The sequence below is a fragment of the Alexandromys fortis genome, unplaced genomic scaffold (assembly GCF_014885135.2).
Source record: "Alexandromys fortis isolate MF-2015 unplaced genomic scaffold, M_Fortis_MF-2015_v1.1 scaffold_0, whole genome shotgun sequence".
Taxonomy (NCBI): Eukaryota; Metazoa; Chordata; class Mammalia; order Rodentia; family Cricetidae; genus Alexandromys; species Alexandromys fortis.
In genome coordinates this window covers 18,176,176-18,248,264 of record NW_026067949.1, presented here as the reverse complement: position 1 = coordinate 18,248,264, position 72,089 = coordinate 18,176,176, and positions in this window count along the sequence as shown.

Here is a 72,089-nt window from a genome sequence, read left to right as displayed (position 1 = left end):
TTTCAGGTCTAAGCTAGCTGGGCAGCCAGGAAGAAGAAGCGGCCTCTTCTCCAACAGGAGCCAGAGGCCATGATTCCTTTACAGACAAAATGGTGTTCTGTCTTCCTTCTCCAGTTCCAAATATCCTTAATGTCTCATCTCCTGCAAGTAGCAGCATAGTCTAGTGACAAAGTCTGTATTGTGTAGTCTTACTGGGGACATTTAAGAACGAAACTTTAACAGTCAAAACTTTGGGACTGCCTGTAAAATACTAATTGAACGAGTTATAACTTATTCTTATTTCTGAACATCATGAGAGTATGTTATCAACTATACCCGGGTATGGGAAATATGAAAAGCCACAGTATGATTTTTTGTAAATGTGTATAAATTTCACTTTATTGAACAGTTAAAAAATCCTACATAAAGCCTTCAAATAATGTTACTTGCATTCCTCTTCAAACTCTGTGTTTTAATAAAAAGATAATTTGTGAAGTTCACCTCTTATCTTGTAGATTTCCAGACACTACTTTCTAATAGTGAGATGGAGAGATAATCAATCAATCAATCAATCAATTTACCTTCAGTTCAGCACTCTATATTGTGTAGAATACGACTACTGATCTTTGTAGACAAAGGATGATAATGATCTCAAATTATAATATTTCAATAACACAAAATCAACATAACTCAAAATCTATTTCCAATGAATGAAAAATATTTTACGAAAATTAGTGTTACTCTATTTTGCATGTAAGAAATGTCATAGTTCTTGTTACTTAAAAGCCATTTCCCTTAGTGTTTTCGTTTGTTCAGAGCTTTTAGAGAAATTTGTTATGTTAATAAAAAAAGCTAATGGAAAAGACAGACTTTTTATGATATTAAGCTACAATTAAAACATTAGCATTGGAATCAGATTTTTTATATAAATAAAAAATTATGAATCATTACTGATGGACATTATTTAGCTTGAGAGTACACTGCATTTGAGAATTAAGAATCTGAATGTATATTTAGTAAAATTATGACTTTAATCAGGTGATTGAAAAAATATATATTTGAAAGATTGTCTTAAATATATTGAATAAATATACTGATTAAATTAAGTAAAGTTCAGTTTACTATAATGTCTTGATGTATATAGATCGTTATTAAATTCATTTCTCAGGTTTTAGCATCTCAAATGAATACTGCGTTATGTATTTCTATATATTCTTCTCCCCATCTCGTCCAATGACACCCTAATTTCTCTCAACTACAGGACTGCCTCTGTAATTATTATTTTTACTTGTACATATACATGTATATACACATTATATTTTTAACTTTCAACTGATTATTGGAAATGAAAACATATGTATATATGCATACAATATATACATTAACCATACATATATGCATCTATGTATACAAGTGAGTTTTATTCAGCTCTAAAGGAGGAATTTGCTCATGAAATTTGCAGATAGATGGGTGGAATGAGAAAATAGCATATAGTGTTAGATAACCGAGCCTAAAGAAGACAGATACTTTATGTACTCACTAAGGGTAAAACCTAACACCAACTTTTGGATCTGCATGTATAACTTGAAGTAATCACAGAAGCTGGAACAATTGAAAGAGACTATGGCAGAAGGAGATGGAAAGTATAGATGAAGAAGTTGATATTTAGACATAGGTGCTACAATAGAACAAGGGAGGGTTATCTAACTGAAGAGAAAGTGGGAAGGTAATATAGGAGACCAATGAAGGATATGTTAATAACAGTTAAGGTGCTTGAAAAGTCTTAAGGAGTATACATATTAATTTTTTTCTAAATGCAGATAGCTGTTGATGAATATACTTGTGTTTGTCCTGAATAAGTAAATGTAATCTACTCAGTCAGTAGGATATTTGTATGTTATTTGTATGAAGATGATTTCAAGGATATTAATTACATCAGTATCCACTATATGATATGCAGCAGCAACTGTTTGTGTTAGTTCAAATTTTGCAGTTTTGTTTTATATCATCAACTCTTTAATGTTCATATATTTTCTCTGATATAGAAAAATGAAGCCATGAAGAGTTTATCATTTGTCTAAAGTTACAACTGTAATAAGCAAAGCAGAGATATGAACCTGCGAGTAAAATGAAAAAGTATGGATTTGTCCACTAGAAAATGCAGAGTGAATCTACTAGTTCAAGTAGCTGATGCTTGGTGTATTTAAACTTTTACCTTATGTTTGGTTTCCATTTTGTTGTTGCTGCTGTTACTTTGAATCCAAAAGACTACTTATTTGATTTTAAGTGAACACTGTACAAGATATCACACACTTTGGTAAGAAAAGGTAATTTAAAAATCTGTATAATTTNATTATGCAAAAGTTCTATACGATTTTTAACTAATAAAATATAATAAGATAAAGCAAAAGAAAAAGTCACATTGAAGTTGGACAAAACAAACCATCAGAAAGAAAAAAGCCTAAGAGAAAGCAGAAGAATCGGAGATGTACTCATTCACATACTCAAGAAACATACAAAAGCACTTAACAGAATGCTATAATATATACATAGAGAACTTGATGCAGATCCATGCAGGGTCTTGATCTCATGGCATTCACTATCCCACACGACTATACCATTATTTCACTCTTTCTACTTCCACTTCTACAGCGTTCCCTGAGCAATTAGGGAAGTTAATGGAGGTATTCCAATTTAGAGATGAGTGTTGCTTCTCTCTCTCTCTCTCTCTCTCTCTCTCTCTCTCTCTCTCTCTCTCTCTCTCTCTCTCTCTCATTGGCTGCTTGTCCCTGTATTTATTCCCATCTTCTTCAGAAGGAAGCTTTTTTCATGATGAATGAATAAGGCACTGATCTATGAGTATAGCAGAATATCATTAGAAGTCATTTTATCAATAGGTTTCTTAAGACAAGTAGTATTTGGTTCTACCCTAGGTTTCTAGATCCCTAATTTCTGGTTCTTGATCACCCACTCAGTGTCGTGCATGATTTCCATCTTATGGAATGGGCCTTAAGTAAAATCTGACATAGGTTAGTTACTCTCAAAAGTTTTGTGCCAGCATTTTCCTAGTATATTTTGAAGGAAGGACAGCATTGTTGAACAAACATTTTGTCTCTGAATTACTGTATATATTTTACTTTCAGTAGTCTGCTGAGTATCTTCCTGTACCAAAAGCTAAAAGACAGGAGAAAACTCCATGTAGGCACAAGCTTAACCTCTTCACATTTAATAACTTCTGTGGGTGTTGTTCTCAGCAATGGGGCCATGATACTGCTGAAGACTTGAAACCGTGGTGGAGACAGAGTTCCAACTGGGCATCACTTGATATTAAACACAACTTTTAGGAATGGGACTGGATAATATCCAGTTGATTTGTTGGTTAAAGGGTTCTATGGAAATTTTCAAACATGTATCTGCCAAGACAATAGGTTGTGCGCTACAAGTTCTACATGATTAAATAAAAGAATTAATTGCCATCTTTCAAATAATTTTGAAGTAGTCATTATATTGTTTAGCCTGATAGGAAAGTCTGTAAAAAACATGAATTCAGAAGACTGCAGTGTTCCAAAGTTACTGAATCTAGCACCGTTCATTCCCCATATAGGAAATTGTTCTCTAGGTACCTTGAACTGATACACAATCTACTCATGTATTTTAAAGCATCCCTGGTTTATGTATGTAGTAAATGCCTCATAAAACAGTTACTGTAAAAAATTAGCATTTACATTATATTTTATTGTCTTGTTGTTAAGATTTCTTTCATCTGATTTTAAATCATCATGTACCTGAAGAGATTATGAACATAGAAGGTTGACTGTATACACAAAAGAGCAATAATAATATTTTTTCTTTTTCTTTTTTTTTCAAGAGTGGGTTTCTCTGTATCTTTGGAGTCTTTCATGGAACTAGCTCTTGTAGACCAGGCTGGCCTTGAACTCACAGACATCTTCCTGCCTCTGCCTCCTGAGTGCTGGGATTAAATGCATGTACCACCCTCCCCCTGAAGAGCAAAAATAATTTCCAACCTCTACCTAATGTAAAAATATCTGAAAAATTATTCAAAGTTAAATATACAGAATATTAAAATGAATTGTTTAAAGATAATTTAAAAATGTTCCATCTCTCTCTTAGTATTTGATACCTCATTATTGTATTATATCATAAATCCAGTATTGCCCCAGTTATTTAATGGAATTGATATTTATATGGGATTTCTTTGAAATATTTAAAGAAGGGTTGCTGATTTCAACATAATTAGGAATTAAATCTTAACATTCCTCAATTCAACAATATAGTCAATTATATTTGTCCCACATTTGTTCAAACTGCTAGAAACAGTAGGATAGTGCTGATATATCATCACGGAGGAGTTGTACTTCTGAAAATATATGTTCTATTAACTGAATAATATAGCAATATGCATATGCTACCCATGTTCACTATCTACTCATCAGTTGATAGACATCTAAGGTAAGTTAATTTCCTAGTTACTCTAAGTAGAGTAGCAGGCAATAAACAAAATTGCACAAGTATCTCTTTTGTAAGATTTAAAGCCCTTTTGGTAAAAGGCCAAGGACTGCTTGTAATATCATAGATCTATTGCTACTTTTGCATTAAATTTATTCAACTGGAAATGTTAAACTGAATAAAGTCATCCAGGTCCCAAAAGATAAAGGCTGCATACTTTCTCTCATATAGAGTACTAGCTTCACATTTTTTTGAGTTTAATATAATGTACAAAGATAGGAAACTAGATAGACCATTGACCAGGGAATTCATTTAGAAATTTATGTAAAAAGGATAGTAGAATATATGTGAAATGAAAATAAAGAGAGGTAATACCTGTGGCATAAGTATTCAGTTATAGTAGACTCTGGAGCCTGGGAGGATTAGGGGCCAGTTGAAAGTTAAACAAAATAAAACATGTAAAAAGAAGCTACTTATATCTATGGCATTTCAATTCATATGTAAAACATATGTGATATTATACAACAGGAACTGAATATGGTTGGTAAATAAAGATTTAATTAACAAAGGAAATAAAATACAGAAGAGAGTAAATTAAAGTCTCAAGGCCAGCCCCAGAACACCTTCATAAGAGTTACTTATTGGTTAGAACATCCTTAGAGGTACTCCAAAACAATATAGGCTACTATCATTCCTCTTTTTCCTATAGTAACTAGACAAAAAGACACTATTTATAAAGACATCACTCATGTTGGTTACAGGACACAGAAAAAAATCCTGAACTGAACAGGCACTGTACTGATGGTTAGATTTTAGAGCACCAAAAGGCGCAATGTGGGCACTACAGAGAAATACATTAATGGTCTTATAGAACTTGGGACCTGTGTACTACAATACTAACCTGCCTGGTAAGGTGTGCTCACTGGTAGCATAGTATCAATAAAATTTATAAGTCTGTATATGTGCAGCAATTGTCCTGATGATTGGATTTGAGGTCTGCTGAACAAGTTGAAGTTTATTCCTGGTATTATAAACATTCTAAAAATATTTGGCTTAAAAAGTCATAGACCTAATGTAGAATGGTTGATTTTTTGCTAAATTGTCCTGATGTCAAGCTTCCTCTAAATAATCATGTTTATATCCATAGATTTGTGCTGTTCCCAGCCTTGCATGGAGAAGTTCTTATCTCAATGGGTACTCCTATTGTGGTGAGACTTTAAACCAAGGATGTCACAAATGGATCACCACATATTTGTCATATGCTTTATAACTTTATTATTTCCTACAGTACAGAATTGCATTATATTAACTTAAACAAAGTAATTATTTTTAAGGAAAAATATTATTCTCTAATATAGTCTGTCACTACCCGAGGCTAAAATTTATAACCTTGAATCATAAATCATAGTATTAATTTTCTTAATACTATTTTTTCTTAATAACCATATTTTCAGATTTTTTATCATAAAAGAAACCTAGCAATAATGTTTGATATTTGACTAGAGTATGCTTCTCATACCACGTTTTCCATTCTTTTTTATTACCATGAATAGACATATAAGTGTGATTAGATTATATGACCTAGAAGACATGTTTCAGGCAGAGGTTATAAACTACTTGGTACAATGAATCTCTTTTCCCTACATTTGATTTGTTTGCTCATTTATTTGTTTTAATTTTTCCCTTTATTGAAAGTAGACATTTTTCCCTCACATACTATATCTTGATGACACTTTTCTCTACCTCTACTCTTCCCAGTTCCTTTCTACCTTCCCTCCATCCAGAAGCACTTCTTTCAAACTGCTTTATTTATGAGTCATAGGAGAATGAAAGGCTGAACAGTCCCTATTGTCCACAGGGCATAAAACCTGCAGAGCTCCTGAACCCCACTAACATACTGATATTTGCTCGTGAATCTGTGATTTTTCCTTTTAAACAACAGAGGTGCTAGACAACATTGAGCACAGAATTACTGTGTCAATCATGGATGCCACATGCTTCTGTACTCTGTTAGCTCTTTGATATTGAGTTTCCTCTTGCTTAGAGCTGACACTGGTCCTGACACTAACACTGCCAACATGAATAATAAAGTTTTAAGAATTAAACAGATTTTCCCTATTCTTACCTCAATGTCAGACCCTTGTAAATAGTTACAATAATACTCAATTGCTTCAGCATCCATAGTGTTATGGCAAGGTCATCACTTTCTTTATTTATGAGAAACATGAGATTAACTGGCACCAGCCCCATCTCAGGCATCAGTGCAAATGATAGATAGTAATCACAGAGTATATTCTTGTACAAATCTAACTTACTAAAGAAATCCAATTTAAGTTTGTTCTTATAATTGGTTTCCAGAAAAAAATAGCATTGTATATTCTTCACAATTTATGAAATAATCTTAATAGCTAGCCATGATGCATTTAAGTGAACTGGTACTTAGATGTGGATAGGCTAGGCTTGAAATGCTTGTACTGGTTGAAAAAAAAAAAAACTTAGAACATTATTAACTAATTTCAGGGTTCAATTTTTTACCCTTGTAAGAAAGGAATGAAATTTTAGTAATTCTTTCCAATTTCGGTATGATTGTGGTCATTGTCAGACAGGTTTTAATATTATAAGTGTGGCAAATAGAAAAAGACTGACATTAGTTGTCATTAAGTAACTGCACATATAATTAGGTTCTTTGCATTTTGCAAATAAAGTTACTGATAATTCCAAATAGCATACGTTTTCAGTTACTTAGTAGCTTTGACTAAAATTAAAAATTCTCGGGAGTATAATTTTCCTCATAAGTATCTAATAGCACCTGATTACTTGCTAAATTAGTTGATATATTTTTGTTAGTAAGTAAATTATTTAATTTAAATCCATCTGCTAATTAATGATACTTGTGTGCACAGTTGTTTAAAGATTGTTTAATATTTTAATATGAAATCTTAATTTTTAAGTTATATACGTATTAAGATTCATAGGTCAATAGTCATCCTTGATTGTCATACTTATAGTTAGACTAATCATGTTCTTTAGTTGCATAGAGATTGTATACTGCATAAATAAGTAAATTTCAAACATTTCAAAGAGCTATACACTATAGTGTTTAAATAACTTAGGCTTTTGTTGACTTGAGACACGATTGCTCCTTTCAGTACTGATCTTTTCCAGAGAGAATGTTGAGCGCAAAAGACAATCCACTTGGGGCATTTTTTTCTTCTTGGCAATACTGGCCTTTGGGCAAAAAATTGCCCAGGCATTGACCACTGACAAAATACACCATGTCTGGACAGGACAAGCAAGATACAAGAAAAAATGACTGTCAAATCTTGCCAAAAAAGGGTAATATGGTTTTAAAAAAAATCCTGTCTCTGAAAATGGTCTATCAGTTACGCTAGGTTTTAGTCAAAGTTTGTCTCTCCAATGGTCGCAAATGAGACTTTGGGTACTTGCCCAGCTAGCCAGTTGTCTCTGTAATTTGTTGCACATTTTGGAAGTTGCTTGATTGCACTTCCTTCTTACACAAGTAACATTATTTTCCTTCTCAGGTCTTTAATGGGGTTGAAGACTAGATAGTTATAGTTACTTTCCTCTCATGAATTGGCGAAGTTATTTATTATTCAAAACTTAAACTCGTTATGATAGGATAATTATTGAAATATTTATCACATATTTCTTGCTTGATATTATTACACTGGTTGTAATTCTAATTTATTTTACCTAATATTTGTTCTACTGCATATAATTTTGTATTAGACTTAAAACATTTTATTTAAACAAAAGGGGGAGGTGCTGTAGGAATTCCTACAGCCAGTAGCCTTTAAGTTATCCACCTATTTGGCCATCGCTTCTTATTCTATATATGCCGATGTGAAGCACACATCCAGGCTCTCTTCTTTTTTTTTTTCTCTTTTTTTTTTCTTTTTGGTTTTTCAAGACAGGGTTTCTCTGTGGCTTTGGAGCCTGTCCTGGAACTAGCTCTGTAGACCAGGCTGGTCTCGAACTCACAGAGATCCGCCTGCCTCTGCCTCCCGAGTGCTGGGATTAAAGGCGTAAGCCACCACCGCCCGGCCCAGGCTCTCTTCTGGTGACATGATTTGGTTCCTTTTCCCTGTCTGTGCAGAGGACTGCAATCTGTGAGCCTATCCCTAAATAAATAACCCTTTATTATACTCATTCTGAGCTACTGTGGGATTTCTTTTAAGCATCTGTCTTCAATGCTTGTAACTTTTTATGTACTTCAGACATTTTAATATTTTAAAATATTTAAAATTTAATAAATTTCAGATAATTTAATTTAATGAACAACATGTATTTCTGTGGGACAATGGTCTTGTACCCTGTAAAGATTTGTCCCTTGTACTGGTTTAGTAAAATTCTGATTTTCTAGAAGCCAAGCAAGAAGTATAGGCAGGGTGAACAGAACAGGAGAGTTCTGGGAAGAGAAAAAGTTCAATCTTCAGTTGTAACCCAGACACAGTGGAAACAAGATGAAAATGCCTCAGTGATAAAAGGTACCAACTCACATGGCTAATACAGACAAGAATTATGGGTTAATGTAAGTTATATCATTCAAAAAGAAGACTGAGCTAATAGGCCAACCAGTTTATAATTAATGTAGATCTCCGTGTGTTTCTTTGGGATTGAATCCTGCAGGACCAGGAGGGACAGAAACCCCAGTCAACAAAATGGCACCAATGTTGACAACTATATATACATAGAACCAGACAGAGCTTGGGAAGTAATTCTAGATACAAAGAACAGAGTTAAGCATGGGTTTTTCTCAGATGGGCTATGTTTGCTTAAGGCAATTCTGTCTCATTTAAGAGAGGCTTTCTGACACAGATTTAGCTGCAAAAACTTCGCAGTCCTTTTAAGAGGCTCCAACATTAAACACTTAAACGGTTCTTACAATTAGCTGAAACATGATTCTTGGTGGTGATAGGCATAAAACTCCATGGAGTTTTGGCAATAAACATGGTGTCAACGAGTACCTCACCTCTCAAAAAGTTAAGAAATGGAGTGGATACAGTCTTCAAAGTCACAGTTTTAATCCTAGCTATATTGCTTAGCAAATTAAAGACTCATATAATCAGAAACAAGAGATATACAGTAAAGATAGATTCAGATGTAAAAAACCTCTGAATTGTTTAAAGGGTGTTTAAAAATATATACAGGCTTAAATGAGAAAATAAAAAAATAAATTACTTAAAAGAGAGAAAGAGAAAGAAAGAGAGAGAGTAGTTGGTGGCAAATACTTTTAATCTCAGCACTTGGGAAGCAGTGGCAGGTAGATCTCTGAGTTCAAGAGCAGCCTGGTCTATGGAATAAGTTACAGGACAGACAAAGATACAAAGAGAAGCCCTGTCTCAAAAAAAAAAAAAAAAAAAACCTAAAACTAAAAACAAAAGAAATAGAGTTTAAAATAAAGCCTCATAAAGATAAAAAATACATAGAGAGTCTGGATACTGTATGCTATTAAGTTCTCTTTAAATTGTTTGAATGCTGAGAGTGAGCAAAAGCAGCTAAAAGATATTTGCTTATAAATGCTGCTAAATTAATCCAAGATAAGTATTTTGAAAATACCCTGATTTTAAAATTTAAGTCAAAAGATATGTTACTTTGGAGAAGAGATTTTGCCTTTGTAGGAAATGAGAGGCTGTGGATTCATTCTTGGTTAAGAAAGATAAGGTTTGATCAAGAAAGAGCACCTGAGAAATCAGATGGTGCAGATGTCTGAGTTCTACATCCAGAACAGCCTCAAGACTGCTTTTTGAGAAGATCAGGTTTCACAGAATATTCCAGTCAGGACTTGATCATAATTCTAATTTTTCTTCAGGTCCCCATAAGATTATCAGCACCCCCAATCAGCAGGTGTTAGTCTAGAAAAGTAAGCATATATTTTTAATAAATGGATTATGGATGTTTGTCTTTGTTTAAAATGTTGGTTAAAAGTTGCTCTGAATAATGGTCAGGAAAAAGCTTAATAAAGGAGATTAGATTCACAGTTTTTGTTTTGAATTAAAAAGGAAGGGGTATACTGTGGGACAATGGTCTTGTACCCTATAAAGATCTGTCACTTGTACTGGTTTAATAAACTTCTAATTGGCCAGTAGCCAGGCAGGAAGTACAGGCAAGGTTCTCCTGACCAGAACAGGAGAATTCTGGGAAGAGAAAAGGCTCAGTCTGTTGTTATCATCCAGATGCAGAGAAAGCAAGATGAGAATGTCTCACTGCTAAAAGTTACCAAGCCACAGGTCTTACACAGACAAGAATTATGGGTTAAATAAGTTATAAGAGTTAAAAAGAAGCTTGAGCTAATAGACCAACCAGTTTATAATTAATGTGTACCTCTGCATGTTTCTTTGGGACTGAATGGCAGCAGGACCGCAAGGGACAGAAACCTCCATCAAGAACCTATTTAAAATACAGTTGTAGTTGTATTAACATGTGAATATGTGTTTTTTTCTTATACATTTGAAGTTATGGTTACTCTCTAATAACAACACTTTCTTTTGACAGATTTGAACTTTCCTAGTCTTCCTTGAGTAGTTCATCTTGTATTTATTCATATTTTTGTTTTAGAAATTAAAATATAATTACATAATTTTACATTACCTGTTCTTCCCTTCAATCCTTTCTGTGTATCACCATCAATTTGTTTCTATAGGAAACTTTTTTCTTTTGTTTCTTCTATATATGTATGTGTTATATTGAAATGATAGTTATTTTATACAGTTATATATATGCATGAATATATGACATACATCTTTGTCATATATTTTTTTCTATGAGATATAGAGCCATCTTCATTGGTTTTATTTTAGTGTATGTATGTATATAGAAACCAGATGTAACATTTTGATATATTTTTCTCATTTTACATAGAAGGAAGAAAAAACAAGAGCAGAATGAGCTTAGGGATTAATTTATTCTTTCATAAAGATTAAATATTATCACTTTATTGTTGAATACTACTATAAACTTTTGTGTTAGTATATTGTTAGTAAATACCCAGTAAAGACGAATGGAAATCGAATGAAAGACTGACAAACTTTTTTTTTGTTTTAATTTCATATTTGTTGTTTTTGTTATCAGAGAGCATTTCTGAAATGGTGAATATAATTAATCATGAAATAAAGAACACAACTAAAAGTAATGGCTTAATAAGAAAAGAAAGAGGAAGCAAATATATTGATAAAATGACAGTACCAATCAGCATTAAATCATTCTCCTTACAATGCTATTGGCTTTTTATCTTGTGTCCACAGAGTGAAACAAGATTAAATCAGACACTGACCTCATAATAAAGGCTAAGCAGCTTAATTTGAACATTTATGTCTTGTTAATTCCATTAAATTCCAGAATGTTGTTAACCTATGTGTTTTAAAATAGAGGGATCATTTCAGTTAGGATACATTATTTTTTTCAATATCTTGCTATGCAAAATAATTTTTATTTCTGGTTAAAGTATAATTGTGTAGACTTAATAGTTAAATTGATAGGCTTAGATATGCATTAATATCTGAATATTATTTTACATTTAATAGTCATTCGTGTTGCGTGGGAGGAAAATTTGCACTGTAGTACAAAAATCACAAGATGATATTTCTGTGTTGTATAGTTGTGTGGTGACTGTTTGGTTCTGCTTTCTCCAATTGTTAATAAACCTGTAAGAATTTATTAATCAGAATTAGAAGACTAGTGTGATTTTGAAATTTCTAACAGAGACAAAGGGAAATTTTGTACATCATTGTATAGACAGAGGGAATCCCAAATTTTCATGGGATTTAAATGACATTTGATGTTTTACCAAACTTTGACTTTTTCTTTTTAAATATATAAAAAGAAAATTAAAAAAAATAATTGGCAATAAAAAGTGAATTGATTTTTAGGTGAGCTAAATGGGTTTGAAAACAGACTATCTCAATGGAATCATATAACATTTTGTTTACAATCCATTTATTTTAATCAAAACCTTCATGAATGTGGAAAAGTGACCCATAGGAAGGAGTGATCCAGGGCTAGGAAAGAGATAAAAGAAGACATGGGTGAAATTAACCAAAATGTATTAAATACATATATAAAATTGCCAAAATAAGTTTAATCAAACCTTAAAGTCAGTTTAAGTTTTGTTTTCTGTAAAACAGTGATAGTACCATCTGATTCAATTTAACAGTTCAAGTTACCTAAGAACACAAATATCATTATATGCACTCCTGAAGCACTATGCTATATAACACACCAGCTGTTAATGTTACTTACTTTATCTTTAGTTTCTACTTATGATTACTTATCATATTAGCTTATCCACCATTTAAAGAATCACTTCAATAATATATTGAAGCTAAGTACTCATTTTAAAATAGTTTTTTTTATGGCATTATTCCCACAATACAGTTAAAAAGCTACAACAAAATGTAAAAATAAATTTGATTATCAAGGAAGCCATAATGTCATCACAACCTGTAGAAACATTTCAGCTGATGAAAAAAGATGATATTTAGATAATGAAAAATATAATGTACTCAATTACTTTTAGAACATACAATATTGCAATTTTAATGTGAGATAATATATGGAGAAAATATCAACATATAGAATGTACTTCTCTTATAGATCCTTTATTATGGTGAAGTACACTCTCCTCATCCAGATTTCTCTAACAATTTTATCATAAAAAGGTGCTGTGTTTAATAAAGAATTTTCCTGTGTCTTCTGAGAAGTTCATTTGTTTTTTGTCTTTGAGTTTGGTGATTTTATATTTAAACCTAAGCAGAATCCACAAACCTAGAAAATGGCTACTGAGAGAGAAAATTCATAAAAGGAGGGATTTAGTCACTGATGAAGGATGCTTAAAAGAAATACCTCGCTAAACCAGAATTAAGAAAAATAGACGGTTATTTATTTAGGGGTAGACTCACAAATCAGAGTCCTCTGTTGGAACAAAGAACAGAAACCGAATCCTACAGCTGAAAAAGAGACTGGACACATGCTCTACATAGGCATAATAGTATAAGAGGCCACGCCCCAGTGGGTGGGTAACTACTGGCTGTAGTCACTTATAGTTAAAACAAAGTATAAAAGTAAAATAATGTTTGGTGGAAAAGCTTATGCAATAATCAAAATAGAAAGATTCAGACATCTTGGGAATTGAAAGGCATAATAACGGAAAGATATGGGTAGCCATCTGCAGCCTATGCTTTAACATCCAGTTAAAATTAGATTTGAAGTAGGTAGTAAGACACATAGTTTAAGAGAAGTAAGTATACTGGGAGTTGAAGAAATCAGATAGGTCAGGATAGGGGAGCAGGGAAGTTCAAGAAATAGCTTAAAGATTAATCAAAAATGACTGAACAATCCTTATGGAAATTCTATAATTAGTGCCCAGTACTGGACCCTACATGATTCATTACTGACCTGTCAGGAATGTGTACATTAGAGTAGTATTGGCATGAGAGTTATTTGGTAATCAATATTTCAGGGTACTGAAGGCCTGACTCAGAAGTCAGAATTCATGTTTAGAACAGTAAAGCTGGACAAAAGTCCATGGCTGTTGAAGGTAAGGACTCTAGTGCGGAATTCACTGCTATTATTTTTATTAAGTGTTGTCGATTTTCCTTCTAAATATGTATGCTTATATCTATAAGCCTCATGTCTCAACCAAGGTCAATGAATCTTCTTTCTGCAGTGGACAGGAGTCATTGTAGTGAATTACAACTGCACAAAGTGCTGAGAATAAATGACTGTGAATACTCAGCTCAAAATGCAGTATATGTATCAAACCCTCTTCACAACTTTGTGGCAAAGATCATGGAACATATCAGAAGTTCATGCATTGGGGAAGTAAGAGCTGGAAGGACAAGTGATATTATAATTTGCTCTCTATTGGACGTGACATGGCCAGTGCACTTGAGTTCACAACAGAACTGATTAACTATATAAGACATAAACATGACTGACTACCTGGAATCCTAATATGGTTAGACTATGATCTCTTGGGTCTCCCTTCAATAAATGTGGACCTAGCTGATATTGAGAACTACAGGGGGAGAAAGAACGATTATTCTTTAGTACTTCAGCTACTAAAGCTACTAGTGAATAGACTGCCCATGCTCCCCACATATGTATGTGGGTGTGTAAATATATAAAACTACTAACTGACCTAAGCATGTTATTTAAAAAAAGAGAGAGAGAGAGAACACTCAAGGTTAAAACGTAGACATATTAGCATGAACCAAGAGAGAATATAAGTGAGGTTATATGGGCATATGAACATATTTCATTGCTTACACGTACCAAATTTTTAGAGAATTATTTTAATTTGTAAAGAATGAATATAGAGGAGGTCAAAACTTCTTTTTTGGAACAAAATTAAATAAAATTAAAGAATGTAACATTATTTCTAATATCTGCTATAATTTTATGATTATCAATTTTCTTTGCTTTGAAATAAGTATCAATCTATCAATATTAGATGGTACTTAAACTCAGTATCACCAGTCAATGATTCATTCAGGATTTTATAATATTCAGTGCTTTATATTTTTGCATATTAAATGTTAATATATAGATAAAGTAGTCTTGAAAGCAAAAGTGAAATAATTCACTGTCTGACATGTAGTTAAATTCCATGAGGAATAATATAATAGAACTTTAGCAATTCAAAGACTTTTTTTATACATAAAAGGTAATAGTTCTTTTTTTTGATTACTTATAAACACCATCAATAAAATGTAGCTATCATCTTATTCTCAAATAGTTTCTTCAGCGTGGAAGTGCTAAGTTAAAGTTGAATTTTACTTAAGGAATAAAGTAACATAGGGTATCAACTCTTCTACCCAAATGTTTACTTCTGTGATCACCTCATAAAAATTCTTGTTGTATTGGGATTGCTTTCAATCAGAAAACCATGAACAATGGAACACAAACATTTGCCAAATTTAATAATGATAATAGGTCTGTCTTGTCTGTTTCTATCAAACATGGCCATTTTTAAAAATAACATTCACAGAAACAAGAAAAAATGTTTGGATTAATGCTGGTATTTAAATATTGTTTCAAAACATACATGTTCCAAGTGTGTTTGTTATGGAATCATAATCAATACCACTTCCTTTCTTATCAATAAGCAAGTCATTAATAAGAAAAGTAAAAAACTAACAATTCATTAGTGTTTAAATGGAGACTTTTATTTAATAGCATATTAGGTTATCTTGAAAATAGTCTAATCTCTTAATTTTATGAGGCCCTGAAACTTGTCTACTGTAGTTTGGGTAGTAAAATTTACATAATGGAAACTGAAATGAATAGAGATTCATTGTCTAAACATATCTTTGTGGAAATTTAAAAGTTTGTAAAACATTCAGATGGAAGTAATTTTTATTAGGAGAAGAATACAATCCCTCTCATCAGAAAAAAAATATGGAAGAGTTAAACTTCTCAGTTCAAATCTGCTGTAAATTTCCAAGAGTTGTAGCCACTTTGCAAAGGAACACCACAACTTTTCCTCAGTAACCCTTTTGTTATAGTTGACATATAATCCCAATGAAGTAATAAGTATACAGCAGGTAAGAAACAGCTAATGTAACTAAAATCATGATAAGAATAGTATTCAGCTAGTACAACATGAATAATTGTCTATGTGTGCTTATAATCAAATTCAGTAAATTTTCAGGTCATTCAATTAAATTGTACCTCATTAATTCTATCAAGAGGGAAAAAAGGCTACATGCAAAATTTTAAATGATCTCAATTGAACCACTTAAAAGAATACACTGAAATTGAAGTATCTAAAGAATTGACCTTGGAAAACCTCCTTTAAAATTAAATTATCTCTTCTAATTGTTTACTTGCTGTTTAATTTCCTTACATTTTCTTTTATTTCTAATCACTTAGCTCACCTTTGTCATAAAATTTTCTTAAAGGTTGGCAGAAAAGTAAGAAAAAACTTTCATCATAATGATATGCTGTTGACTCTTTGTCTAAAGTCATTGTAATTCTGGAAGTTGTGCTAAGGTTTAGTCGATATTTGCCAGAGTTTTAGTTTGTGTGAGTTGAGTACCTCTTGTTATATGGAGTGAAAAACACTGTCTGCATGAAAATAGGTGTATTCCTTTTCCTTATCAGATCCAGATTGGGGGGAGGGCGTGGGGGTAGGATCCTCAGGGCATGTTAATATCCTGTTGGTCTCTTTTCCACCAGGATTTAGTAATGTGGTCTAGTCATGAAACACTGGGTTGATGCTGTAAAGAAAATTCAGTGAATAAATACACATGCCTAAAATAATGAGCATGGTTTCCATAAGCCACTGACAAATAACAGGTTCATTACTTTCTGGTTATCCTGTGCAAAGCAAGCAAAGACAATCTCTCATCCCTGTGCTCTGCTTAGATTCCTTTCTGTTTTCCAAGAAAGTTGTTGGTTTTATAATAAACATAAACTAATATTTTAAAATCTAGAATGTGAGCTCCTAAACCTACCTGCTGCTCTACTCCAAATTAATGTGCAATGACTGTAGATAAATTGATAGATTATAAAACTTGGTAACATCCCTCTGTAATCTCAACATTACGGAATCAGTGAGGACATCTCGAGGTACCCAGGTACACCATGAAGAAAACTTGTCTCAAAAAAGCACAAAAGAGAGAAAATACAAACAATATAAATGGAGCTAATTGTATGGTTTTTTTTAAATATAATTTTTATTGAAAAAAAAATTTCTGCCTCCTCCCCGCCTCCCATTTCCCTCCCCCTCCTCCCCCTCCTCTCCCCCTCCCCCACTTCTCCCCCTCCCCCACTCCTGTCTGAAGGGCAGTCAGGGTTCCCTGCCCTGTGGAAAGTCCAAAGTCCTCCCCGCTCCATCCTGGTCTAGGAAGGTGAACATCCAAACTGGCTAGGCTCCCACAAAGCCAGAACATGAAGTAGGATCAAAACCCAGTGCCATTGTCCTTGGCTTCTCAGCAGCCCTCATTGTCCGCCATATTCAGAGAGTCCGGTTTTATCCCATGCTTTTTCTGTCGCAGTCCAGCTGGCCTTGGTGAGCTCACAATAGATCAGCCCCACTGTCTCCGTGGGTGGGTGCACCCCTCGTGGTCCTGACTTCTTTGCTCATTTTTTCCCTCCTTCTGCTCCTCCTTGGGACATTGGGAGCTCAGTCCTGTGCTCCAGTGTGGGTCTCTGTCTCTATCTTCATCCATCTCCAGATGAAGGTTCTATGGTGATATGCAAGATATTCATCAGTATGGCTATAGGATAGGGTCATTTCAGGTTCTCTGTCCTCAGCTGCCCCAGGAACTAACTGGGGACATCGCCCTGGGCACCTGGGAGCACCAAATCTCTTGCCAACCCTAAGATGGCTCCCTTAATTAAGATGTGTGCTTCCCTGCTCCCCTATCCAACCTTCCTTTATCCCAAACATCCCGTTTCCCAAGTTCCCCCCAACCTCCCCTTCTCACTTTTCTCTCCCCATCTCCCCTTACCTCCCTCCCACCCCACCCCCAAGATCCCATTTTTTGCCCGACAATCTTGTCTACTTCCCATATTCAGGAGGATAGCTTTTGATCTCCTAAAGAAGCTAAATAAGAAGGTGATCCCAAAGAAAAAACATATAATTGTATGTTTTATGTGCTGTTCTTGTGTGAGTGGCCATCAGGAAGTTAAAAAGACGAGAATATTCAAACAGCCTACGCAAACATAATTGCTAAGAAAGTTCTGCCTCCAAACCAATGTATTATATGAAATAAATAAACAGAAATACATAAAGGTGCAGTGCTTTGTTGAGTGTTATCAGAAACAGATGCTTCAAGGGCAGCATTCTTCCTGGATTCTGTTGGCACCATGACTCTTCTTATATACCTTCATGCTGCACTTGTCGAGGTCCTGGTTTTATGGATTGTTAACATGTTTCTGCCGCCCTCTCTGCTAACTATTACCCCCATTTCAGCTCACTTTATAGCAGCAGCATCCTGCTGGCTTCTATTTACTGCACATGTGCAACTCAGTGGAATTGTACTATGATGAATATTGCTTCCATGTTCCTGGGTCAGTTTTTATTCAAAGACTATGTCTCTGGTGGCTGTGTTTCTATCACTGATGTTCAACTGTGCTCAGAGGTTGGTTGATGAAAGAAATGCTGAAGCTTTCTATCTAATGGGTTATGAGAAGTTTCAGGCATACACAAACCCTGCTCAGTGCCAGCACAGCACAGTTTCACCTAGAGTCTGGAGCATTAGAATTCCTCTGGATGTCCCCATTAAGCTGAAACTTACGAGTGCTCCCAACTGTGTTTAGACTATGATCCATCTTTTGATTTACCGTGTACATATGTTTTCTCTTTATTTAGCATGATCTTGAGAGAAGTGCAAGTTTGACTTATCAAGAAATTGATGGGTTGAATGGGACCTTTATGCTAAGAAGTGAATGAGATAAAAATTGGCAATAATAAGTAGTTTTAATGAAATTTGCTTCTTTTCTCCAGTAAAAAAAAATTCTAACACAGTTTAGGAGAGTTTATTTTATTTAGCAAAGGAACATATCAGTAGAGGACAGAAATCAGTTAGTGTATAAATAGCTCTGTTGAAATTTAAAAGTTGGGCATTACATAAGGTGACATTCCAATTTTAAAAATTAAATTTTGAAAAGCAAAATGAATTCTTTAGTTGCTTATTTATCCCAGCACATAAAGAGTGGTGTGGAACATGATTACAACTTACACTTAAAAGATACTTGGGTATGCATGTTGTATTGATGTGAAGAAACATGTGTGTATACATGTGTGCATGTTTGTGTTGTATGCATGTTTGATATGCATATGCATGTTTATGTGTGTCGATGTATTGTGTGAACATGAATGTGTATATGTGTGTGTATGTTTCCATGTTCAAGATAGGAAAACAAGACATGTAAGTCATACACAGATAGATGGATGAATAAATTAATGACATTTAGTTAAATGGTGTCTTAGGGTTTATGAGGAGACATAATTTATTAGGCTGTGATAAGACATGATGACCATGGTAACTCTTAAAAAGAAACCATTTAATTGGTGTGGCTTTTTTACAGTTTCAGAGGTTCAGTCCATTTTCATCATGGTGGGGAGCATAGCAGCCTATAGGCAGTTGTGGTGCTGGAGCTGAGAGTCCTACATCTTGACTCAGAGGCAACAGAAAGTCCACTGACTATCACACTTAGTAAACTTGAGTAAAGAAACCCCAAAGCCTATCTCAACAGTCACACACTTCCTCTAACAAGGCCACATTTACTAGTAGTGCCACTCCCCTTGGGGGGCATTATCTTTCAAACAACAACATTCCACTACCTGGTTCCCAAAAACTTATATTCATTTCATAATGAAAAAAAAAATTAGTCCAGCTTAAAAGTTCCCATGGTATATCAGTCTCAGCAATGTTTAAAAGCTCAAAGTTCAAAGTCTATTCTGAGATCCATACAATCTCTTAACTATAATTTCTTTTTAAACCAGAAACAAGCCAACAAACAAAGAGTATGCAAACAAAAACCAGATTACATACTTCCAACATATAGTTGCCCAGGATATACATTAACATTCCAAAAAGTAGGAAAGGGAGCACAGTGAGGAAACACTGGACCAAAGCAAGACTGAAAATTAGCTGGGCAAACTCCAAACTTTGCGTCTCCTTGTCTGACGTGAAAATGATCTTCAGGTCTCCAACTCAGTTCAGTTTTGACTGTAAAATACTTCTTTTCCTTGGGCTGCTTTCACTCCCTGTTAGCAGCTCTCTTTAGCAGGAATCCTAGGACCCTTTCTTCTCTAACATCTTGAATTCTCCAACCCAATCCAGGCTTCAAATTCACAGCTTCATGCAATGACCTCCCTATTAGGCATCCCTTTAGTGATATTCTTGACACCTGCCAGGCCTCAGTAGCTATATTCCATAACTCCTTCTTTCTGTCTGTAACTCTAAAGGTAGAATCAGGAGGTCCAAGCTGCTAAGTTCTATTCCTTACTAGGGCTGCAACACAGCCTTCTCAATTACATCATCACTACCTGTTCTCCGTAGCTTTAGAGCCTATCCTGGAACTAGCTCTTGTTGCCCAGGCTGGCCTCAAACTCACAGAGATCTTCCTGCCTCTGCCTCCTTTAGCAAACCCTACAGGCATGTTCCACCACAAGGTAGTATATTCTTCTGGAGTCTTTGATGGAGTTGAAGAATTTATAGTTATAGTTTTCCTTGGTTATGATAAAAGACAAAGTAGATATACATATTGTAACTGTAATTCTTGCTAGAATTTTACTATGCTAAAGCCCTCCTTTTGTATAAACAGAAAAATGGGAGGTCCTTCTATCTCTGTGTCACTTTTCTTGTTAATGAATAAAGAAACTGCCTGGCCTGTTGATAGGGCAGAACTTAGTTAGGCAGGGAGACGGAACTGAATGCTGGGAGTAGGAAGGTGGAAAAAGAGACATCATGGAGCCACCAGAGTCAGACATGCTGAATATTTGCTGGTAAGCAACTGCTACGTGGCAATATACAGATTAATAGAAATGGGTTAAATTAATATAAGAGGTAGCCAATAAGAATCTAGAGCTAATGGGCCAAGCATTATTTTAATTAATACAGTCTCTGTGTGATAATATTTTGAGTTTAGGCTATTTGGCACCAAACAAGCAACTCCCTGCAACAAGCCTGAAAACTTATGATAGAATGGATGGTTTTCCTCATAACTTTCATGCCTCTACAGATCTTGTGAGCACATATCACCCACAGGTTAGTATTATAACATCAATGTTCAGCACTGAGTAAAAATCAGTATCAAAATGTTTTCTTTCTCTTAGGATCCTAGCATGCCCACCAATTTTATAATTTTCAATACAAATTATCTTTATCCTCAAATATTATAAATTATGCAGTCCCCAAACAATGACACCACTTTGGAATGAAATATTGAATGATTTGAAAATTCCCCAGTTATTTGATTTATCACAACTGAAAAGATTAAATTAATAATTCATTACCTTTATGGGTGAATTCTTATATATGTACATAGCATCTGTTTGCTTTTAAAATATATGAGAGTAGGTATTCCAGATATAGTCTATATGTGCTCTTTTTAATGGTTCAGTTTGTAATTAGTTGAAAATGGAATATTTACTTTTATAATTATAGTAACATTGTTATCAATCTAACAAATTTCAGTATAGTTTAATACTTTATTCTAACACAAATGATTTTGTTTTATTTTATCCATGGCAAAAATTAATGTACTCTGTATGAGTTTTCACTGTAAAATTTATTCTAATTCACACAGAAAATAGATTACCTTTGCAGTGTTCTTTTATCGGAGGCAGATCCTCAAACTTTCTTTGACTTTTTGACTTTTGCATTTCACTGATATTGAACACAAGACAGTAATTGTATCGACAACCCCTCAGTTTAAATTTTCCTGATGTTTCCTTGTGATTACATTCACGGTACATATCACCTAGTCATTTCTCTTGTGAAGTTTTGATTATTCCTTTTGAGAGCATTAAATGGATCCTATGCTGTCCCCATACAATATGTTGGTGATGCTAATTTTGATAAGTTAGTTAAAATATTGTACATCTGATCCACTTCATAATTATTACTCTTCCTTTTTAAATTAATATCTAATTTGAGAAGAGGTCTTTTGAGAATATGCAAATATTCTGTTTCTCATCAAACATCCTCCTCCTGTTGATTATTCATGTATTGATGATTCTTAAGAAAATCAAATTTATTAAGTTTTCTGTACAGGTAATTAGCTATATTATTCTACTCGTCAGCTAAAAGTTGAAATTAACAATCTCTTACTTTTTAAACTATCACCTAATCAATTTATCAGGTATGCCAGTATTTATAGAATTATTATATGTAAACACTCATTATTTCATGGATCTTATTGTCTGAAATTATTTGCACATTTACATGTTCTGATGCTAAGTATCTCTAATAAGGTAACATAAACTTCAATCCACCTGTATGCTGTATGTATTTTGTATTTTGAAGTTTATGTTGAACTTTAATCAACCTTATGAAAATAAAGGAAGTGAATAATTAATACTACTATAAAGTGCTGCAGAGGTGAGGCCTTTGGCAGGTAATTAATATAAAACATATTTGGAAGTGTTACGAGTGAATACTGATAGGTTTAGAAGGAGAAACAAGCACACAAGAACACACTGGGGATACACACAAGGTTGTTGTATATTGAAATATGATGTTCTCCACCACCTTAGTGCCCAGCAGTAACTTTTTCATCAAATACATGTTATAAGATTTGCATCTCAAAACTCTGAATCAATGCCAGTCAATTTGCCTTATAACTTATGAAATGGAGTATTAAGTTATTAACAATGGAAACATACAAATATTTACCTCTAATATGTTTTACACTTTTCATCATTATATCAAACACATTTTTAGTTTTTTACAAGGCAACATTTTCAATCTTGTATTTCATTTTCTCTGCTCAGACACAAAATACTGAATTTTCCAATAGTTTGCAGTTAATTTTCACTTCTTGGTGTTTATAGGGTTGAAATGCTGCAGAGATGCCCTCTTCAAATTTCAGTGCTATCAAACAATTATAAAGTCTTATTTTTGTTATTGTCGGGAATTCAGAAGTTTATTTAAATTTTTACCTTTTTTTTGAGTACTATATTTGCATATTCTCGACTGTCCTGTTATACAATTCTCCCCATGACTCTTCCCATTCAAATTCCCAGCCTTTATCTCTATTATTAATAAATGCAGATATTATGTATGTATATATAGGCTACTGAGTTCAATTACTAATATTATTACATGCATGTGTTTAGGGCTGACCACTTAGGATTAAAGAAACTGCAAGAGACCTGGAAAAGAACTGATTCTTAACCTCAGCAGTCATGGATAGTCTGTCCCTCTATATCTAGGAGTGGGGCCTTAGGAAAACTCCCCTATCTTTATTTGCTTGTTGACTGGTGTAAATATTCAGGTATCGGTTATGTAATCATATTTTTTCTAAGTTAGGGCGTGCTCCCCTTTTATTTTTTATTACTTTTTTAATACAAAAAGTATTTAATAAAATAGGAATCAAAATTTCCACTTCCTCCCCTACTCCCACTTCCCTCCCGCTCCCCTAGTCCCCCTCCCCCTCCAGTCCTAAGAGAGGGCAGGGTACCCTGCCCTGTGGGAAGTCCAAGGTCCTCCCCTCTTCATCCAGGTTTAGGAAGGTATGCATCCAAATAGACTAGGATCCCAAAAAGCCAGTACATGCAGTAGAGACAAATCCCAGTACCATTATCATTGGCTTCTCAGTCTGCCCCAATTGTCAGCCATATTCAGAGGGTCCAGTTTGATCCCATGTTCATCCAGTCCCATTCCAGCTGGTTTTGGTGAGCTCCCATTAGTTCAGGCACATTGTCTCAGTGGGTGGATCAACCCCTCGTGGTCCTGACTTTCTTGGTCATATCCTCCGTCCTTCTGTTCTTTAACTGGACCTTGGGAGCTCACTCCAGTACTCCCATGTAGGTCTCTGTCTCTATCTCCGTCTGTCGCCGGATGAAGGTTCTATGGTGATATTCAAGATAGTCATCTGTCTGACTATGGGACAAGACCAGTTCAGGCACCCTTTCCTCTACTGCTCAAGGACCTATCTTGGGACATCCACTTGAACACCTGGGAGACCCTCTGATGTTCAGAAGATGGATTTTATATCTGATGAAATTGTGACTGGATAAAAATGCAAATATCTAATGTGCACACTTTTGGATCTTATACACTGTTACTGGTATTCTTAGTATCTTCTTAGTATTTCTTAGATCAGTGTGAGATCAAATTGCATAAGGATAATGATTCAACATAAGGATCATTGGGATAATCACAGATGACATTTGCAAAAATTTTGAAAAGTCAATGATACTGGGTCTTCTTATTTTATTATTACTTCCTGGTCTTTTCAGTGAATATATATAGATCTATATATATATATATATATATATATATATATATATATATATATATATACCCATTCTTCCCTTATGGTCCATGGGAACCACCAAACCACCCAGACTACTGCTAAGGTTATTGATTGCTCTCCACAAATTGACTGTAAGGTGCCGTTGTTATAGATAATTCTTACACAACTCATTTAATGTGGTTAAGTTGAACTAGTGCCTATCCATACCTTTACTCTTGCTGACTAGTGTTCAGGATATCCTGTTTGCTGCCAAAGGACAAAGGTAAATGCCAACCCAGCTATAAAATCTGTGGCCTACAATGAAGGCATGCATGCAAGATGCATTATTGCAATAGTGGGATTAACTAACAAACATCTGATTTGACTTAAAACCTATTCCAATAGACTGGTAGATGGGAAAATAATACAGGGACCCACGACTAGACAATGTTCAGACAGTGAGAAAGCTTAGGATACTGGGTCTTAAATGGCATGTTTCCATCAGTCTCCTACCTTTGCAGCTAAGGAAAGCCCATAGAAAAGGATGTGGGAAGAATTAAAGAGACAGAGTATGATGGTACACACCAAGGAAATTAGACTTAAACACAGCAGTGACAGTGAACATACATACTCAGAGACTGTGACACCATGTCCAGAGCCTGCACATGTCTCGGCCTGATTGGCTCTTAGTGCTGAGAGTAGAAATGCACACAAGTCCAAATCTGTAACCCAGAGGCTTTCTCCAATTAATAAACATTCATAAATGAAAATTTAGTTTTCTACAACAGTGTCAATAGGTATACAAATCACTCTGAAGTCTAGACCTCATGCCCAGGAGTATATGGTCAACACATAATGGACTTAATGTTTATTAATAATAATTGTGTTTGCCATATTTGAAATGAAAAATGTGATATAATATAGAAGTCAGTTGCTCTCTCATGAATGGAATTTCAATCTAAAATGCCTTGAATATCATTATTCTTCTATAGACACTTCATGTATTTTTATTGTCTTCCAGGATTCTTAAAGGATCACCAGTTAAATCTTTATACAAGTAGGATGAGATGAGCATTCAGGAATACCTGTAGGAATTCTTATAGTGCCTTTATGTAAAAACAAAAACTAGCCAGAAGGTGACAGTTTATAATGGAAATTTCACTTTTGTTCCCTGTATAAGTGCAGGCAAAGTTCTCTCTTTCCCTCTCTGTCTCTGTTTTTCTCTATATGTAATATTGCATATATATACATATATATGTATATATAGTGAGATTAAATATCAAAAGACTGCTATATTTATCTACAAAGTCTTTTTTATTCTAATTTGCTTTTTTNTTTTTTTTTGGAGCCTGTCCTGGAACTAGCTCTTGTAGACCAGGCTGGTCTCGAACTCACAGAGATCCACCTGCCTCTGCCTCCCAAGTGCTGGGATTAAAGGCGTGCACCACCACCGCCCGGCCTAATTTGCTAATTTTTAAAACATTCCATACAATATTCTTTGAACATATTCACCATCCCACATGAGCTTCTCCTGTTGACAGTCTCTCCACAATAACATTATTTCCCATTCAATTCTAAAATTCCTTTTTGATTTTTCTTCCCCCAACAATGACACATCTATTATGAGGTTAGGTAACCAACCAAATAAATTTAAATTCCACCTCTACCAGTACTAGAGTTACATGCCATGATTAAAAAGAAACCCTAGAAGGAACAATTTTTTAGTGTATAAACATGGAATCCAAAATGTTGATAACAAAGAAGAGGCCCTTCTTACTATACTTGCCATGTTGTCACTCTAATAAAGAGGAATTAGTATGATCCAATATGAGTCAGCATCTGAATACGTGGTCTCCTTCCTAAGATTGTATTATTGTATTTGTCAACAATTTTTATAACTTTCCCTTCATCCACACACTAATATTTGAGTCCTTACTATGACTGTGATGAAGTAAAGATGTATAGGAATTATCCCAGTCCGCTAATCAACTCTAAATGAGACATCTGCTATGCAGACAGTGAACCACAATGTGTTACAGAAATGTTGCTCTAATATCATTGTAAAATGTTAATTTGTGAACTTAGGTGCAAAGTAGATGTCATGAAATATAAAGCCATATGTCATTCATTAGGGATATAATCTTACAAATGTTTGAGTAAGAAAGTTAGGAGACTACTGCATAATGAGAAGTGACTTAATTGTTTTCTGTAGAAAATGGAGATTCTAGTTTTAACATATCTGTGAGAACTTGGATTGAAAGAAATAATAAAGAAGATATGTTTTTCAGTAAGACTAGAAGTAACCTTTCCCATGTTCTGGGAAGTGCATAAGGAAGACTTGAATTACAGTAGCAGCTTTGAAGTTAGATTAAAAAGGAGTGGTATAGATGTAAGAAAAAAAATAGATGTCATTGATAAAGCTTGCAAAGTAATTAGATGTGATTGATTGGGGGGTTAGTAAAGCCAAGAGGCCAATTGTAGAATTCAATGTGGAGTGCCTGGCTGAATAACAATGAGGAACATTGAGATGGAAATATCTGTATGATATGATATTAGACTTAATGGATGCTATTACTAAAGATGAAGAATTGGTATGTGCCTTCCACTGAAGATGCCCAGCGTGAATTTCTTCTAGGATTGGAAAAAGAAATGAAAAGAATCCTTTTAGTGAGTTTAAGTGAATGATGATGCAAGATATAAAGAGGCAGAAGCAGAGTCAAGAGTGCATGGGGACGGGTTTTCTCTGAATAATATGGAGAGGAGATAATTCATTCTTAGAACCTGGATAAAAGCCAAGGTCTGACTTCATCACTTGTAAAAATGGTACATTCTGTCTCTCAGTAATGTATTATAGATGATGAATCTCAAAGAAACACCGAAAGTCAACTAATAATAATTACCCAGCAAAGGAATCAGTCACAGTTCACACAATACATCTATATGTTCAATTTCCAATAACAGGTTGCAGCTACCTAAGTAATGTGACTGTGCGGAAAACATAGTTCTTACACATTCAAAATTCATGGTAAACTATTTCAGCATAGAATTAATTGGTTTAGCTATTCTTTACAGAAGAGTGTCAACAAGAAACACCTTGCACTTTATCATCAATTATAAGAAAGATTATGCCAGGTGAGTATAAAGATGGATGTTTTTTTGAGCAGAACGAATCTCTCTGGGATTCCATAGTACAGATGTAAATTCCATGTTGCTAAATTACAGCCATGAATCGTAATCTTGAAGGAATTTTGAATGAACAAGAAATAGTCAAGATTTGGAAGATAAAAGAAGGAATCTTTCCCACTTTGAGAAAGTCTAGTATGACAGTGCAGTCTATTTTTTTATTTTTTAATTAATTAATTTATTTATTAAAGATTTCTGACTCCTCCCCTCCACCGCCTCCCATTTCCCTCCCCCTCCCCCAAACAAGTCCCCCTCCCTCGTCAGCCCAAAGAGCAATCAGGGTTCCCTGCCCTGTGGGAAGTCCAAAGACCACCCACCTCCTTCCAGGTCTAGTAAGGTGAGCATCCAAACTGCCTAGGCTCCCACAAAGCCAGTACGTGCAGCAGGATCAAAACCCAGTGCCATTGTTCATGACTTCTCAGCAGTCCTCATTGTCCGCTATGTTCAGCGAGTCCGGTTTTATCCCATGCTTATTCAGACCAGTCCATCTGGCCTTAGTGAGTTTCCCGATAGATCATCCCCATTGTCTCAGTATGTGGGTGCACTCCTCGCGGTCCTGAGTGTCTTGCTCGTGCTTTCTCTCCTTATGTTAAATTAAAACAAGTTAAACTTATCTGAAAGGAGTGAACCTCAATGGAGAAAATGTTGCCAAAGTAGCCAAGTGTAGGGATTTTCTTATTTTTAAATTGGTTTTATTGAGCTATATATTTTTCTTTGCTTCCCTCGCTTTGTCTCCCCTCCCTTTCTACCTCTCCAATGGTCCCCAAACTCCCAGTTTACTTAAGATCTTATCTTTTTCTACTTGCTATGTAGATTAGATCCATGTGTGTCTCCCTTAGGGTCCTCTTTCTTTTCTAGGATCTCTAAGATTGTGAATTGTAGGCTGGTTTCTCTTTGCTTTATGTCTAAAAGCCACTTATGAGTGACATCCTAAGCCATCACATAAATGCAAATCAATACAACTCTGAGATTCCATCTTACACCTGTAAGAATAGCCAAGATCAAAAACTCTGATAATGACTTATGCTAGAGAGGATGGAGGAAGGGTAAAGAGAACACTCCTCCATTGCTGGTGGGAATGCAATCTGGTACAGCCCCTTTGGATATTAGTATGGTGATTTCTCAGAAAATTAGGAACTACTTACCTCAAGACCCAGGAATAACACTTTTGGGTTTATACCCAAAGGATGCTCAATCATACTACAAGGACATGTGCTCAACTATGTTCATAGCAGCATTATTTGTCATAGCCAGAACTGGGAAACAACCTAAATGCCCCTTGATGAAGAATGAATAAAAAAAATGTGTTACATTTACACAATGGAGTACTACACAGTGAAAAAAATAATGACATCTTGAAATTTGCAGGCAAATGGATAAATCTAGAAAACACCATGTTGAGTGAGGTAATCCAGACCCAGAAAATCAAATATAGTATATTCACTCATATGTAGGTATTTTCTTAATTAGTGATTAATGTGAAAGTACTCAGTCCATTGTGGTTGTTGTCATGCTTGGGTTGGTAGTCCTAGCTTCTAAAACAAGCAGACCAAGTGAGTAAGCCATGATGATCCAGCCATAAGCAGTACTCCTCATTGCTTCTGCATCACCCCTGCCTCCAGGTTTCTCTTCTGCTTGAGTTCCTCTCCTGACTTTTTTCCTTGTTATTATGGCAAACTGTAAGACAAACATAGCCTTTCCTCTCCAAGTATCTTTGGTCATGGTTTTTCCTCATAGCAAGAATACCTAACTAAGACAATGACAAGGGGCAGAGAGCTCATTCTGCCACTTCTGTTGCTATGCCAGTCTTGTGAAATCTGAGAAGTGTCATTACATATAGAAATTGTAGCCATTTTGATTTTGACAAAGCAATATGAAGTGCTGAGGACAAAATAGAATAGAGTGAGTTTGAGACAGAGAGGAAAATGAAATATTTTAAGAGGCTTGCTACTCTGAATGAAAACACAGGCAAAACAAATGCTGTTATAAAGGACAGAATAGCACATGTACAGTGCCTGCAAAGAACTGAGCTCAGGCGATACTTTTGTTTCTTAAATTTTTATGTTTTTTATATTTTAAGAATAATTTTAAAATTAAAATAGAATTATATCACTTCTTTTTTAAATGTCCTTCACATAGACCCTCCTGTGTCCTCCTCTATCCTTCTCATATTGATTGTCTGGTGTGGGAGGTCCTTCTGTCTATGTGTTTCTTTTATTGGTAAGTGAATAAAAGAAACTGGTTTGGACCTATAGCAGGGAAGAACAGAACTAGGCAGGAAAGCTAGGCTGTATTCTGGGAGAAAGAAGGCTGGAGTCAGAGAGAAGCCCTGGAGCCATCGGAGACAGACACTGGGAACTTTACTCAGTAAGCCACAGCCATGTGGCAATACACAGAATAATAAATATGGGTTAAATTAATATGCAAGATTGAGAAAATAAGAAGTTAGAGCTGATGGGCCAAGCAGTGATTTCATTAATACAGTTTCTGTGTGGTTATTTTGTGTGTAAACTAGCTGGGCGGCAGGAAACCAACAACCATCCCTTCTCCAACAATTTTCTCTTCTACTTTTTATTGTTACATATATCTAAGTATAAATTCATACATGTAAAAAAATTCATACATGTATATGTAAAAAATATTTTAATGCAACCTGCTAGGTTGTTTAGTGTGGTTTGTATTAGAGTTCAAGATAGAAATTTATTTGAATAATTCACCATAGTTTAGAGTGATAAAATTAAAATAGAAAAGCATATATTACACAAACTGAGCTGGCTATCAAAATGAAAATGTATTAGGTTTAACTAGGTGTGCTAGCCTCAGCCAAAAACACAGAGAGAATAATTATATTAATAAGTGAATCATGATGATAAATAAAATATAGGAACATGGGAAATGAAAATGTGATGGTAAGTTTCATATTGATATTTTTCTTCTGTTTTCAGTAAGGAAAAAGTAAAGAGATGAACCTTTTGTATGAGGCTATAACATGCAGTTTCGAACATTACATCATGGAAAATTAGACATTCTGTGTTATTGTTGAAGCAGAATTAAGTGACTAGGTAAGAGAAATATGTTATAGAAGTCAGATAGCAATAAAGGCCCAATTGTGCTAGAAGTTGTGAATGGTGCTAGAAGTTGAAAATGATAGCAGTACAAGCAAACTTGCCTACACTATTTGGAAGTCAGCAGATAGTTAGAGCTTAGATGTTTCCCATGGGTATATGATGAAAGAGAAACAGGCAAAGTTAGGGATGTTATCAAATAGGCAGAGGTGGTATTGCTGAAGAAAAAGTAGGCAGTTAGGAAAATGAGAATGCAAATGGGTTATGGGCCCATGAAAAAAGAGAAATAATGAACTAATTTTCCAGCACTATTTGGGGGTTACTTTCATGATGTAGACAGTCTGAGAGCCTGATATTATGAGGGGATTCATTATGTTCTGGAGTTCAACAAGAGGAATGATGGATGTTACTTAGACAACTAGAGACAAGCCAAGGAAGAGAAGTGAAGAACCCGAGTGGCTGGATGCAGAAAGGATACTTATAGAGATATCAGTCTTGCTACAAAGAGAGACAGAATAAGTAAGACAGAAAGACTGTGTGCCAGTAGATTCTGGGTGTAAACAAACGAACAATTTGGTTCAGCTAATTTTCATTGAAGACTCTCACCAAACAACTTCCTACACCTTATCATCAGTGGTAAGAAAAATAATGATATATGGTACAAAGGTGGGCTGTATCATTTTTATGGTGAGATGAGTCTGGATTCCTGATGTTCCATGTTATTAAGATAGAGTTAGGATTCAGAATCTTGACTCCTGAGTATTTGATATACTCCTTAAACTTTTAGAACATGACTGGATTATTTTTGCATAGTGAAGCAAAACACTCTGAAAGTTAAAATGAGAAAAGAAGGAAACCCACCAGCTCACTAAGTGATGTGAGAATTCCATAAAACCAAAAAAAACTAGTGGGCATTCTGAGGCATTGTAAGAAGCCTAGTTCTAAGGTGGATAGCCAGATTATATCAAGAAACCAAAAAATTTTCAGGTAGATGGTGCAGCTTCTTAAGGGAGATTTCTCTGTCCGGCCTTGTCCAATAGTTCTTTCCAAATAATCACCCGAAGGCTTATATTAAATACTAATGCTTGACCAATAACTCAGGCTTAATGCTAGCTAATTTTTACATTTAAATTAACCCATATTTCTATGTTTAGTCATGTGGCTCAAGGCTTGTTACTTCATTCTCTACACATTCTACATGTTCAGCATCAGACTGACATCTCTCTTTACTATATCCTTCTCCCCGTCAATATCAGTTTGGCTCTTCCACTTAACCTATCCTGTCTGGCTATTGGTCAGTCGGCTTATTTATTAGAACATTCAGAGTACAATTTACACAGTATACAGAAATATTATACAATAGCAGTTTTATTGATGTGTTTGTGTCAAGTGGACAAGTCTGAAGAGTTGGTGAGGCACACATAAAGGATTTAGTAAAATTATTTATATGTTTCTCCGTGCTTAAAATCTAGGCAAAATAAATAAATTAATTAATAACCACGACTTTCTTGTGACAAATGGCTTGTACAGGAAAAAGACATGAGGAAGTTGTATTTCATAGTCTTAGACTAAGAGGATGGATATTCTGTGTGTTCATGTGGGTCACAATACTTCATGATGAATAGGTGGAGAGATTTCTACAGCAGCTTCATCATGGAATACTCCACATTTCCACCTCTTTTCAACTTTACTGACATTTGAGTTCACTTTCCTCAAGAAAATGTCCTTGGTTTAAATTATGTCAAATTCTTTTTTACTATTATTTATATTATTCTTCAAAAAATCCAAATTGTTTTTCAACTTTCTCATGATTTTATTTGTAAGCCTACTATGGATTATCAGCCTGTATTTTTCTGTATTATTGGTAGTTTTGACAATAATACTTATATGAGTAAAAGAGTCAGAAAAATAAATAAATGATTTATATTGTGCTGATTCTTTACATAATTATGTGTATTTATAGTGCATGTATATTATTCTTTACAAATATTTTCACTGACACTTATATGAGAAAAGTTCTCACTAGGGAAGGGAGTATTAATATCCTGTATTTATACAGGGCTTAATAAAAGAATCCAGTTCTATAATCGATTTCAGAGACCAATAACATCACTTGGAATATGCAAGCAAATGTCACCGTGTTTTTAAACAGAATACTGAAGGTTTGACAATTGCAGTGCATAGAGAGTTCCCAGGGGAGTCCTTCCATTTAATTGAAGACACCTTACTGTTTGTATCACACTTTTGGTGTTCTTCCTCGGTTTTAATCACGAAAACATTTGGGAATTTTCATAGCAAATTTCCTGCCATCTTATAAATATGTATTCATGATGAATACAAGATGAATTCTCCTTTAATTTCAACAAAAATGCCACTCTATTTTTATTCTGTCATTTCATAGCTATTCCATTGTGTACTATAGCCATGAAGAAAATCAACCAACCACTTACCAAACAAGTCTAGATAATGGCTACATTTGGGAGCATCAAAAATATCAATGAAATACACATTTTGCAGTGATTTCTGGAATGTGGTGAAAGTGATTAAAAGCATTCTGCTCAGTTAGAATGTTACACAGATATGGTATAGGCTCTCTATAATATTAAAAATAACAGCTCATATTTATAAATAGGAACTTAGTCTTCACTGTGGGAACCATTATAAACTTAGCTCTATTATTTACTTCATAGTTCTGAACAATCTTTTTGAATTTTTTGTAAAAGAGTAACCTTTTATAAAATGCTGATGCCAAATAGATCTGCTTCATCCAAAGTTTTCTTGTTAGTTTTACAAATCTTCATAGTAGCTCAAGTGTTAGCATTTTGATTCTTCTAAAGAAACTTGCAAAACATTTGATAGTTATTGAACTCTCAACACTACATGTTATTGTTTTTCTAATAAGTCATTGAGGAAAAATGCTTTATTACATTTAAAAATATTAAGTATAGAAATTCAGATTACAGATGCTTTAGAAATATCACAAGCATAACGTTAAATTCCCCTAAACAGTATAAACAGTGTATCAAATGACTCCTATTTTTATATGAACTTTTAAGAACAGATTATATCCATCTCTATGGAAATACCAGCAGAAATATACCTGCTTTACCCAATATCTTTACCTTACACCAGGGACTAATTTTGAATGACACAAAATATGCAGGGATTTTAAAGTAACTTACAAAATATACTATTAATGCATAAACCATGACTCACATGAAGTTCTTAAATACTAAGGAAAGGTAAAATCCTTTCTGACAGCGTTTGACCTTTATGCTTATCTATTCCTAAAATACATCTTGCCTATCAACCAAAGTTTTAATCACTTTCTCATTTCAGATATTGAAAGAGAGATTCCATTAAATCAAGTAAAGGTCATCTTTCTTTGAAATATAGATTATTCACCTGCACTTTTTAAAGAAGCACGATTGAAGAATAAACCCAATAGAGGCACCTTTCTTCCTAGTCTTCAAAGTAATAAGCAAGCAGCCAAACGGATTAAGAATGATTATGTTTGGCTTTCCAGAGCTGAGTTCCAAACTAGATATGAAATGCAATTCCAATACTCAAGAGTAGGGTACATATGTCTAAAAAGAAAGGATACTTTTGGCTTCCCTGAGTTTCTTTTGAAGTCTGTATCAAGTGTATTCAGGTTAACGTTGCAGCAGAAGTGACACAAGGTCTGACAAGGGAATTCATCTAAATGATTTTTTATTTTTTCCATAGAGAAGAAAATTGTTGTTTCCAAAAAGGCACTATTATGAAGTAAATGTGTGGCATTTCTTTGCTTTAAAAACTCTAATATTTTGACTAAGTAGTTTCGAAACTCATAAATTTATCCTTCATAAAATATATGTATTTCAATTTATTTGGTTTCTTTAAAAATAAGCAATGATTTAATTCCCGTAAAAGATCAAAGGTCACTGCCTTTTATTCTTTCTAACTAGTATTTTTCTTGCTTACCTCTTGAAAACCCTTCACAAACATGAAGTATTCATTAAGCATTACCATGTGTATGCTGTGATAACAATTTAGTCAGAATAAAGCAGTTTCAAAAACTTTCAGCAAATAACATTCTAAGACAAATTTCTAGCAGTGTATTTAAGTTCACCATATGATGAAGTCTTTTGGAGACCTTTCAACTAAATTGTTCTCTATTGTATGTCTCAATGCTCACTCTGTATTCTGCTTTTCTGTATAACAATTTCTTAAAATATATTGCCTTGCTCTTTTATTTTGATCTCTTCAGATAAGTAACTTGATCCTGTCTGACTACGCGAACAGTTTTGCAACCGTCCTCTTCTGGGAGCACAAAGTAGCAGGTGGAGGCCTGGAGTGATGACTAAGTGGTTGTACAACAGTTACAGCTTTTGTGTGGGGCTCAGGTTTTGTTCCTCATACATCAGGTTGCTTTAAATGGTCTGAAACACAACTTTAAGAGAAACTAATGCATTTTTTTTTGCCATCTTGGGCATCATTCCAGTTAATAAGAAATAAAGATAAATCTTATCTGCTAGGCTCAATTACTATGTTCTAGCAATATATGACTTAGAACACATTCCAAGTCAGATTCATATTTTTTTCAGTTTTATTGGAAGTCGAAAATTAGTTCCCAACTGCTTTTGCAAACTATCCAAAAGCTTATGTGTTATAGTTCATGAGTCATTAGTATTGTCCAGGATCATCTTCGATGAATATCACCAAAAAAAAAAAACATATGACATTTGGAAAGATTGATCTAAATACTTTTAAAAAGAAATTTATTTCAGCTTTCAAAAATTCAGTAGGAGAAAGGATTTTTCTTGTAGAAAACCCGGCATTGCAATGTGTGTTGTTTGTGTACAGCTGCTAAGCGGCTGAATGATTGGAGCACCAGTATTCTCAGTTCCACTGGGTTCATCAATTTTAAACTGGAGAATAAACTCTTGGCAAAGACCACTTAGCTATTCTTAAGGTCAGTGGAATATGAGCAACTTGTTGTTTTCTTAGTTTCTTGCTTAGCACCAAACTTTTTTTTGGAAACTTTTGTTACTCTAATGCAAAAGTGTCTTTACCTGAGTTATAGCAGAGCTGAATGATTACGAGGGGAAAAACTGTAGGATGTGTTAAGGTACTATTATTGACTAGCATTATGTTTTAAAATTGATTTTAAAATAGAATCACATATCTATTTTAAGAATAACTTAGCCATTTTCTCTTTTATGTTTATAATTAAAAATGAAAGAGGCACAATGTCTTTAATATTTTATAAATATTTAGTGTAGAAAAGTAAATGTTTGTTGTATACATTATTCTAAATACAGATTCACAATTTCTGCACCCAAGAAGCGTAAGAAATATGCAAATATCTGTTAAACAGACTTGAATTATAGGGAGAAAAATTGTATACACACTCTGGGACCTGAGAATTTATAGTGTTTGGAATTCCCCAACGAATACTGATATTTTATCCTTAATCAGTCGCGGCAGGTAAAAGGAAAGCACTTTGGAAACCAAGTAGGAATGTATATTCTTCTTTTATATAAAGTGTGTCCATTACTCTCATTTCATATATCAGAACTAATATATTTACAGAACCTACTTTTGCATGCAGGAAATGGAATTCATCGCGGGTAAAACGAAGTTGGAGACTGTCAATGTTTCACAGTTCAATCACTTTCCTTGGATATGAAGCCTGTGATAAGAGTAAGTTATTGCCGTGTGGCTAAGGAAGGAACCAATTCCATCAGCCCTCTTCCTTCTTCCAGTGACAGGATGTTTGAATTACTGCCATGTACAGAACCTTTCCCCCACATGCCATTTTCATCACTGAGCTGAAAGACCTGCCTAACCTCTTAAGTTGTAACAGACTTCAAGGCATTTACATACAAGAAAACATTTTTCTTTAATGTAATTGATTAAGTAATTAGCAAGTTGAAAGGTACACCAATATGAGAAATGAGTTCTTTTTATTTTATGATCTTAACTAATTCTATGGGAGAAATACTTTAAACTATTTTCTTGTTGCTGTTTGAGAAAACCTTTTCCATAGGTAAGACCATATAGCACTAATGCTCAAACTGTCTTCTTGCAATAAGGAAGGAAAATTCAAATTACTAGGGAAGCACAGGAAACCCACCCCTAAGATTCTTAAGGAATAACTTTTGCTAGTATTTTGTAAGTATGTCCTGGAGGTTTGTCTGATGTAGTCACTTAGAATCTTTGAAATGCTGTCCTCTTTCCTAAAACTGACAGCTCCACCTAAAAATGGTCTTGGACAAAAATATATAGAAGAGAAAAAATTTATCTTAGAATTAGAAACTCATATAGCAGGTCTTCAGCAAACATTTTTAAAAACCCATTTTAAACTTAAAAAAAATATTCATTTGTATAGGTGTTTCTCTTACATGTGTGTCTACACACTACTCATATATCTCATGTTTTAGGAGGCCCAAAGGGTAGCATAGATCCTGGAAATACAACTATAGGCAGTTTTGAGCCATCATGTGGATGCTGGCAATTGAAACTGGAGCCGTAAGTTTTATGAGCTTGGCAGAAAAGAAAGTGAAAAACAAGCAGATAAAAAACCTATAAACGATATTCATCAGTATGGCTATAGGATAGGGTCATTTCAGGCTCCCTATCCTTAGCTGCCCTAGGAACTAAATGGGGACATCGCCCTGGGCACCTGGGAGCCCCTCTGGTTCCAAGTCTCTTGCCAACCCTAAGATGGCTCCCTTAACTAAGATATGTGCTTCCCTGCTCCCCTATCCAACCTTCCTTTATCCCAATCATCCCGTAGACCCTTCATCTGGTGATGGATGGAGATAGAGACAGAGACCCATACTGGAGCACTGGACTGAGCTCCCAAGGTCCCAATGAGGAGCAGAAAGAGGGAGAATATGAGCAAAGAAGTCAGGACCACAAGGGGTGCAGCCACCCACGGAGACAGTGGGGCTGATCTATTGTGAGCCCACCAAGGCCAGCTGGACTGTGACTGAAAAAGCTTGGGATAAAACCGGACTCTCTGAATATGGCGGACAATGAGGGCTGCCGAGAAGCCAAGGACAATGGCACTGGGTTTAGATCCTACTTCATGTTCTGGCTTTGTAAGAGCCTAGCCAGTTTGGATGTTCACCTTCCTAGACCAGGATGGAGGGGGGGGAGGACTTTGGACTTTCCACAGGGCAGGGAACCCTGACCGCTCTTCAGACTGGAGAGGGAGGGGGAGAGGAGTGGGGGGAGAGGGAGGGAAAAGGGAGACAGGGAGGGAAATGGGAGGCGGGGAGGAGGCAGAATTTTTTTTTCAATAAAAAAAATCCTATGAACACCTGATTTTCGATAAAGGAGCTAAAAGTATACAATGGAAAAAAGAGTATCCTCAACAAATTGTGCTGGCAAAACTGGATGTCAATCTGTAGAAGAATGAAAATAGATCCATATCTATTACCATGCACAAAACTCAAGTCCAAATGGATTAAAGACCTCGATATCAGTCTGAACACACTAAACCTGATACAAGAGAAAGTGGGAAGTACTCTACAACACATGGGCACAGGAGACCACTTTCTATGTATAACCCCAGCAGCACAGACATTAAGGGCATTATTGAATAAATGGGACCTCCCTGAGACTGAGAAGCTTCTGTAAAGCAAAGGACACTGTCACTAAGACAAAAAGGCAACCCACTGACTGGGAGAAGATCTTCACCAACCCTGCAACAGACAAAGGTCTGATCTCCAAAATATATAAAGAACTCAAGAAACTAGACTGTAAAAGGCTAATCAACCCAATAATAAAATGGGGCACTGAGCTGAACAGAGAATTCTCAACAGAAGAAGTTCAAATGGCCAAAAGACACTTAAGGTCATGCTCAACTTCCTTAGCGATCAGGGAAATGCAAATCAAGACAACTTTAAGATACCATCTTACACCTGTCACAATAGCTAAAAAAAACCAATGATAGCCTTTGCTGGAGAGGTTGTGGAGAAAGGGGTACCCTCATCCATTGCTGGTGGAAATGCAAACTTGTGCAACCACTTTGGAAAGCAGTGTGGTGGTTTCTCAGGAAATTCGGGATCAACCTACCCCTGGACCCAGCAATACTACTCTTGTGAATATACCCAAGAGATGCCCTATCATACAACAAAAGTATATGCTCAACTATGTTCATAGCAGGATTGTTTGTAATAGCCAGAACCTGGAAACAATTAGATGCCCTTCAATGGAAGAATGGATGAAGAAAGTATGGAATATATACATATTAGAGTACTACTCAGCAGTAAAAAAAACAATGACTTCTTGAATTTTGCATGCAAATGGACTGAAATAGAAAACACTATCCTGAGTGAGGTAAGCCAGACCCAAAAAGAGGAACATGGGATGTACTCACTCATATTTTGTTTCTAGCCATAAATAAAGGGCTTTGAGCCTATAATTTGTGATCCTAGAGAAGCTAAATAAGAAGGTGAACCCAAAGAAAAACATATAGTCATCCTCCTGGATATTAACCTTCATCAGGTGATGAAAGGAGACAGAGACAGAGTCCCACATTGGAGCACCGGACCCCAAGGTCCAAATCAGGAGCAGAAGGAGAGAGAGCACGAGCAAGGAACTCAGGACCGCGGGGGGTGCACCCAGACACTGAGACAATGGGGATGTTGTTTCAGGAACTCACCAAGGCCAGCTGGCCTGGGTCTGAAAAAGCCTGGGTTAAAACCGGTCTCGCTGAACACAGCAGACAATGAGGACTGCTGAGAAGTCAAGAACAATGGCACTGGGTTTTGATCCTACTGCACTTACTGCCTTTGTGGGAGCCTAGGCTGTTTGGATGCTCACCTTACTAGACATGGAAGGAGGTGGGAGGTCCTTGGACTCCCCACAGGGCAGCGAACCAGGTCTACTCTTGGGGCTGATAAGAGAAGGGGAGTTGATTGGGGGAGGGAGAGGGATATGGGAGGTGGTGACGGGGAAGAGACAGAAAACTTTAATAAATAAATAAATAAAAACAAAGCAAAACAAAACAAAAAAAAAACCTAAAATCTGTGCTAACCACAGGTCATCTAGTATTTTGGTGAAATTATTAAATGTTATATTTTTAACTAGCTTTATGCTATTTTGATCATTAATCTTAATTTTCAACTTGGTGACATTTAGAATCACCATGGAAACAAATCATTGAGAAAGGTTTCAATGGAGATTTCTAGGTAAGACTTTCTAGATTATATTGTAGTGATTAATTGAGGTGAGAAAGTCTACCCTAAATGAAGGAATCATCATTCCATAGGCTAGGATTCTGTCCTGAAGAAAGACATTTGACCATCAGTGTTTATCTCTTTCTCCTTTGTGACAGGGTGTGTAATATGCCCATCTGCCTCAAGCTCACACTGACCCGGATTACACTCCATGTTTTTTGTACCTGGAACTGTGAACAAAAAAAAAAAAAAAACCTTCCTTCTTCTGTTTGCTTTTCAAGGATTTCAAGGTCAGAAATTTATAAAATAGTGTACCAACCCAACTAAATATGAGCTTTTCTTTCTTTTTTTTTGTTTGAAATAGATTATTTTCATACTTTTTCTGATCACGGTTTACCATTTCCAACTCCTCCCTAGATCATCTCCACCTCACCACCTAACCAAATCTACATATTTTCTTTCACTCATTTTAAAAACATATATTTAATAATAATGAAAAATTAATAATAAAATAATATAAAATAAAACAATAGGACAAAAACAAATACAGAGGAAAAAAAATAGCAAAAGAGAAAATACCAGGACATATATAGATCCAGAGACACACACTTTACACAGAATATCAGTAAAAATAAATTTTGTCAGGAACCATAGTAAATAAACAAAAAAAATTGTAAGGTTTAAAAAATTACTCAGACAAATCATTTAGAAATAAATATGTGAACGACTTCCTGTTGCCAGCAAGCAAAGATTTAAGACACTCAGGTACTTCTCCAGCACCATGTCTACCTGCAGACACCACTCATGCACACACCAGGAAGATAACAGACAAAACCTCTGAAAATATAAGCCACCCCAATTAAAAGATTTTCCTTTATAAAAGTTGCTGTGATCATGGTGTCTCTTCAAAGCAATAGATACCCTAAGAATGAATTTAGTACCAGGCGTCAGGGTATTGCTGTGATAGGCCTAACCGTGCTTTTGTTTGAAGACATATGGACCTTGGGACTATTGATCAGGAAAGTAGTTGAATGCTTTAAGTGCTGCTTAATAGGCCATCCTCGTGGAAGAGTGGAAGAGAGTGGTGCTCAGTATGTTTTAAATTGTGGGGAGCTGGCTCAAGATGCTTAGAGGAGAATATTAATATGTGGCCTAAATATCATTCTTGTAATATTTTGATGAAGAATGTGGCTGCTTTTGCCCTTGTCCGAAGAGTCTGCCTAAAGCCAAAGTGAAAAAAAAATTGGATTAATTCTGTTGGCAGAGGAAATCTCAAAACAGTCTAGTATAGAATCTGCTATATGGTCATTAGTGTTAGCTATGATGAAGATTTATAATGAAAAGCAGTAAGCTGAACAAATGAAAATACAAAATGTGTGGACTGAGAAAAGGGGCACCAGGAAGTGGAATGGAGCTAAATCCTGTGTTCAAGGAGATAAACAGATTAAGAAATGAAATAAAGGAAATGGTGATCTCAGGGCAAGATCTCACCCAGCTAAATTTCTAAGTCGTGAAAAGGAATTAAAAAGAAGCTCAGAGCCAGGTGTGGTGTTACACACCTTTAATTTCAGCACTCCAGGGCAGAGGCTGGTGATCTCTGAGTGTGAGGGCAGCCTAGTGCACAGAACAAATTCAAGGACAGCCAAGCTTAGGCAGTGGAGGTAACTGTCAAAAATGGAAAGCTGGTGAAGTAATTGAAAAGGGGACCCTATTCCAACCCCGGAAAGCAACACAACTTGCCACCTTCAGCCACGTGGTTCTAGCTTTAGGGTTAAAGATGGAAGAAAAGAGTTATGGAATTTGTCTCTATGACTAAAGAAGACTGTTGAGGCCAGGTGTCTGTCAGGGGTGTGTAGGGGTGTGTGAGGGGTGTCCCTGATTGGAGGCCTAGAGAGGTTATTGTGTAAAGCTGTGAAATTGAAGCCTGGATTGCCTTGGAGAACCTTAGGTGCTGGAGAAGCCAGAGTCATGGAATACCTGCTGAGGAGAGCTGTGAAAAACAAGTGGAACCACCCCAAGAGAGACAAGTGGGTTGTAGTCAACAAAACTGAAACAAATCTGAAGTGTGCTTTAATATCAGACATGGAGATGCAGAGCTTGGAGTTTGCCCACTGGTTTTGGTTCAGTATTTCTTCAATATGCTCCCTTCCTTATGTTTTAGAATAGTAATGTCCTGTGTCATTATATGTTGGAAGTATGTGATCTGCTTTTTGATTTTCATTTTATAGTTAAGAAATTGCATGAATCTCAGAAAAGACTTTGGACTTTTAAACATTGTTGAGACTACAATATAGACTATGGGGGCTTTTGAAGTTGGACTGAATGTAGTTTTGTGTTATGATATGCCTATAAGCATTTGTAGGCCTGGGAGGGGATGTGGTGGTTTGAAAGAAAATGACTTACAAAGGGGGTGGCTCTATTAGGAGGTGTGGCCTTGTTGGAAGAGGTATGACACTGTGGAGGAGGGCTTTGAGGTCTCATATATGCTCAAGATACCACCCAGTGTCTCAGACCACTTCCTGTTGCCTGCATATCAAGATGTAGCACTCTCAGCTCCAGCAATATGTCTGCTTGCATCCCACCATGTCACACCATGAAGATAATGGCCTAATCCTCAGAAAATGAAAGCCACCCCAATTAAATGCTTTTCCTTCATCAGAGTTGCTTAGTCATCAGAGAAATTCAAATCAAAACAACTCTGAGATTCCATCTTACACCTGTAAAAATGGCCAAGCTGAAGAACACTGATGAAAACTTATGCTGGAGAGGTTTGGGGAAAATGGAAAACTTGTGCATTGCTGGTGGGAATGCAAGCTGGTATAGTCCCTTTGAATGTCAGTGTGTTGATTCAGAAAATTAGGAAACAACCTTCCTCAAGACCTAGTAATACCACTTTTGGGTATATATCTAAATGATACTCAATCGTTCACAAGGACATGTTCTCAACTATGTTCATAGTAGCTTTGTTTGTCACAGCCAGAACCTGGAAACAACCTAAGTGCGCCTTGATCAAAAAATGGATATGGAAAATGTGGTACATTTACACAATGGAGTACTTCACAGAAAAAAAAAAGAAAAAATATTGACATCTTGAATTTTGCAGGAAAATAGATGGAGCTAGAAAACATTATTTTGAGTGAGGTAATCCAGACACACAAAAACAATTATCACATGTACTCACTCATAGGTGGTTTTTAAACATAAAGCAAGGAAAACCAACCTACAAGTCACAATCCCAGAGAACTTAGGTAACGATGAGGACACTAAGAGAGAATTACATAGATCTAATAGTAGATAGTAGAAAGTAGAAAAAAGACAAAATCTCCTGGATAAATTGGGAGCATGGGGACCTTGGTGGAGGGTTGATGGGCAAAGGGAGAGGCAGGGAGGAGAGCAGCAAAAAATGTCTAGCTCAATAAAAATCAATAAAAAAAGAGTTACTATGGTCATGGTGTCTCTTCACGTCAGTGGAGATGCTAAGACCGTGATTTGGAAGTGTAAGCCAAATAAAACTGCCTCCAAAAAGAAATAAATATGCTTCAAAAATCATTGATTTTTTTTAATATTGTTCTTTTATTGAAAGTAGATTTTTCTCATATAATATATACTAGCATGGTTTCCCTTTCCTCTTCTCCTTCCAGTTCTTCCCATCTGCCCTCCCACTGAGATCCACCTCCTTTCTGTCTCTCCTTAGAAAATAGAATTCAAGCTGACTTCTAAGGAACAATAATAAAATATAATAATGTAATACAATATAAAATAAAATAAAACAAAATCTTATACTAAAATAGAACAAAATAAATAGAAGGAAAAAAGTCTAAGAAAAGGACCAAAAGACAGACATAGACATAGAGAACCACTCCTTTGCACGCTTATGAATCTCATAAAAATACAAAACTTAAAGTCATAATTTATGTGCAAAATACCATGTTTATTTGCTAAAGTGTTTTACTCTGTATTATCAACACAGAAATCTCCAAGTATTATGTAGATCCTTGGATACATACTTGGGGCTTGTGTTTAAGTTCAATGGAACACCCAGTATTCTATTAAAATGTCAGACTTTAAACTTGAAACTATCCTTCTACAATCATGGGGAAAAACAGGAAATTTTGGCATATCACAGATACTGAAGTCACCATGTAATTAACTGGAACCTGGTTCAATGCACAGTTCTGGTGTCTTCAACTGTATTTGGCTGGTTCCTGTCTTTCTTCTTTCTTTCCCTCCACACCCTTCAGGATGGTGAGAAGCATTTCAGAGGCTTGTCTTAACGAATTCTACTCATTATTTTAAAGAATTGATAATAAGCCCATATTACTCTGTGTTTCATTGTCCAGATGCATTGACAATTTCATCTTTATTCCCTCAGTTTTCCCACCTACATTTTAAACATAAAGTGTTTGTTTTGGTCAGTTTCGCTATCACATACATGTTGTTCTACTATGTCTTGGCTTCTAGTTACAATCTCACCAGTTTTCCCCCTTGAGTTTCAAGGTTATCCATGAATGTCCATCAAAATACCTCTTTATGGAGAATTTGACATCTTCCATTGCACTTCCTGGCATTTGAGAAATGTCTCATCTCATATAACATCAAATATAGCCGTGCAATGGTGAATAGACTGCATTGGCACAGGGGCTACAAAAGCTTCTCTAATATGGTAGCCACTAGCCATACGTGTCTATAAGTTTGCATTATATGTAATTGACATTAAAATACACATTGTCAGTTATGGTAACCATTTCTATATTCGAATCTCAGAAATAAGGATTCCTTCCTTCACTATAGAAAGCTATATTGAAATGTAATGTAATCTTATGGAGTGTTCGGTTCTCATTTTTTGTCGTGATTTTGGTGTAGTTACTTAATTAAGGCATAGCAAGTAAATGTTTCATATTAAACAAGATTGACCTCACAGTCTTTACTTTCTAAATGAGAGTCTATGTTAAATGTTGAAAATAATTATAGGGTATGATTTTTTTATGTAGATCGTACATAAGTATAAGTGAAAATCAGCTAGAAGGATTTTCCTGTTTCATTCTTTACATTTGCCCTCAGAGTTTCTGATTCACTAGTTGAGAGCTGAAGGCTCAGAATTTTTAGGCTAACAAGTTCCCAGGTGACTCTGCTGTAGCTGACCTGCAGAAGATATATGAAATCCACTGACTAAGGCTGTTTTACTTTTTCTGTAAACTTTGACAACTTGTCATTGTTTTATGAGATTTTTTTGCTTTGTATTTGGCTAATCATTGACAGAGTAAACAATTATTTGAAATTAAATTAAATCAATTGTATTTAATGGGTTCTTATGAGGTCTCAAATCTTAATTAGATATGCCTATACTAGTATCCTATTAGGATGTTTATTATGATACAAAACCTCAAAGAAATTAGAGTTGAATTTGAGTTATATCATAAAATATAAGAAGTGAAATATTGGAATAATCTTGCTCATTACAACACTGAAAAAGCCTTTGTACATATTAACCAATAATGTTGTCACTGACTGCACTTGTTAGCAGATGAGGAGAGTTAGACTCAGGAATTCCAGGCCCTAGGTAAACTCAATGAATTACCATGTTTGAGATGCTTGTTAGAGACAAATATGATAAAACCTATGTGGTAGAATTTCCTTTTAAAAAGATATGACCAAGTAAACTCAACTTAATTGGGATTCTACCAATAGTTTAAGTCAAAACATTGCTATCATATATAAAGTTTCAAATATGATGTGATACTTTTTTAAACTATTATAATTAAATCAAACTATGTTGTTCTTACCCAGAAGATCTTGTATTGGAGCCTACTTCAACAAAGTCAGGTGGAGTATTTGGAAAGGGGTGCAAGGTTGAGGAAACGGCAGTTTGTAAGAAAGTGAGACAGAAAACAGGATAGAGCCGGGAGGTCTGTTGGTGAATACTAAGCAGCCCTGAGTTTATTTCAAGAGCAGAACAAAACATAGCATAAACAGACAGTATCTAACCACAAGTCCTTGAGTAAACAGTTTCTTTTCCTATATTGATGTGAGATTACCATCTGTATGCTGTGAACACCATTGGTTAATAAAGAATGTACATTGGTCGGGAATAGGGTAGAGCAGAGGTAGGTGGAGAAAAGAAAACTCAATGCTAGCAGAAAGAAGGTGGAGTCAGGAAATGCCATGTAGCTGTCTTCGGGAACAGATGTCAGAAACTTGCCAGTAAGCTAAAGCCATGTGGCAATATACAAATTAGTAGAAATGGGTTAAATTAAGATGTAAGAGTGAGCTAGAAATATACATAGCCTAATAGGCCAAGCAGGGTTGTAATTAATACAGTTTCTGTGTGGTTATTTCAGTGCTGAGCAGCCAGGAATAAACAAGCAGCCCCCAAAACAGGGTGTGAGTTATTCTTATTTTGTGTTATAAATTAGAAATTATGTTAATTTATGCTGAAGGAAATTATAGGTTCTCCTTCAGGATCAATGAGTTCATGCCTAGGATACCTCTCTGATATCAAGCATATTTTCTCTCTTCTTGAGAGCACCTTAAGTCTAAATACAATGCTACTACCTCCAAGATGCAAGTGACACCATTGCACCCTTAGGATTTATCTTCGCAAGCTAGTTATCCAAGAGAAAGTGGTCAGTCCTGTATCATATAAACATAATAATTTTACAGGGAAATGTATATATGTAATAGCAATTTAAAAAAAGATGTCAGTAGCCTTACAGTTGTGGAAAAGTATGTGGTGATACACAGGAGTGCTTGTAGGGAAGGAAAGAAGACATGATGTATTATATTTTAATTTCAAAAATTAAAAACAATGTAAACATCAAAATTATCAAGGCATGAATCAAATTAGTATATTAAATGAAAAAAAATGGAAAGTAAAGAAATCAGAAATACAGCAATGTCAGTACATGTTTAGATGTCCCTTTATGATTTATGTAAAATGAAGCATTTTCATTTAAAGCACATAGAATGCATTCCGGGTGCTCGACTTTCTTCTGCTCACTATGAAATCGCATACTTGAAGACTAAGCATGTACACATGCTTGGAGTGCCTGCTGCAAGCACTAAGACATTTGAACAGAACAGATGATATCCTACTGTGTTCCTTTGGTCCCCAAGACAGTTATAATTAAATTAATCTTGCTGCCAAAACAAATGTAGCATACTGGGTCAAAATCTTCATAAACCTTTAACAATCTGACACTAAAGTAACAAATTGACTAATGTCTCTGTAGTGATGGCAACATCTGGGACAAAAGGAGGCCCGGTGAGATGAGATCAGCAAAGCATGTTGTTTCTTAATTGCTCTACAGACTATTTCTATAGCGGATCCTCCTCCCAACCCAATTTAAGTAAATCATCCAGCATATGGTTTGTTCTAAATTTAGAGCATCTGCGATACTTACTGTTATGCATGCTTGCCACACAGGTGTCTCATTTTGGACTTGTCATGTGGACAGATGGGATTTTTCCCTTTGTCTTTTTTATCTGTATTGAAGTAAAGAAGCTATTGTGAGCTACAGTTGAGACATCCCTGCTCCCATCACTTCCTTTGCATTGATGCCAAGTGAAAGTCAGAGCTTTTGCTTCTTTTTCACTCAAGTTAAGTGATTTATTTTATGACCGTTAAACATTTTACCTGGAATACTCAGCTTTCCAGACACAAGATAATTTCTATATTGTTTTAGACTTGTTATTAAAGCATTTATTCATACTACTGAACACAAACTACCATTATTCGTTATTTATTAAGACATAGTTTTATAGAAGTTTGAAGTTTTAAATTTTAATATTAACTTATCTGTGTAATTTTTTCATGCATGTATCTCTCTGCATCATGTGTGTACATGTTGTCCGGGGAGGATAGAAGTTGGTGCCAGAGGCCCTGGAACTAGAGTTATAAACAGCTGTTAGCTGCCTTGTGCATGTTTGGAATTAAACTTTGGTTCTCTGGAGATGTAGCTAGTACTCTTAGTTCATGGACCATCTCTTCAGGTCTATATGGATATTTTAATATTTTATCTTAATAACCCATCTTTAAAGTAGCTATAATTATATTTTTATGTCAGAAGTGAGGAAGCAGAGTCACCAGAAATTTACAAAAGGCAAAGCGCTAGTTCAGAATTAGGGTAGTGAGACTTGAATCCAATGTCTGCTGCGATCTGAAACCAATTGCTCTAAATATAGTCTACTCCTACACTTGGAGGCAAAATCACTTTAATTCTTTATCACTTCTTGTATTCTCTGAAAATTCTTCATCATTGACCTTGCCAACATCTGTAATTATTTTGTTGTTGATAAGTTACCATGTATTTAATCTAGCATTTTTTCAGGTATGTCATGCTATGCTAAAGTCACTGAATGCCAGTAACTCTATGGTTAACTTTTAATTCAGTAAGACAATTTGGCTTTCCAAAACTTTAGAAAGCTTCTATATCCAAATCACCATAAGAGAAATTTATTTCTCATAGTTTAAAGTACAAATCAAAGTTCATTCAAGGTAGATACTTGACTCATCATTATGCATTCTCACATAATGTACACAAACACGAGAGAGAGAGAGAGAGAGAGAGAGAGAGAGAGAGAGAGAGAGAGAGAGAGAGAGAGGAAGAGAAGGAGGATGGAAGCAAGACAGAGAGATAGATGCAGAAATAGAAGTATATATGTATATATAGAGAGAATATGAAATTTATAAAGATATTAGTCTCATACTATGAGTTCTAGCATCATGACCTCATTTAAATCTGTTGGCCCCACAAATACTATTCCACTAGTAAGCAGGCTTTTCAACATATTGTTCATATGAGGAAAGCATATACCCAGTCTCGAAGACTATGGAAGCTAGCCAGTAAGGATTATGATTACAGTTGATACCAGCTAGATTTCTCTGTGTATAGTGAGTCAAGTATGCCGTGTCTCCATCAATAAGGTTGTTTGGTCAAGTGGGGAGAGTAACCAAAAGCAATGACAATTGTCTGTAATGTTTTGAGGTAGGTAGCATAGGGGATTGCACTGACAATCAGCTTGACATGACATTGAATTCAGGATTCTAAGCATGTCAGTCAAGCAATTACTACTTAGCCAAATTTCCTTCCATCCTATCCTTGTTTCTTGTCAAATTTTAAAAAGACAGTTTCAGGGTAGTTCACTTGCATTGCATGACAACTGGAGTTATGGTTTTCTGTACTACATGGAGTGGAACACTTTAAAAAGTTTTCAGTCTCATACCCATAGCTATTCAGAGACAGGAGGCAGACTGAGGTTTGCTAGTCTCTTGGTCCCCTCCCTCTGTTTCTCTCTTTCTTTCTCCAGGTTATATCATAGTCTTATGAATTTTATCTTATCTCTGATATGCTCGCTAGTAATAGAACCACATTTCTTACATGACACATTGGGACTCCAAATGTTGAAAGCTGTGTAATACCAGGTTTTCTTAACATAGACATCCAAATATATTCTCTGTTGTGTAAATTTCTGATAGTAAAAGCAAGTCACATATTTGTTCTGCTTCATTGTGAAAGGAAGAACCGTGATGGGATGAAGCTGAAAGTTGTGGGATGGTTGAGATTGTCTTTGGAGAGCAGTTAACCCCAATTAATGTGAGAAATAAAGTGAATGGTCAGAGAAGACTCTTGAAATCTGGCAACTTCAGGCCTGAGGGCTGAGGAAGAAGGAATGTGGCAGACGTCGCAGAGGTATAATCAGAGAAAAGAGCACTCAAGCCACAGGAGAGATGTAGAGGCATAAGACACACACATGCTGCATTTAAAGAAAGGTTAGAAAACTAAACAAACAAAACTGTGCTTAGTAATCTGAGAGACATGATATGGTGATATTTAAGGATATGGAGACTTCCCAGGCTTTAAGAATAGACTGCAGAAGATGAGAGAGGAGGATCTTCCTGATTGTGGGTGATGCCCCTAGCAGGACTGGTGGCCTGAGAGAAAGGAAGAAAAGAATGTTGGCACTGTGCCTAGAAGATCTCTGTGTGAGCTGGGTGTATCTTCTGGTGCTGTCATATTATGTGGGCATTAGACTCCAGTTCCTTGCCATTCAACATAAACAGAGCACCAGCCCCACTTCCTGGAACGCCTGTGTCTTTGGTACCTTACTTGGAATGTTGAGGTATCTGGGATCTGAGACTTAGTAGCTAACAGCTATCTAGTTTCCTAGATTGTGAGGATCTTCCACTGAAATCCTCAAGCTCTAATTTAGTAATTTTCATGTAGTAAAATTCATGTAATTTATTGATGTTCTTCATCTGGAGAACTCTAAAATGTGACAATACTTTCTTATTACATATTTTATTTAAACTCAAAATTAAAATAAATAGATTCATTTATGTGAACAAACTGTTTTTGTTCAAAGCATGACTTAATCACAAATCATTTATATACCTTGGGAGTGTATTATGTTAAATATGTTGAAGGTCTTATAATCCCTTTTCAACTGTGCTCAAAGCAAGACAAAACAGCATTTGGCTTAGAAGTCTCACATTTGAAGTCTCTACTTCTATGAAATGTTCTGAATGATTTTGGCATACTGCTGCCAATACATTCAACGTGGTTCTCCATGGTTATTCCATCTGTCCATTTATATAGGTTCCTATGAAAGTTAAACATTGAAAAGCAAATGAGATATTATTATTATTTATTTACTTAAAAGCAAACAAGCATTATTTGAAGAGATGGATTCTTTATAAATGAGCATATATTATATTGGTAAAGATAAAAAGCCCAATCAAAAGAGAGGTTCGTTGGCACTTAAAGATATTCCATTAAACTCTCAATAGTCTCTACCATGACCACATCTTATTATAATCATTTCTGGAATTCCTGAAACTGGAACATCAGCAATTTGACAAAAGAATAATTCTTACTTAACTTCATGCAGTCACTAACTTATAATTTTTTATAATACAAAATTATATAATGATAAGAAAACATTGAATCCTGATTGCCTAAGAAAAAAATGTAAAACCAGGTCAAACAGAGTGAGATATGTGAACACTGGAACTGCCATAAACAAAAAGAACTCAGAAGTAAAGCAGAAATTGTTGTAAATAAAAAATGTTTTATATAGCAAGCAAAACAACATTAAAACATTGGTTAATAACACAAAAGAACATATAAAATTACAGAGGACTGTTATCTGCTTCTATTTTTAAACTAAAATCTTTTTTTTTGCTAGAAAAGTGATCAGAAGATTTATTTGATTTTGTGATTTTATTTTTCGATGCTCTCTTGCTAAGGCCAATTAGCATCTTAACAGTTTAAACACCAAACGCATTCCAATCTAATCAGAAAGAGATATACACTGAACTCTAAAATAACAAACACAAACTCAAGATGAATTGAGATGAATAAGCATAGAGCCACTTTGAAAAAGACCTTGCAGGATAATAACCTATTAAACCCCTGCTTACATTGCACAGAAGCAATTAATAAAGTCAACAGAGAATTGAAAGGGTTCACTACAACACCGGAATATAAATCAAATATTGTAGTCATAAAACACTTGATAATATTCCCTTTTGTGGTTTGAGAGCATGCTTTTATATGGAGGCCAGGCAGACCTGCAACATGCTTAGCATCCCAAACTGGCCTCAATCTCGTAATCCTCTTGCATCTCCCTGAAAAGTGCTGGTATTACAGGTGTACACAATCATATTCAAGTAGCTAATAGTCTTACATAAGTTTTATTATTTAAACCTGAGTGAGGTAACTCAGATGCAGAGACACAAATGTTATGTATTAACTCTTAAGTGGATACTAAGTATAAACTATCGATAACCAGGCTACAGTCCAAAGAGGCTAGATAACAAGGGGGGCCCAAAGAGGAACCCAGGGACTTCCCTGGCGAGGGAAATAGAAGAAATGTCCTGTGTCAACTGTAGGTGGTGGTGGGGGATGCGGATGGGAACATGAGGGATTAGTTTGGACAGTTAGGGGGCCAGAATGAGGAGAGTAATGAAAGAGATACCTTGATTAGGTGGCGGCAAGGCATTTCGGAATTAGGGAGAAACCAGGTTCCAGGGAAACTCCCAGGAATCCACAATGACAACCCCAGTTACGACTCCTAATAATAGTGGAGAGGGTGCTTAAACTGACCATTTCCTATAATTAGAATATTTGGCTACCCTAATTTTCATTAGAAAGCCTTCATCCAGTAACTGATAGAATCAGATGCAGAGAGACACAGCAGAATAGTGGGTGTGGAAAGAGGGAGGGGGGATAGTATAGCCAAGGGGGTCAAGGTTATGAGTGGAGAACCCACAGAGGCAGCTGACTCGAACTCATGAGAGCTAAGGAGCCTGCACGGGACAGACCTAGGCCCTCTGCATGTGTGTTACAGTTTGTGTAGCTTGGTTTGTTTGTAGGACTTCTAGAAGTGGGATTTCGGCCTGTTCCTGGTACTTTAGCTGGTTTTGGAGAACTTATGCCTAGCCCAAACTTAATGTAGCGGGAGAAGTTTCTTGGTTCTGCCTCACGTTGGTGTGCCATGCTTTGTTGATGCCCATGGGAGGAGGCCTGCGTTTTTCTGAATGGAGACCAAGGGAGGAGTGGACTGGGAGTGGGTAGATGGGAGGCGGGGGAAGGGAACAGGAGAAGAGGAGAAAAGCAAACCTTAGGTCAATATGTAAAATAAATGAAAACTTTAATTAAAAAAATAAATGTTAGTTTTTTTTTCTTTTAAAGAATATTATAATTATTATTTTATTATTTAACACTTTTTATTGTTTGGTAATTTCATACCATACACCCTATTCCTGCTCAATTGTCAGTCCTTCTATATTGGCCCCTCACCCCTGTAGCTTTCCTTCCCTCAAAAATTTAAAGCACCATTTATGAAAAACTAAGCAAACAAAGAAAAAAAAAGAAAAAAAATACTTAATTCCTTCACCTTTCCCGCCTCTCCAACACCTCTTCATTCATCTTAGTGGCTCTGGGAACCATGTTCATGTCCTAAGTCCATGTTGCTTCTGGGGTCATACTAATCTGGGCTGGCCTATGCTTCCATCAGGGCCATGGTGACCTCCAGGTCTGAATTGCTATTGCCAAGGGCTATATCTGAGTCCACTGTCCTACTGCAGCTGGGGTCTGTGTTGGTTTCTGAGGCCCATGTGAGGCCCATGTTACCAAAGGGGGGCATAAGAATGATGCATGCTGAAATCCTAAAGGCATGTTGTGAATATTATCATAAATAATTCTCTGTGAATAATTGTTTGTAACTGTAACTTTGCAATTTAATACTTCATATAAACATTTGAAGAAAGAACAATCATTAAAATTATGTTTGGAGTTTTATTTGATCCTGTGTCACATTGTTTGAGGGATATCAATTATATATTGTATTTGTTTACAAGATTAGATGACAATTTAAAGGCAAGATACAAAGACACAGGGCACATACATAGTAAATGCTAATTGAGAGAACACAGAAATGATGCTACAGCAGCTCTGTAAATTCAGAAAGGTTGCAGGGGTAAAAGGCAAAGTAAACCTTACAGTAGTATTTATGACATAAATATGCTGCTCTTTATTTAATGTATATGTTTAAAACTTAATGTTTTCTCAAACTCAAGGAATTCTTGTGAGCTCCAGGGAGCCAAATTGAAGGATTCATATTAAACAGGTCAGATACACCTCTCTCAATTTTCTGGTCCTAAAATTTTTTTCATCCTAAAGTTAACTTTGTTCTCTGTTCTGCCAACACCTTGCCAGGTTCAAGAGACACCAGAGAGTTCCATACCACAAACCCTGGACAGTAGTTAAGTGACGAACTTCCCCAGGATGTGACCAGCACCCAGGTTTCACAGGCTGCCCCGAAGATGATGCCCACAAATAAGCAGGAAGAAGTCTGGAGAATCCTCTGTCCCAATCCCCTCAACCTGCTATGCTTAACTTTCAGCCTTTTTATTATAAGAAAAAGATAGGAGTGGTATAATCTGCTAGCCTGCTCTGTCACCTGGGTATCCTGTCCCTTTAAGAGAGAAGCCCCGCCCATTCCCAATCCACCCTTCTGCCAAGGCAAGTGGATCTCCTCTATCTTCTCCATCCTGCTCTCTCTTCCTGTCACTCTTCTGAAGAGTTAACTACTTTCTCTCTCCCCTGCTCGCTCTCTCTCTCTCTCTCTCTCTCTCTCTCTCTCTCTCTCTCTCTCTCTCNTCTCCCCCGCTCGCTCTCTCTCTCTCTCTCTCTCTCTCTCTCTCTCTCTCTCTCTCTCTCTCCCCCTCCCTCTCTCTCTCTGCCTCTGTCTCCTCTCTGGGGAGCCAGAAAAATCATCAGGGAACATTTTACCCATTAAACCTGGGCCTTTTCTAATTCAGTTTGATTTTGTCTGATTTTGATTGCTACTTCTGTGGAGAGGCTTATCACAATGCAAAAACTTTTCAGACAGGACAAACAAGAATTTAGAGAGAAATGTAAGTCTGTAACTCCTTTTTCTTTTATAAAGAATGACTATAATTATCTCACTTATCTCACAATTTTGAATCTTGATTTCTAAATTAGTTCAGATGTCCTGTGCTGTTATAAAATCTTTTCACTCCTTTAATGCAAAGGAAGAGATGGACTTTCTGTTTTGTTTCTTCAACTCCAATGCTTCCATAGACTCTCTTGTGGTGGGTATACAATTTTATACATAGAGTATGCCATTTTCTACATGTGGGATTTTTTTTTTGAGACAAAAATCTTCAGCTTTTACCAGGTTTGTTTCCATGGATACTAATGACTTAGATGAGTTGAGAATCCAAAGCTTCATAAGGACTATTAGTGACTGGATATGAGTTTTAAAAGTTTAATTTATTACATCCAGGACAAATTTTTCTATATATTTAACACACTTCATATCTAGGTGGGTGTGAAATGGGAATATCTTAAAAGAAAACAAAATAAATACAGTTTTTTTAGTCAAAACACTCTATCAATGTCTTCATGTTAGGAGGGGTTAATACATCAAGATAATTAACCAGATAGACATGGGTGAAAATGTATGTTCTAAAATAATTCTGGTTTACTTCTAACCTCTCCTAGAATACTGCAGAGAGTTGAAGAAGTATGAATTATATTTGTCATAGAAGAACTCTCAGTAACTCCCTGAGTCATTGCCTGAGACCACAAGCATCTCTGAGTTGTCCTCCAAAGGCAATGCTAGCTGAGCTCCAGTACCCTGTGTAATGTGAGCCTGGAATGCTGGGTATTTAATTTTTAATGACCCTACTTGTTCTGCTAAGTTTACTGTTAACTAGGTACTTCTAGGATGCTTTGGCCAAATGACCAAAGATTTCAGTCTTTTTTGCATTTTTTTCAAGGAACATTTTTTTTTTTTGTATATAAACAGGCATCAAAAGCATAACTATATCCCAATACCAGGGATATTTTCAGTTATGCCTCCTAGGAAGTAAATTTAGTTATTTTCATTAAATACATTTATAATAATTATTTGAGAATTTCATATTACTTTAATCATATTCATCCCTTTTGTTGCCCTCACTCCACCAAGCTCCTCCTCGGTTCTAATTTCTCCTTTCCTCCCAAGACATATTATGACCTTTTCCATTTTATTAAAAATACTTTCTTTTATGATCTGATTGATTACACTTTCTCCTCCCTCTATTCTTTCCAGTTCTTCTTCATATCCCCTCCCATCCAGATCCCTTTCTGATTTTTTTTAGAAAAGAACACATTTCTAAGAGAAGACAATGAAGATTAACAAAATAAAATACAACATCAAAGTTGTACAAGGCAAACCAATAGAAGGAAAATGAGACTCACTCATTAACAAAATAAGGATTGCATAGAATTACTAAACTAAAAGCTATGATATATGTGCAGAGAACTTAGTGCTGGCCTATGTTGACACTACCCTTGCTGTTTAAGTCACTGAGTTTGTTTCTGCTTTGCTCAGTTGATTTATAAGTCCTTGTTCTTCTTGTGTTCTCCAAACCCTTTGAAACTTTCATTCTTTGCTACTTTTTGTCTGAGGGCAAGGATCTGGCAGAGATATCCCATTTAGTCCTGTGTATTCCAATGTTACTCTGGGTAATATCTAGCTCTATGTCTCTGCATTTGTTCCCATCTACTGACAGAAGAAGCTTTTCTGATGATGACTGAATTTGGCACTGATCTATGAATATGGCATAATATCAATGGAGTCATTTTATTAATACTTGTCTTTTTCTTCCACAAATAGTATTTCATTATACCCTAGGTCTCTGGGCAGTCTAGTCTCTAGTTTTTAGTCACTAAAGTAGTATTAAGTATGGATTCCATCTTATGGAGAAGATTTTAAGTCAAATCAGATACTGGTTGACTACTCCCACAAGCTTTGTGCCACAGCTGTCCTAACATATTTTGTAGGCAGAACAGATTTATAGATATAAGGTTTTGTGGCTGGGGAGGTGTTTATATTTCTCTTTTGATAGCCCACAAAATACATTTCTGTATAAAAGAAAATAGAACACAGGGGTGAAGGTTCTTTGTAGGCACCAGTACAAGTTTCCATGTTCAATGAGTTGTGTGTGTGTAGCCCTCAGCATTTTGTATTTAAAAAGTCTGTGTTGTTTAGGGATTTCTATGACACTCCTTTGACCAACAAATCAACTGGATATACCAAGGTCCCAGTAATAAAAGCTACATTTGGTGAGAAGTGGTGGCCAGTTGGGACTCAGTCTCCCTCAATGCTTGGTTAATTCATGAGGATCACCTTTATGTATATTAAGAAGTTTCCACAGCACTAGGTGTCTATTCTACCCCTCTTATGTCCCTAAATTTTAGCCATCCCCACATTTCATCCCTCAACACCATTTCCTCCTCCCATCCCCTCCTGTGTCCTTTGCCCCAATAAACACAAACAATGTATTCCATTTCCCCCCGTCATGGCAATTTATTTATTCCACATAATCGCTTTCTCTATACCTAACCTCTATGGATCTATGGACTGTTGCCTAGTTATCATTTATTTACTGGCTAATACAAGCATATAAGCAAACACATGTCATATTTTTATTTCTGGGTCTGGGATACTTCATTCAAAGATTTTTTTTCCAGTTTCTTCTCCATTTGCCAGCAAATTTATGATGTTATTTTTGATACCTAAATAATACTCCACTGAATAAAAATACCACAATGTATAAATCTATTCTTCTGCTGAGTGACATTTAGATTGTTTCCAATTTCTGGCTATTAAAATCAATTTGCTATGAGCTTGACTGAGACAGTGTTTTGCAGTAGGATGAAGCATACTTTGGGTATATTCTCAAGAGTAGTATGGTTCGATATTGAGGTATATTGATTCCTATCATTCTGAGGTATGACATATTGATTTCTAAAGCTGCTGTACAAGATTGCACCCTACCAGCAATGGGAGAGTGTTCCTCTTATCCCACCTCCTTGCCAGTGTGCATCATCATTTGTGTTTTTGATCTTAGCTAGTCTGTCAGGATTAAGATGGAATCTCAAAGTAGTTTTGATTTTCATTTCCATGTTGGCTAAGGATGTTGATCATTTCCTTAAGTGTTTCTTAGTCATTAGAAATTTCTCTATTGAAAGTTTTTTATTTAGGTTGATATTCCATCTTAAAGTATTATTATTATTATTATTATTTTTCAAATCTAGTACCTTGAGGAGAGGGCAAAAGATCCCGTGGAGTTATGGACAGTTGTGAACCACCATTAGCATCCTGGGAGCTGACCACATTCCTCTGAAAGAGAATCAAGTGCTTTTAACCTCAGGTTTATCTCTCCATCCCCTACTTTAATACCGGTGAGATATTTATGCAAATTTTCAGGAATTCAATTAATCATTTCGTTTTCTGTATTCATAGAGTTCTAAAAGCACAGACTAAGATTTGAAGTTATGTATCAATTGTTAAAATGTATATATTTAATAATCATACATACTTACAAATTTATTTTAGAAAATACTTTTGAAAGAGTAAAAGAAAGGACAAACAGTCCTAATTAAAGAGTTCCTGAAGAACCAAGTGTATAAAAAGCAACTCTTAATCTACAAAGCCAGAGTTCACTTTAACTCCTGTGATTTAAGAGAAAAAAATATATTCCATTTGTATGAGGGCTTAAAATGAATTTGCTTTGCTGAAAATAGATGTCTTTTTAAATAATACAAAATAAGCATAATAAATACTATTGTTTTAAACCTAATTTTGAAGTCATTACTGTTATTAGAGATATGAAAAATGCCAGAAATATCTATTTAGTATCCCATTATGGCAAAATAAACTGTGAATTGCCTTGTTAGAAATAATCTAATCTTTATGCTTTAATTGTTTATGTGCATCATTCAAATATACAATGTCTTTGATTAATCTTGAGCAAAATTAAGACAAAATAAGAAAGTGGAAAATAAAATGAAAAGTGAGAAGAACATTTTGTTTTTGAAAATGTAAGCGGTAACTGGATTCCATTCGTGGTATGTATGAAAGTTATTTTGAAAGTGTTATAATATTTTGCATATTGGTATTGAGATAGAATGAACTGATAAAAATATATGTGTAAAAATAAGAAGCAAATTTAGAATTTCAGTGGAAATTACTATTGTGGGGGTCAGTATCTGCCACCAATAGTACATTCTTATGTCTAAAGAAATAAAGGTAAGCTTTGATTCTGAAAAGGAATCAATACTCTGAAACAAAATTACATGTTAACTAAACAGAAAATAATTATCTACAATTAAATTTTAATACCAAGTTTTTAAATGGGAAAGAAGAAATAAGCATCTTCTTTGACAGAATGTATATTAGATGTTGATGAGAGCTGTTTCTTATGATTTTTTCTTCTATGAAAAATTTTTTTCTTAGTAATTACACTGTCTGAAAAACTCTTATACATTGCTATTATTGAAACACAGTTCATATTTAACCAATAACATCTGCATATTCTTATCATGTGTCCCAGAAATTCCATCCTTATAGGAAAAACTGTTGCCTGCATCTGTCATTATTCGTGATTTGTAGTATTCACGGTAATTTGTTTACTCTGACTTGAATAGAGAACATTAGATATTTCTAAAATAAACCAGATAGTCGAGTGTGCTGCACCGTAACCCTTATTCTAACACCTGGAATGCAGAGTGAGAGGATGCCATGAGTTTGACAGCAGCTTGGTCTTCAGTGGGAGATTCTGTCTTAAATAAACACAAAATAAAAAAAATATTGACAAATAAAACTCTGGTAGATACAAATTAATATCATATAATAACAAAAAATGAATAAATTAAAAACTTATCAGGATGGATCCATTGGGTGGATAATGCAAGGCACATAGTGTGTATATTGTATTCCTATGATTATATAATTACAAAACTTCAAAATTAAAATACAGTGGTTAGCGATGCAGTTATAGGGAGTATGGTTACACTCAGATGCTTTCAGTTGAAGTTCACAAAATGAGGAGAGCAGGGGGAACTAGAGGAAGGACGGACCTGGAAATGAGCAAAGGATCTGGAGTCTGAGCAGTAGTGTGCCCTTCATGACCTGTATCATAAGCATTTAGTTCATAATCACAGATGTCTCCAGGGCGCATTAACACATATGAACACACTTTCTTTGCGTCATGATACATCTCATGACTTTAAAATGCATTAAAAATATAGTTCCCAATTTATGAACTCATTCAACTGAATATTTCAGGATATAGAGACTAGTTTTTGGCAAAATTTCCTTTCCATATTAGGAAATATTAATCATCTTTGACAAGTTCCATTAAAATTATTGTTTTCATGAATAGTAATAAAATCGGTGAATGACAGTTTTCATTGTCAGAATCAAATGTGAAGGATCGTATGGAATTAAGTACTTCCTACATTAATTCAAACTCTTAACCTCTTGTCGTTTGCCTAGGTGTAAGCTCAGGAAGATTGCTGCTCAAGTTCTTTGTGTAGCCCCTTTCCCACAGCATCTGTTATTCTAGTTCTTATTGTCTGACTTACCAGATGCTCATGTCCTCTGCTGTGGACTGTCAGTTTTGCTAGGGAGCTTTTGCTTATATAAGTCACATCATTAAGTTACTTTAAGTTCCTGTTCAGAAGCCTCTGGGTTCTGTGATTGAAGTGCATGGTGTCCTTGGCAACAGCAATTGCTACTTCTGTGGAGCAACCAAAGGCATCAGGAATAGCTTGCAGTGTTTCAGAGTGCTTTGGACAACCCCATCAAACTCAACAAACTGCTGCTCATGATTGGAAGTAGGGTTTTTGTTAGATGGTTGATAGATCATGGAAAGACTGTTTTCAGTCCAGACTGAAATTTTTCATTTAAGTTATATATTAGTATTTACACTTATTTAAATGTATTACATGTGTTTTTAGGTAGCTAATGGCATGATTCATTTTGATTTTTTTGATACAACCTTACTTATTTTACCATCCATGAAGTTTCCAAATGAGAAAGAAACTAATAGATTGTCCCAGGTATGACACAGTAATACAGTACAGTAGTGGCACACATAACTTGAAGGTAATCAACAAGGGATACTGGGAAATAAGTGTGATAGTACATGGCCTGCTTCCCAGGACTGGTGAAGTCTTGGATCTTTGAGGACAATATACAATTACTACTTTATTAAGTTAGCATAATCCCAATATTTAATCATGTGTCCTTATAATGACAGAAAAGAGTAGTCCTTCATCACAGCAACTTCTCTTACAAACAGATGTAGATCATTACAGTAAACTAGAACCTTTAAAAGCTAAACCCATAGCTAGTGGAACATGCCTTTTATCCCAGCACTCGGGAGGCAGATACAGGAAGATCTCTGTAGTAATAAAGCGGCAGTGGGCTGTGTTCCCACCACCCGGCTAGCTTTACCCGAAATAATTAGATGGAAACTGTATTTTTTTGAACACTGCCTGTCCCACTAGTTCCAGCCTCTTATTGGCTAGCTCTTACATATTGATCTAACCCATTTTTAATATTCTGTGTAGCACCACAAGCTGGCTTACCAGGAAAGATCTTAACCTGCCTCTGTCTGGAGTGGGAGAATCATGGCACTCACTGACTCGGCTTCTTTTTCTCAGATTTCTGTTTGGTCTACTCTGCCTACCTAAATTTCTCTACTATTAGGGCCACGCAGTTTTCTTTATTAGTTAACCAATAAAAGCAACAGATTAAAAAAAGTCACTCCCACAGATCTCTGTGAGTTCGAGGTCAGTCTGGTCTATAAGAGCTAGCTACGCAACAGGGAGACCTATTACACAGAAAAAGCCTCTCAGAAAAAAATGAAAAAAAAAAGGAGAAAGAGAAAGAGGAGGAGAAGGAAGAAGAAGAAAAGTGAGTCCCAACTGATAACCTGCAACTAATACACATGCAATGCAACTCCTACAACCTGAGGCTCAGGAAGCATTGCAGAAAAGAAACTAGAAAAATTTTAAGAACCAGAGTAACCGAGGAACAGGAAGTTTCCTGAGAAACTGTGCAAAGTCTCCCAGCATGACTACCTAAATACGAGTTAAAAAAGATCAACAACAAAATTACAGGAGGAAGAGTTTGTTAGGACTCAATACTACACAAAGAACTATAAGTAACTAAGAAATAATGAGAGTGAAAGAGCACATCATTGGTTATCAAGTGTCAAATGACCAGCCCTGCAAACAAACTCGTCAGTCCTGAAAACATGCATATAAAAGTAGCATTACACCATTTTTACAGGTTTTGTGTGTGTGTGTGTATGCATATACATATATTTATGCAGCAAGAATGAATGGACAGAGAACAAAGAGATTATAAATTCAAAAGAGAAAAAGGAGGGGTATATGACAGTGGGTAGAGGAAGGAAAGGGAAGGGGAAATGTTGCAATTACTGTCATGTATAACAAATATTTTTTGAAATACAAAAATTACTTTAAATGCCGTTCTTTTCCAATTGAGTATATGATACTATAGGCATCACTCTGAAAACAAACAAATTTGAGGAGGAAATGACTTGTTTAGATGATTGGTTGTAGTTCACCATTGAAAGAGGAAAGGATAGGAATTTAAGGCTCGGTACTGGAAGAAATACAATTACATGGTTATTCCAAGGTGACACCCAAAATTGATGTATTTAGTTTGAATGTCTACTTTCTTTTTTATTATAGTGTTCGAATGCATAATATGCCTCTGAGTCTTTTGCTCAAGTTGCTACCCTAACCAGAATAATTAACTTTCTAATGGATTTTCACTTGTGTGTATAAGCATTACAAAGCATTGTGTATGAAGAGTTAAATAGATCAAATTTTTCAATATAAAATATGGGAGTAGTAGAAATAATCTTCTCTAGAAAAGAACACAATCAAGGTTATCAAATCAGCCTTGAAAACATATATGCTCAAGTTAAATTATACTCACAAGCTTGAATTTATGAAATTCTGGTATAGGCGTGTGTAATTGTGTGTGAGTGTGTGTGTTAAACAACAAATAGGAAAAAAGCCATGAAGAAGCAATAATGGGATACATGGGAAAAACATATTGGAGGGAGGAAATTGATGTGGGAAAAAAATCTTAATCTCAAAAATGATAAGAAAATACAAAAGAGGATTTTTTTTCTATTTGAACACAGTGCTACAGTTTAATATTACTACTCAGAATACTGGAAGGTGAAACTTTAAACAGTCATTTTATTGCAGTAGTTTTACAAAAATTCTACTGCATTCTTCAAATAATATTGTAAATATAACAAATATATTTTTATTTTTATAATGTTTATATTTTATTTATATAATGGACACATTATATGTATATTTAAAAGTTTCTCTTGAAAATTTTATGACAGATAATTCTACCTTGAATAAATGCACATTTTTTAATTTACTATAAGCTGTGAATATGACTCAAAAACAATGACCCTTTCTGAATCTTATTTTGGAGTTTTCTTTTCAAAATTTCAAAACAAAGAACAGCTAAGTAGATAATCAAATCTCAATATAAATTGTAGGTTAAATATATATCTATAAAATAACTAATACCTTTTGAGTATTTTTGCATATAATGCGTATATACAATTATGAGACATACATATGTACTGTGTACACTATTTTATTTTTAATATAAATGTATATATTACACAACAGTTTTTGAGTACTCACAAATATACAGAATTACACCTGAAAAGTGCTATTTCATAAATAAGATTAAAGAAAAACTTCAAAGCAGTAGGCTGTCCTTACCTATGTAAGAATCTGATTTTAAAGAGATGTGGCACAGGTGATGCTGAGTAGCCCTCTAGATAACAGTATGTAATTAGAAGAAAGATTTGTTTTTGAATCACATTTCAAAATGGAAGAGTAGCTGTATTAAAAATTGTACATAGTCAATATGGATGAAAATATCAATAGTCCAGTTGGCATACAATAAAATTCCTTGTCTAGTAATCTTATTTTGAGGAAATTATCTTGACACACAACTTGTCTTCTGCAGTGCAGTATACTCTGTAATGAGAACATTGCATTTCAGAGATATAAGAATATGTCTATCCTCCCTAAATTAAATCAGTTTTTGTCATCGGATATCCACAGAGTTTCTGGTGCGTATAAAATTTAGAATGCTGTAATTGATTTTTAAAATTCCAACACATCTTATCACAGTTGAATTATTTTTTCTAACTGTTTTTTGGTCCATATAATCTAATGTTCTGTAGTTCTCGAGTACAGCAAAGATAGTATCTGATGAGAAAAGGCACTTTTATGATCATGAAGACAAGCAAAGCGACGTTTGTATCCATAGCTCCTCCAAACACGAGTACAAGTTCTTTGGGCAAACTACTGATATTTGCCATATCATAAATAAATTAGATTTTCTAGTCACAACATATTTTATTATACATCATTTTGTTATAAACTTGTCATTTAATACTTCTTCACTGGATTTTAGTATTTTGAGTAATTAATAAATTCCTGATTTTTCTGCATATGGACATTGTCTCCCTGTAATTAATCATTATACCAAAACAAAATCAGTTTTTTAGTTTCTTAGCACAAAATTATTTGGGTATAAATAGCTTGGCTTTTGCTGATGTAGTTCTGCATTCTGACTGTTTTTTTTTTTCATCACCAGATTGTTGATACTGTTTAGTCCCATAATAAAAAGTCTATCACTGTCCTTTAAATTGACTTTATCTAAAAAGTGATTCCATGCCTCACTTTATGAATATCACTAATATTATATGATTACTAGTTTTAGTGTTTAAGATGGATCCAATATCAACTATTTATTAACCCAATGTTAGTAAATTATCTTTTAGAATTCTTTGTGAATTCAAGTTGGTGCTATAAAATCAGTATGTAGATAAGTATGTTCCTCATATTTTATATTAAAGTGTTCAGCAAATAATATTCTCAAAAAAGAGTTGAAATTTTATTTATTAATAAAATAACAACCAAAGCAGTGGACTGAGGAGATGGGTTGGTATGTAAATGTGCCTAACATTTGAGAAAAAAATCATGTCAAGTGAGGCTCTAACAGAACTATGCTATATTTCAAGAAAAAAAAATATTGTGGATCACTGGCCACCAGATCAGTCAAAATTGAAAGTCCAGTTGAATCAAAATGTCAGTTTAAAAGAAATACAAGAAAGATTGTTAAGACAAGACATTCGACACCTTCCTCTAGCCTCTGCATGTGTTTGTTTACCTTGTTACGTATGTATATATGTGTTTATATATACCAAACAACATTGTGTGTGTGTGTATGTGTGTGTGTGTGTGTGTGTGTGTGTGTGTGTGTGTGTGTGTATGAGAGAGAGAGAGAAAGGGGTGGGCTGGCAGACAGACAGAAAGGCAGGCAGGCACGAAGGCACACAAACAGATTAAATGATATATACATAGAACAATGTATAGTCTGTGAACATTTACAATCAAGAAGAAGGTTCAAAGAAAAATGTTGTTAAATGTTTTCCATTTTCTAGTCCTTTACATATGTTTCTTTTGTAACCACAGTCTACAATTTCTGCTTTAACTTCTTCCTTAGAGACAAACAACTTATCAAATTCTCCGGGTAGCATGAAATAAATATGCCTTTCACATGATTCTTCTTTCATTTTTTAGGAGATATTTTTCTCTGTAACTTTGAAGCCTGTTCTAGAAATAGCTCTTGTAGACCATGTTGGTCTCAAACTCACAGAGATCCACCTGCCTCTGCCTCCTGAGTGTAGGACTAAAAGTCATTTCCACTACCACATGGCCAATGAGACATTTTTGTGTTATTTGTTAAATGTAGTGGTGACTATGTTTTAACCATAAAATCTTCTGACAGTAAATCAGATGCAGCATAAAGATCTACTCCCTGGAAATTCTGGCAGATTTTCTATCCATACCCTCTACCTCTTACATAAAGTACATAAAATATTTTTAGAAAATGTTTGTTAAAAGGTGTAAAACTACAGTTACTTTAAATGAAAAAGTAAGAAAATGGAGATGTTAACTGGAGAATGTGAGGGAGAGAGAGGGAGGAAGGAGAGATAGAAGCATAGAAGTATTTTGTTTTATTCTGCTTAAAAATGTGTATTTTAGAGATAACTGTAAATATGTATGAATACAACTCAAGTGAAATCATGCTACTTGTGGTGACAGTGCTCCCCTATTGACCAGCCATGGACTATGCATGTTCAAAAGCCCCAGTATCAGGCATGGAAACCTTTTGAATTGGTGGTCAACAAAATTTTAGAAACTCCAAAAAACAAAATAGGCTACTCTGTCACCCATGGTTGCCTCACATAACTACAATTTAAGAACACATCAGTTATGACACCACACACTTCAGATAGGACTTAAAAATGGAACTTATAATATATGAGGTTGCTATACCAGCTACTGAAAGAGAAAAGTCAAATAATAGTCCTATGTATTTTGAACACTTATGAAGACAACAATAACAAGTCTGGCAAAATACCCATAGTGATGCATTGATGTCATTCACATCTTTTTGGTAAGAAAGGGTTCTCATTGTGCTTAAGGCCTACTCAGCATTATGAAATTCTTATGTTTCTATAAACCATGGACTATAGGAAGATGCTGTCTGTTTGTTTCCCAGCATCCCAGACTCGAAATAATCACACAGAGACTGTATTAATTGCAATAATGCTTGGTCTATTAGCTTAGGCCTATTATTAACTAACGCTTACATTTTAAGTTTCTATTTCTATTATATTATATTTTACCAAAAGGCTTGTGGTTTACCGCTAAAGTTCCCAGGAGTCTGTCTCCTTCGGCAGCTACATGGCATCTTCCCCACTCTGCCTTCTTTCCTCCTCTATCTGCTTGGATTTCCCGCCTTACTCTGTTCTGTTCTGTATGTATAGTTCTCATCCTTCAGCCAAGAATCTTCTTTTGTAATAGATAAAGATGATTATGTAGAAATTTATAACTAGTTGGAATGCAGAGATAATGAGCACGTGGGAAGCCTGAAACCATTTGGAATACTTACAGTACAACTCACACCAAGGAGCATTGGGCGACAGGGAGTAGACACATTTTGGGAGCAGAAGACCACAATTCTTATGGGCTTTGAGATTGTGTCCTCTGTATATTACAAAGATGCTGATCCCATGAATCTCAACAGTATGGTTAGCTAAACAAAGTCAGCATTATCAGGTTACCAGATGAGAAGTCAATATAGATCAGCGAAATCTCAGAAGGTTCCAACCTACAGAAAAAAACTATAGGCAATCAATGAATTCTGAAAGAGGGGAATCAGTTTTCTTCGGCCATGAAACATTTCAAGGGATTATTCCCAAACACACATGCACAGCACTAAATGAAAAAAGCAAATGGCACATTTGTGTAATTATATGCATGTATATGTACATGTGAGAAGGATAATTAAAGGTCAGTTCTTGGTCATGAATTTGAGAATGGGTGGATTGCAGACAGGACACAGGAAGAGTTTGATGAAGGAGTGGAACAAAGAGGAAAATCATTATGTATATAATACTCATTCATGAAAATCTCAAAATAAATTTTAAAATAATACCAAAAAGTGGTCCTGAATAAAACTTCCCAACACTGATATTCTCTTTAGTAATCAACCCCTTGGCAACACTCAAATTAAGCTTCCTTTTGAATATCAATATGCTCATTTTTTCATTTTTATTTTTATCACCTAGTAATATGAACTAAAGAACAAAACAAGCAATAAAATGGGTAGGTTATACAAATATTAAACCATAACTTTCCCTTCTATTATAGTCTGTGTCAATATGGAGATACACTCATTGGCAGATTGTGTGTGTGTATAGACACACACACACACACACACACATATATGGAGGGGATTTAAGGCAGGTTTCTTCTAAATAATAGTTATTACATTCTTAACCAATGTAAAACACTAAAATACACGATTTAAAATGATATTCATATTAATGTAATATGCCTAGACATTATAATATACCAACATTAAATGTCCAAAAGAAAATATAGAATAAATTAAAAATAAATGAACAAACAAGAACTCTTGTGCTTGTCCCATTTCTATGCTTTCTCCACTCACAATAAGTTAGAATGAGTTTTGGCTACTTTAGCTGAGTGTTGGCAGGTAAGTCATCTGTATAGTCCTGACTATAACTGATGTATTTGCAATGTCCATGCCTCAGAGATAATGTCCTTAAGCTGCACCCTCCAGTGCACACAAAAATCACCTCTCAATAATACCTGAACAAACCTGTGATCAGCATAATTTTAGTTTATATAGGTTGTTTATGGCCCCTAAAATCAATTTTAATGTGATTTAATAAGCTTAATATCTGAAATGTAGTTCAGGGAAATTCCCTCTCCCTCACTTCATAAATATTGTATGGTGAAGGGGCTCATGCCCTAGGCTGACATTGACATTGAAAACATTAAAACTCGAAAGTCAACAACTCAAACTTCTGTTTTCAACTGCTATTTATGAGCTAAATTAGACAAGATCATGATCAAGGACCAGTCATGCAGTATATCTTTAACCCCAAGAACCCCATAGAGACTCATGAACGATGCAGGTGTTAGTCAGAAACCCACTTTGGGGGGCAGTATGTTTGCAAGTTTTTCTTCAAGATTCAACTTCTTTTTCTGAATTGGTGATTCACCTGAAAAAAGCTTCTTATTACTGTTTTCCTCCTACTAATTCTCCCACTTCTTCTCTACCGTCATTGCTTTCTGGATCCAATTCTGTCTCTCAGTTGAAAAGAATGGGCTTCAAACAGATAACAAATCATGATAAAATAATATATAATAACATATAGGAAAATTCTCACATCACAGTTGGACAAAGTAAACCAGAAGAAAGAAAGAAAAGAACCTAAGATAAGACATAATATTCCTAGAGCCACTTGTTCACACAGTCACAAGTCCCATACAAACAGTAAACTAAAAGACAAAATATGTTTGTAGAGGACCTGTTGCAGATCTATGTAGGCATTGTGCATATTGCTTCAATCTCTGTGAGTTATATGACCTTTGTCTATAATAATTTAAAGAGCATGTTCCAGTTTCCTCCATCCCTTCTGGCTCTCGCACTCTTTCTGTCTCCTCTTCTGCTGGGTTCCCTGACCACTGACAGGAAGAATTTGATGGAGACATCTGTTTAAATTACTATCTTATTCTTTGATTGTATACCATTATGACTTGTAAAGTACCATTTGAAAATTAATTTTAGATGGTTCTCGGTATTGTCATTTAGTGGATAATAGCCCCCTTCTCCAGAGCTTGGAACAGACTCACAGCCAGCAGCATGAGTTCAAAGGCTGAATTGTATGGAAAATGGAACATACAACTATCAAAAACTTTTACTTCATGGCTAATATTTTTTAGAAATAATACAAATTGACTAAACTTCAGGTTTATATTACATTTTGTTCATTATGCTTTTCTTCCGTAATCAATTGTTTTATAAGTTATTGGATATCGATCAAAGGTGCTACACATATAGGTTAAATTAGATAGGTACTGCTAATAATATAGATTTTGATTTTGTGTTGTTATCCCCATATTTTTGTCAGTCATGGAACAAAGAAGTGGGAACAATTCTCAGTCAGTATTTTCAGTGACATCTCTAGTGACACCCTCTCTACGTTATTACTTTGAGTCCTTTATTGTTAGATGGTAAGTTCGTATTAACCTTTTATACAAGGTCTCAGTGGGTGCAATTATTTAAATTGGTGAAAATGTAACTGTCATTATAGACAGACAGTACTGCAGGAAATTAAAGGTGGATAGCTGTACTAACACCATATGTTAAATACTATAAAGAAATCTGTCTTAAACATAATACTGTGACCAACTATACCATCCAGCTTCAAAACATCAGTTTTTGACATTTTTATGTAGACATAGCAAATGTGTTCATGTTTTGAAGTAGTTATTAATGGTTCATGTATTTGGCTTAAGCATCAGAACCTCTAGGAAACTGACACATTGAAGAGCTTTAAATTGTTCCACCTCTCAGAAGATTGACAGACCTAGCATTTCTGTTCATAGGCTACAATTCTAAAACTTACGTACATTAAGCTGCAGCTTGATGACTTGTTAATAACACTACCCTGTAGACTGGAGGTTTGTCAAAATAGATTTGAATTGCTCTTGTCACACCCATAAAAGTAATTGTATGAGGAGCATTGCTGAGCATACTTCACTGAAGTTGCAGTATACTTGTATGTGTAAGTCAGCTCATAACAATTAAATGTATATAACATAGCCTCCATTGTCTGTGTGTTATCTTTTGTGAACTAAAAGAGACTCAGGGTGTGGTTTAAAGCTCTTTGTTATTTAGCTCATGACCAAAAGTAGAAAGTATTATGTGATTTATCAGGCTAGAGATATGAATGAAATCGGTGACATACCCCTCTCCAGATGATCTCTTCCACACTTGGACAATAGGGAACTCACATTCTCCCTTGGTGACAAATGTAAGAGAGATATAGGGAAATAAAAAAGGAGAGATGAATAATATTCTATTGATATCAAAGAATACAGCAGTGGAGAAAGAGACTAGATAAAGGCATGAACAGCAGAAGACAGAGGTTAGTGGTGAATGTTTTAGTAGAAATTCTATTGTTCCTATATGAATCTTATTAAATGATGCATCAAATATGTATATTTAGATAAACATTTAAGTCAACCATATGAAATGAAAATATAAAACGTAAATTAATATGAGAACTTACAAATCCTAGGGTAGGAAATAGAATTTTATATTTAATTGCTATATTACACTTGAACCAACGAATTTTTAGTCATTAGAAAACATGTATATGCAATAATTAATTATTGATTGATAAGAAAAAGTTAGGACAATATTGGGCCAATTATTTATTTTTTTATAACTTATGATAATTCAGATTATTCTTTCAAATTTGTTTCAAATCCATAATTTTAAATGCTGTAACAGTTTTCCCTTGTTACAAATATCTATAGAAAATATTTTAAATGATGAAAACATATATCTTTTAGAGAATAGTTTATTACCATCTGTCCTTCATTGTTACCTGGTTTTTAATGTTTTAATAATATTTTTAAGCATTTTTTTCAAATTTTCTACCTGAAGTCTAGGTATTTCTCTTTTATCTTTATATAATACATTAGGCTGTAGTAAATGAAGTTAGGAAATATTTCTTTTTAGTCCTGCACTGGTACCTGCAAGGACCAGAAAAGATCATCAGATCAGATCACCTAAGCGTGTAGCTCAAGATTGTCATGAATCACCTGATATGGGTGCTAGCAGATAACTTGAAACCACAGAGTCATCTCTCTAGTCCCTTTTAGGGACAGTGTTTAATAAAAAGACTATTCTTGGTGAATTTTAATATCTTTCATTTTTCCTCTATTTTTATGCTTAACACTATTGATAGTATTTGGAATCTACACATACTAGTTATGGATTCAAGTTTGTACAGATACTCATATCCTGATGTTTTCTTGCATCTGAAGCCATATGTTTCTTCAGTTTTGAAAAATTAGAGCCTTAGAATATGTGTATGTAAACCTACTCATAAATGTATCTGTGTGTTTCTATGTGATACACACACAAACACATATATATATATATATATACATATGCATACATACAAGTATATCCATATGAATATATCCAGATAGAGAGCTCTTCATTATGCATATTTGATCACTGTGGGCTTTTACATTTCACTTATTACTTGCATGTGTGCGTGAAAGTTAATGTGTATTTATGAGTACATGCTTGTTAAAGTGTTTGTTTGGATAATCTCAAGTATTATTTATTTCCATCTATCTAGTTTTAGGTGCATTCTCTTGCATTTCTGCAATATATGAAGGAGTTGAACACCCATAGGCTTCCATGGATACTCTGATTGTGCTTCGTATCTTGTCTTAGAAGCCCTTGGATTACACATGCATGCTGCTGTATCTGTGGAATCCAAAACACATCTTCACATGTGCACAACAAGTAGTCAACTCACCAAACCATCATCTAAGCCCATTATTAGCATTTCTAAGGTCTTTATCCTACATTCTCAGTAATTGCCTGGAAGCAGTTTCCACCTCATTACTATTTTCTACACCTTTTAAATTTCTATTTGACATGTCCATTGTTTTTGAAGTTTTAGTTTTGAAATTCATGGATTTGTGGAGGCATAATTTACATGTAATTAACCTATTGACTTATATGGTTTAATTCACTTGGCATTTGTGTATAGTTGTATAACCAGCACAAAATCAGAATTTCTTCATGCTCTTTGTAGTGAAAACTCTGCCTCACAAGGAATGAACTTGTCACCACAATGTCAATTTCTCTGAAATTATATAAGCATTAAATAATACAGATTTTCTTATATCACCTCAAAGATAACTTTAGGATTTATCTATGTAACTGTTGTGTTTTTGTGTTTATAAAAATACCTTTTTCAAAACTATTGTTTTTAAAAGTATGCCAAAACAAGAATGTAACACAATTTGCTCACTGACTTGTAATTAACATTTAATCCCTTTTATCTTTTGTGAATATCTGTAGATGAAGCTTTTGCTGTATATAATTTGTTTTCTTTATGTAAACCAAAAACTAGAAGAAGCTAGCATATTCATTGTGCATATAATAATTCCATGCTTTTAAAAATAAATTATAGTGTTTAATCGCAACACTAAATTTTGTGATTTATTTTAATCAAGGTTTTTTTTATTTCTTATGGTATGAGGAAGGATGTAATAATAGATTGATGTTCTTAATGTATGCTATTTTCTCTAGCAACATTGGCGAAGCTGTCCTGTGACATTTGACCTAAGTTTGTAGCCTTTGAGAAGCCTAGCAGTCACAGTCTTTCAAAAGTTTTATTTCCATTGATTTGCAGATTTGTACT